Raw genomic sequence first — 72,089 nt, 5'->3', positions numbered from 1 at the left:
CAGCACCAATCGCTTAGCCTCATGTCCAGCGCTCTAGACCACTCGACCATATCCGCTATATAAAAATATAACTTCAATAGTCGTAGTGTTACCTTGTCACGGAAGGTGAATCTAGAGATAGACATGAGACACGTATTTTTTTAAGCGTGTGTAGATGTTATATTATTATTTTCATACACAATGCATTTTATTATTTGTCAGCAATCTTACTCAACAATTTTTATATATCATATAGGATCATGATTCATTTCATTATACAGTCACTTGAAATATTGTAGAGTTGTCACTGACTCAGACGTGCTTATAAATATAATTATTTTTTGTGACTGTATATTACATTAATTTGTAGGATCCTTTACTATATATAATTTAGCTGATCTGTAACAATAACATATCTCCATGCCTTATATATCATGTACTGTAGAACAACGCTATATTAAAACTGACGAGGAAAGGTAACACACGGCCATCGAAAGCTTTATTTTTGTGAAGCCAGGTGGTTGTGTGGTCTAGCGGGACGACTACAGTGCAGGCGATTTGGTGTCACGATATCTCAGTAGCATGGGTTCGAATCCCGGCGAGGGAAGAACCAAAAATTTACAGATCTTATTTTGTTTGGTTAATGTTTAGACGAGTTATATATATACAACTCGTCTAAACATCAACCCAACAATGTTAGATCTGTAAATTTGCTTTCGCAAATTTTTGGTTCTTCCGTCGCCGGGACGCTGGCCGTGTGTAACCTTTCCTCGTCAGTTTTAATCTAGTGGCGTACTACAGTACATGATATATAAGGCATGACGATGTTATTGTCACAGATCAGCTAAATTATCTATAGTAAAGGATCCTACAAATTAATGTAATATACAGTCACAAAAAATAAATATATTTATAAGTACGTCTGAGTCAGTGACAACTCTACAACAGATGTATCCATCGGATCGCCATCAATGATGGTGATACATGGCTGTGTACATAATGTATATACAACTCGTCTAAATATCAACCAAACAATGTTAGATCTGTAAATTTGCTTTCGCAAATTTGGTTCTTCCCTCGCCGGGATTCGAACCCATGCTACTGAGATATCGTGACACCAAATCGCCTGCACAGTAACTGGCGCGCTAGACCACACCACCACATGGGCTTCAAAAAATGAAGCTTTCGACGGCCGGTTGTTATCTTTCCACATCAATTTTAATATAGCGTCGTACTAGAGTACATGATATCTAAGGCATGGAGATGTTATTCTTACAGATCATCTAAATTATCTATAGTAAAGGATCCTACAAATTAAAGTAAGATACAGTCACAGAAAAGAATTATATTTATAAGTACGTCTGAGCTAGTGACAACTCTACAACAGATTTATCCATCGGATCACCAGCAGTGATGGTGACACATGGCTGTGTACATTATGTATATACAACTCACCGCGCTGAAGTACGTCCATTATTCATAGTTCATTATTCAAAATTCAATAATGAATAATGAAATAGTTCACTATTCATTATTCAATGTTTAAAAAATGATTAATGAATAATGAAATAGTTTATTTTTTACCACTCGTCCGTAAATTGAAATAACCAATTGAATTTCCATAACAACATGGTACATGTATTTCCTTTCATTTACACGCTGATTTAATTATTCATTTTGTGATCAAGCACATAATTCTCTATAAAGTGATGGTCCCAAGGATCGACAATCAAATGTTTTAAAGGATTGATATGAACTTGGTTATTTTTTTGCAATAAAAATTAGACATCATTATAGTGAGGACCAGCAGGACCTTCAGGGGAAAATATTTTCAAGAACTCTAGTCTGCAAGCATGCATTCCACAACTCACTGGTCAGTGATTTTTTGGTATTTTAAATCATACAAAATTGCCAGATATTATGATGATCTTATCAATTAAAGATATATTACCGTAGTAATCTATATTTGTTGTTCTAACCACAACCATATTTGGTAATGAGTGAATATAATTTCACTTATTCATAATTGCTATCAATATTATGGCTGTTGGCTATTGTTCATTATTTTGTCACCCTGCAAATCAGTAAAACAGATTTAGAGACATTGTTTATTGTATACTAATTAACATTTACCATTTATAATGATAAATTGTTACTCATAAAATTTAATAGTTTTTAACAAACATGACTAATGATTATTCCATTATTGTATTTCCTAACACTTCTTTTTAACATGATGGGAGTTGCGAAAATTTACCACGGTTCTATAGACAACTAAAGGAGAATAATTTCATTTGTCAAAGGACATGAGACTTTCCATGCCTCAAGACTTTAAAAGCTGAAATTGTAAGGCTTTAAAAACTAATGTATATGTATATGGTCTTGTCTTAAGTTTCCATGAAAACATTTAGTATAATTTAAATCTTAACTTTTTTATTTAGACATATATATTCTTAAGAAAAATATAATGATTTAACTTTGTTCAAATACCAAACAATTAAAAGAGTAAAGGTATGCAGTAACTCTTTAAATACATAATGTTTGTCTCCAATTAATAAAGCAGTTGTCTGAACGTGTGTCATATCTTTGTAGGGAAATCAGATGTAGAGAACCATTCATGAAGTGTACATGAAACTTATATTTATAGTTCTTCGGAGTTATAACTGTTGCCCTTAAGATTACATTACACTACTATTGCTTGCTAATTCTACTATCAACAGTAGAAGAGAGAAGATTCAGGACTAATAGTGATTTTTTCAATTTGCTGTGGATGATGACTTAATCAAATTTAGATGCATTGATGACATTTTTACAAAGATGACAGTTATTTCTTTGAACAAGAAAAAGCTGTAGATATTTTCAATGGTGCAAAACAAAAAAGTTATGAACTATAAAATGGATTAAAACTGCGTTGAGTTTTACAATTTTTATAAAAGTGACAATATTTACTAATGAAATATAATGAACCGAAAGATGCTTTTATTTAGATTGATTGTAAAGATTACATGTCTGGCTGGCATGCATCATCTGTCTTTGTTCATGGTTCATAAGTCAGTGTAACTTTTCAAATGGTGGATCCTCCTCTAAGATACTAGAAACAAAATGTCCCTAAATGTCTTTGGTTTATGGAATGATTGTTACGTGTAAAAGTCTGTCAGGCTTGGTTTATCAGTCAGAACTTGACCTCAGATTTGCTTTATATATTAATAACTTAGTTAAGAAGATGCGGTTATAGTTACCAATGAGATGACTTTCCACTAGAGAGCAAATGACATGGAACTTAATAACAACTAAATGTGACCATATTGCTTTTAACAATGAGAAAAAACAATATTGCATAGGGAGCTATAAAAGGCCACAAAATAGAAATGTAAAACAATTCCAGAGAGAAAACTAACAGTCTGATTTATGTTAAAAATGAATGAAAACAGCCACTGAAGTACAGGTTCTCGACTTGGGACAGGCACATTCAGAATTCAATAGTGGTGGGCTTAAACATGTTGGCCAGCGCCAAACCATAATTGAAGTTGAACTATGAAAATCAGTTGATTAGGACTGAACTTTAATTGTATTTACTGTTTTTACAGTACTGGCAGTTACTGACAGCTAGTTCAAAGTCAATAAACAACTTGTTAAAAAATCTGTTTCTAACGACTTTTAAAAGTATCAATAAGCTCACATCATATCGTTTTAAGTGTAAAGATGTTACTATCAGTCTAATTTTATGACTGTGCAACAAGAAATATTACAGACATCCACATATAGGATAAAAACAAGTTCATGCCAAATGAATAAAAGCACTGCTCTGTTTTATAGACGCACATTAGAGGGGCGGATCCAGCCATTTAAACAAGTGGGTCCCAAATGTCCAGATTCAAATGCATCGTTCTAAAAAAAGAGGTCTGTATTCGCTTCTGCATTTACAATGTCACATACTAATTCACATTTCTAAGCATCCTCCTTGTCCCATACTTCCATGCATTGATCCTCATCTATAAAAATGGCTGATAAATGACAATGGTGTGGTTTTCTTATTTGTTACAATATCAATTTTCACTAACAAAATCTGAACTTATCGATGACGATATGACTTGCAGAATTTTTATGCTCTAAAGTAAGAGATGACCAGACTCCTGCTCTTGTGTGTGTGCAAAAATGTAATGTTCCACAGCACGATTGTGTATGCCATTTGCTAAGGTGAACTGCATGCCTTTTTCTCCTTAATTATTTTGTTATTCATTCTTCCGTTGGGCTTTCCTTTTTGATTTTTATTCATTTGGTTATGTCAGGCCTGGTTTAGATGACTATACGGTAATAATTTTGCTCATTGTTCATTGATGTCGTATGGTGGACTACAATACTTTAACCAAGGTCATTTCATAGATATTTGTGGACAGAGCAATAACTAAGCCCTTTTCCAATATCCGTAAAAATTTCAAATTTTCCTGTTTTTTCTGTGTCATATGAATTAAAATATACACTACAAATAATTTGCATTTGCTATTTTCTATCAATTTCAAGTTTACTATCCACAGCGGTCATACTAATTTATTTTGACCTTGTTTATGAATTCCCTATTCTGCCTTCGTGGTCATCATTGTCATATTTTACTTTTTCTCTATTTTTTGGGGTAAAATCACTACACGCATATGCAAACAAATGAACAGCGCTGTTTTCCTCTCAATTGCATCTTTTTCGTACGATGATAAGACCCTCTGATAAAGCACCCTCTGTCTTCCCAAGATCATCGAATGAAACTATTAGCCGTGTAAAACAGCGAGACAATGTAAGCATTTAAAAAGAAAAAAAATCCGGATAGAATGAAAGATTTACAATATTGAATTCGACTGAAGTGTTTTATTAAATCTTAATATATGTAAACTGTGAAAAATATTCCTTTTATTAATTTCAAATGCAATCATCCTAACCCCCCCCCCCCCCCCCCCCAGCCGAATTATTTTTACTTAATTACATACCAAAAAAGCATCATGATATTTAATTTGTGGTATATAGCAGTTATGTCCAATTGCTACCGTGTCAGGATAATAGCAAAATTGAAAACAAAGTAAAGTCAATATGATTAAATCTACGAGCTTTAACTATTTACTAAGGCCCTTTCCATTCAGTCGGAAAGATGATTGATTCGTTGTTAGGAAAATAGTGCATGTATTTTCCAGAAGGATAATATATATACAACTCCTTGGTTTAACGTTCAACATTATTTTTGATACCACTAATGACTAATCGGTATATATAGCTGCTTGGCATATACAGCTTGCATCCTCTAGAAAATGCATGCATGAACTATTTTCTTTACAACAATTCAATCATCTTTCCGAAATGAAAAGTGGGGGGGGGGGGGTAAAAGCATTATCAGTTGTTATCAAGATATACACAATAAGATAAACACAATATTCGCTGTTGTATTGATACTGACAAATCAGTGATGTGTGTACCACCCCCACCGTGACCCCACTAAACCCCTTATTTTGTTGATATAATACACAAAGCGTGTATGACAATATACATGACGTGGCAGTGGCGTATCTAGACATTTTCACTGACTATCTTAGAGGGGTCAATGCAGTCTGCTCTGATTGTGAGAGTGGTGCCAATAGGCTGAGATTAAAACTTGCTTCTTAAAATAAATGGTTCAATCATTCATCTTTTGATGAGGTGGGGAATAGGTTCGAGATTCAAAATGCTTCTTTTTTACCAAAAAAAAATCTGTATTATTCATTAACCAAGGATTTATATGGAAATACTTATAGAATCCTTGTTTAAGATTCTTTTATATTTAAATAAAGGAGTTTTACACATTCAATGAAAATATTTTGTTCATCTCCCTTTTAAAACAAATCATTCCTAAATGCATCTAAGTAAAAGATAAAACTCTCCTCTATAAAATAAAACAGCACGATATACGTGCTCTTCAACCACGTTGTTGTTATGGAAGTAAGGGAGGAGTTTCTTATTCAACATGTAAAAACCATCCAATCGCGTGTTAAGAAAACATCTAAAAATCGTATCCGAGGCCCATGAATATAATATACATCTCAACAATTGCCACCAGACGTTATTGTTTGTTGTAAGAACGATAACTCTGGTGCATCGAGACTAGGCAATGTAACTTTATCATCACCAATTTTTTTAATTGTAATTTTATGTTTATGTATATTTACCGGATAGTTCTGCTAAAAGATAAAATTCACTTGAATGCATATTTCTGGTTTAAATGTTACAGTAAATAGGTGAAATTAGGAATTACATGTAATTCCCAATGCACTTAGTTAATACATGTAATTCCTAAAACTGTCCAGTTATTACCAGTAATCACTGATTTTAAAATGAATTTTTACACCTATTTACTAACTGTTGACCAATATTTATCAAGGTACCAGGATTATAATTTAGTACGCCAGACGCGCGTTTCGTCTACATAAGACTCGTCAGTGACGCTCATATCAAAATATTTATAAAGCCAAACAAGAACAAAGTTGAAGAGCATTGAAGATCCAAAATTCCAAAAAGTTGTGCCAAATACGACTAAAGCCCTTGGATGGTGTAAACTTCCCAAAACAACGTGTATGGTGTAATGGTTTATGGCATATAGTGCAATGGTGTAAGGTGTATGGTGCTATGGTGTATGGTGTAAGGGGAATGGTGCAATGGTGTATGAGGAATGGTGTGATTGTGTAACGTGTGATCGGGAATGGTGTGAATGATTGTGTACGACCTTTCATTGGTTGCAAACGAAGTTTTTTTTATTTCATTTTTTCGGATTGTAAGCAAAAACATAATAACAATCTTAATATTTAAAATTTAATTGCATTATGGGTAATTTCGGATCGTGTAGATAGAATGGGGAATGGTGTATGATGTAAAGGTGTAACGTGTATGGTGTAATGGTACAAGGTGTATGGTGTAATGGTACAAGGTGTATGGTGTAATGGGGTATGGTGTATGATGTAATGGTGTATGGTGTTAGTGGGAAGTTTACACCATCCAAGGACTGTTTTTCGAGAAATTTCGACAAAGACTTATTATTCTGTTCTTGCAATATTTTCAGCAGATAATGCGTATCAGCACAAACTATGCGATTCAAGATTATCAGTTTAAAAATTAAAACACACACATAATGTACCCTTAAACTTGATTATTTTAGGAAATGTTTTGTTTGCCGTACTTTGACCTATAATTGTCTACTTTTACAAATGTGACATAGATTAGATGGAGAGTTATCTCATTGACACTCATACCACGTCTTCTATATCTACAAAACAAAAACCTTGCACTACAACTTTCATGTAGTATTAAAAATTTAGATGTAGTAGGATTAAACTTTAAAAATTTATTGCAATGTTGTTTCTTTTGGCATTTTCAGTTATCTTAAAGTAAAATAACAAAACTACTGAACTTCATTGAAAATTAGAAACAGAAAGACCTTTTATCAAATGGTAAAATGAAAAGCTCAAACACATCAAATGAATTGAAGACAAACGTCAAATTCCTGACTTGGTACTATGACGCATTTCCTTTTATAGACGATGGTGGAGTAAATTAGCCTAGGTAGTAGGTGCGACAAGTAGAGCAATTACTTCGGCAGCTCTTACGGTCACCCACATTATAGTGTTTGGTTCATGTTTCTAAGTCTTTAGTTTGATGTGTGTTTGATTCTCCACCCGACTAGCTTGACATGTTGCATTTAGACAAACGGCCTAACGAAATGACAAAGTCTTTGATATTAAGAACCTTGCATTTGTGGTACATTGTTTGATGCTTAAAATATTTTTGCAAAATAATAACTTTTTTAATATTCGGATCTGTAAAAAAGCCTCATATCTTATTATCATAGCATAACATACTACTTATATATGTAGCAAGCAAATCCAAGTATCTGAAAATATTCAATTATAAGGATGATGATTTTGAATCGAGGCATATACCGCTTTTCTACCTTGCCCAGCTAATTGTTTCTCAGTTTCAAAAAAGTACTATTATAAATCAACAGTATAAAAATTCATCAGCAATGTCAATAACATTTTTCTTCTGCCCTCACATTTACTCTATTTGCGAGCGTACAATACCAATGAGTCTAATAAAATGGGGAATTTGTCAAAGAGACAACACTCCTTTTACAGAATCAAAACAATAATGTCCTTGGCATATGAAATTTACAACAATTCCTGTACTTCATACGGTAAAGTACCATTACAAAATCGTTCATATACAATGAAAAAAAGTATAGTAGAATGTTCGCCCCTTGAAATAAACAAACTGTGCTGGTTGACTAAACTGAGAAACACAACTGATGATCCCTTTCTGCACTTTGTCTCTCTTGAAAAAAAAGTTTAATGTGATCAAAGTTCCCATAGTTTCATTAATCATAAACAGCAATATTTTCCAGTTTAAATGCTAAAATTGTAAAAAAGAGCATGAAATTTCTTACTCCTCAAGTCAGCCCTACAATCCTTACTCCTTTACTTTAAACTCCCTCAGGCAAAGTTGGCCTTAGATGGTTTTGCTATTCTATTCATTTGTTCCATTTTGTTTGTAACTCTTCAACGTTTAGAGTCCTTATACATCATTGGCTTTCAAATATTAGGCTTTGAGCGTTCTAAATGAAGTTTAATTCAGAAATGCGCTTCGGACACATGAAATTTATCACACGTTGTTTTCTTTTTTTGTATAAGCTTTCTTGAATTATATCCAAAATATTATAACAAAAATATAAAGTTAGAAAATAGATGTACAAATGTCAAAATAAATCAGTGATTACATGTGATCACTGAAACAATCAGTAGATAATTGATCAGTAATTACAGGTATTTACTAAAGTGTTTAGTAATTACATGTTATATCTTATTTCATCTACAATGTATTTACTGTAACATATATCCATTAAATTGAAAATGGAAATTGGGAATGTGTCAAAGAGTCAACAACCCGACCATAGAAAAAAAACAACAGCATGTATCACACGTGCTATCTACATTTGCAATATACAGAAATGACACGACTGGGTATTGTAATGTTACTGAAGGAAGATTAATGTCAAATGCATATCCCCGGGCGAAGAATATACTGGTTTGTCAGAAAGGTTAGGTGTAATTTGTGCCAACTACCATCATATTGAAAAGGTTTGAATCGCGGCCATTTCTTCTTTTCTTAAAATATGAATTGCGCCAATAAATGGAATTTAATTGTGCCATATTTACCTCGAAATGATTACCCTACACATACATGTAACATTAGAATACTGACTTCAACTGTTAATTTAAATAACTTTATAATTACTAAAGATAAAATTATAAAATTTGAAATTATGTACTTTTAGAAAGTCTCCTTCTATACGCCATGTTTTTTGTGTCAATTCTATCATTTCATCAGGTCCTTGGTGCAATATTTTGTTCAAAGTGCACTAAAGAGGCCCTTTTCGGTATTTCAACTTGAAGCTATACATACCGGAAAGGACCTCCTCAGTGCACTAAGAACAAAAAATTGCAAACAAGTCTTAATCATTTGTGCAATTAAATCATTGTTTTATTGGCGCAAATGAATGCTGCAATTTTAAAAATAAAGTGATGCAAAAAAAAAGAAGAATTGGCGTAATTAAGTTATTGCGCAAATTAATTCTTTTTCAGCGAAACTGGATATCGACTTTTAAAACACCGTGTGTACACAAACAAAACAGTATTTATCTATTACGCAGTCTAGCCTGAGAATAAAAGTTTTGGCAATTTGTGAAGGATTTTAATTTTAGAATATAATGAACAAGTAAGAAGATCGTTCAAGTGAATCGGAAAATGAGCTATGCACAATGATAGGAAAAAGTTTGGTGCGTCGATAGGAAATTTCATTGAGGCATGTGATATTTGTAAAATTTCAAGTCTTTCAATAACAACCATTTGTAGAACTGATTATTTCGATCCTTCAAATATGTGTAATATAATTACTATTTATATTATTTAGTCTCTTTCATATATACAATTGCAGTATGTTTATAAATACTGTAGATTTGTATTCGATCATCGATTGCATACATAACGTCTAGTAACAAATATTTCAAGTATTCGTACAATATACAAATCAACAATTTTTAAAATACAATTAATTGGTAATTTAAGTTAAATGATTTGCGTTGGTTCCATAAATATCTTCAACGAATTTTTATATATCCCTGGCAATTTTTGGTTTATAGCAGACATTGAGGGGAACAAATGCCATGGATGTCTTCTTTTTGTTTTAATCATTTAGATGTTAAACGTGTATCTCATATAAAGTCTCACTTATAGATTATTACATATAATTTATTGTGTCAAGGAAATATTTGGATCCAGGAAATATTTGGTGGAGGAGAGAGAGAGAGACTTATATCGCGGTATTTGATCTCATGTATGTTATTCATGTCAAATTGTGATTGGAGGAAACGTTTCCCCTTTCGTTTCATATATATTCCATAATGATATTAGTTGGAGATTTAATCCAATCCAAACTAATAATTGTTTCTTTTTATCCCGTATTTTTTTTATATTAAATCATTTTAACTCAAAATAATAATTGAAATAACTGTTTGAAAAAAAACCCTAACATATATCAGACGCTCAAAACGATATACCATACGATTGATGAAACGCTAAACGATAGCACATACCATACGATAAACGAAACGCTAAACGATACCATGTACCATACGACAAATTTAACGCTTAACGATACCATGAACCATACGATATACAAAACCCTAAACGGTGACATTTACCATACGATTAACGAACGCTGACCGAACGTTGTACGAACGCTATACGAATGATGTACGAACGATGAACGAACTCTATACGAATGATTCCCGAACGCTGAACGTACGATTCCCGAACGAACAAATTGTTAACCCGTGGACTAAGTGACCCTGATATTTAGCTAGATCTCTTAGGCAACACAAATTAGGAAATGACACTGGAACAAGTCTTCAAATTCGTTAAGGCCAAGGAAACCGGTAAGCGTTCCGCATCACACCTTCTTGATTCACATGGCGCTAAAACCGCCTCTAGTTCATATCGTCGAAAAAGAAACGTAAATGTAGCCAAAGACACAAAAAAATATAATAACAAGGTTGATTTATGTGGTTACTGTTGAAAAAAAGTTCACGAAAAAAGTGCTACTCCTAAAAGGCAGAAGAATGTCCTGCATAGGGACATACTTGCAAAAACTTTGAGCGTGACAACCATTTTAAATCCGTATGTCGAAGCAATACCAGTAAGCCAAAAGGGAAACAAAATGAAGAATCTGAAAGTGCTGTATTTGATTCTCTTTGTGCGGCAACGGTGTCTTCTTTAGGGAAATGAACCATCCAACTTGATCATCATCTTTACTCGCAGATGTCTAACACATGGATTAAACGACTGTCACAACCACAGCCGTTCATCAACATAGTTCTTATAGTTATGGAAGATGATTAAAAGCAGCTTGGTTTTCAAAACTCTTTAGTGTCCCAACAGAGAAGTTCTGTCATTCTTGCAATGGCTGACACTGGTTGTCAAAGTTGTCTTGCTGGAATCAAAGTGCTTCGCAAATTGGAATTACAAAACGTGGCCTTATACCGGTAAATATGCAGATGCATGCCGCTAATAATAAATGCATTGTTAAACTTGGAGCCGTCATTCTCGGACTACTAGGAAAGGACCAAGATAAGAACGAACTAGAAACTAGACAAATTGTGTACAACAGAGACAGCTCAGAAAAATTCTTTCCCAGCAAAGAAGCTTGCATTACACTTGGTATAATATCAGAGAACTTTCCTACTATTGGTGAAATTACCGGAAGCGTCACTGATACCTCCGCACTGCCAAACGAGGAGAACAGGTTCACAACACAAATTGACTGCAACTGTCCAAAGAGGCAATCACCTCCTCCGATACCAGTGAAACTTCCGTTCCAACCCACAGGAGGAGAACGTTCCCAAACTCCAATACTTTCTACATGAGTACTACAAGTGAAGCACTTTTAATACTTGTGAACACCAACCACTACCACTTATGGAAGGTCCACCTTTGAAATAACATTAACGGTACTAATTTTTCTGCACCAGATGCGCATTTCGACAAATAATGTCTCTTCAGTGATGCTCGTGGCCAAAATATGTAAAATCCAAAGCTTATATAAAAGATGTAGAGCTATAATCCAAAAGTTCCAAAAAGTATAGCCAAATCCGTGAAAGGAAACTTATGATTGACCCTAAAGCAACGCCAGTTGCATGTCATACTCCTATTCCAGTTCCCTTACACTGGTAGGATGACGTGAAATTTAATTGGATCAAGACGTCAGGCTTGGTGTTCTAGAGCCTGTTTCAGTCGGCGAACCTGTAACATGGTGTCATGGTATGATTATATGGTCTAAAAAGAATGAAAAATCGAGACGCACAGTAGATTTTCAGGCTCTCAACGCCCGTGCAATAAGGGAAACACATCATACACAATCTCCTTTCCATCAGGCAAGATCAGTCCCTCAATGCAAGAAAAATAGATATAGGAAGATGTGGTGTGAGTGCCAATGAGACAACTCTCCATACAAATAACAATTTAAAAAGTAAACCATTATAGGTTAAAGTACGGCCTTCAACACGGAGCCTTGGCTCACACCGAACAACAAGCTATAAAGGGCCCCCAAAAAAAGACTGTATTTGACACTTGAAATGGTTACCATAGTGTACCCATCAGAGAAGAAGACCGACATCTTTCCACCTTTATCACTCCATTGGGAAGATACAGGTACAAGACTGCTCCTCAAGGATACATTGCATCAGGTGATGGTTACACAAGAAGGTTCGACGAGATCGTGGCCGATGTGCCACACAAGACTAAATATGTCGATGATACTCTTCTGTGGTCTAATGATATTGAGGAAAGTTTCGTTCAAGCTTGTCATGGGTTAAAGCTTTGTGGAAAACATGGAATAACTTCAAACCCAGAAGAATTACACTTCGCACAAGATACAGTTGAGTTTGCTGGATTCGAAACATCAAACGATAGTGTGCGCCCTTGCAAATTATATACCTGCAATCAATATTGGATTTCCATACACCAAAGAACATAATAGACGTTCGATCGTGGTTTGGCCTTGTCAATCATTTTCGTATGCATTTAGTAAGGTTAATCGCTTTACAACCATTTCGTCATTTGATCAAACCTGGAACACCATTTCGTTGGGATAATCAGCTGGAAACTGTCTATTAAGAAACAAAGACAGTAATTGTTAGCAAAATCGAGGAGAGAGTACGCATATTTGACAAATCCAAACCGACTTGCATAGCAACTGACTGGTCAAAATCCGGACTTGGATTCTGGTTATTCCAGAAGCATTGCGATTGCCAAAAGCTTGTACCAATCTGTTGTAACGAGGGTTGGAAAATTACACTGGTAGACAGTCGCTTCACTCATGGTGCTGAATCACGGTATGCTTTGGTATAGGGCGATGCTTTAGCTGTTGGTGACGCACCGGATAAAGCCAGGTATTTCGTTCTTGGTTTTGAAGAACCTATTATTGCATTAGATCACAAACCACTACTCAAAATGTATGGTGACAAGACACTTGATCAGATTTCAAACACCAGACTACGAAACCTGAAGGAAAAAGCATTGCGTTACAAGTTCAAAATGATCCATGTTCCAGGAGCAAAACATCGTGCTGCCGATGCTATTTCGCGGCACCCAACAGAAAATAAGTCAGAGGAACTCAAGTTAATTGATGGCATAGCATTTCAGACTATAAATTCAATTTCTTGTCCTCAATCATGAAAGACGATTGTTGTGATGTACGTTCAGATGAAGAACTTCTACTTGCCGCAGCCTCGCCAATAAACACCTTACAATCAATCACATGGAACATGGTACGTGTTGCTACCAACAGTGACGATGATATGGTTAATTTGGTAGAAATAATCGAGAATGGAATGCTTGAATTCCGTCATGAAATGCCCACCGAACTTCGCGAATTCTTCCAATTTCGAGACGACCTATACACAGTAGATGGTGTAGTCATGTATAAGGATTGTATGTGCAAAAACATATTTTAAATGCCTATAATAGTATGGTTGCTATGCTAAATCTACTTTGATATGTAGTTTCTTAGCAAAATATCAGTCTAAAAGTGATGCATGGAACAAACTAGCTTGCTTGTATTAATACTATGGTGTTGTAATACACTTAATGTAACTTGCTTGTGCAAATACTTTCAGAACATGCCTGCAATAGTATGGTTGCTAAGCAAAATATTCTGTGTTATGTAGTTGCTATGCATAATACATTCTTTTTTGTTGAATGAAACAGAAAACCTTATACAGATTATCAATATTATAAAAATGTACATAACAGACCATACAAAATCACAAAAATGACATTTTTTTACGAAAAACACAAATTGCAAGTTTGATTTTAGATTTTAAAAATCGGTTGCTAGGCAATAAGTCACGGGGAATTTTTTTCTTAATACTTTTTTGAAGGATATGACCAAGGGCTATTGATGGTATGAATAAGAACTGGTCCAGAGAGGGATACAAATTACCCTTATTATACATCGTCCTTTAATCTGGGTTTTATCTTTCCGATTATTTTATTGACATGAGAATACCACGAACCATTCTCACGAAACATTAAACCTAGGTGTTTATAATGTCTACTTTTATTCATATAAAGAAGGGGATGATGGGTATTTACTGTTTTCTTGGAAATTGTCATAGCTTCAGTCTTTTTTTTGTGCATTAAAGTTTACTAGCCAATGCTTGAACTGACCAATTGTTGATAGTCTCAATATCAGAATTTAGCTTGTTCACTGCAGCATTTTCATCTTAAACTGCTATGAAAAGGGAAGTATCGTCAGCATATTGTTTTACATTACAGTCTAAGTCGCGTAAAATGTCATTTAAGGATGTATTCTTCTGACGTTTCATGGGTTCGAATCCGGGCGAGGGAAGAACAAAAAATTTGCGAAAGCAAATTTACATATCTAACATTGTTAGGTTGGTGTTTAGACGAGTTGTATATACATAATGTACACAGCCATGTATCACCATCACTGTTGGTGATCCGATGGATAAATTTGTTGTAGAGTTGTCACTGGCTCAGATGTACTTATATATATATATAAATACAACTCGTCTAAACGTCAACCCAACAATGTAAGATCTGTAAATTTGCCTTCGAAATTTTGTTTTGTTCTTCCCTCGCCGGGAATCGAGCCCATGCTACTGAGATATCATGACACCAAATCGCCTGCACTGTAGCCATCCCGCCAGACCACACGACCACCTGGGCTTCATAATAATAAAGCTTTCGGTGGCCGTGTGTTACCTTTCCTCGTTAGTTTTAAACTAGGAGATGTTATTGTTACAGATCAGTTCAATTATCTATAGTAAAGGATCCTACAAAATAATGTAAGATACCATCACAGAAAATAATTATATTTTTAAGTACGTCTGAGCCAGTGACAACTCTAAAACAGATTTATCCATCGGATCATCAGCTGTGATGGTGATACGTGGCCGTGTACATGAAGTATATACAACTCGTCTAAACATCAACCCAACAATGTTAGATCTGTAAATTTGCTTTCGCAATTGTTTTTTGTTCTTCCCTCGCCGGGATTCGAACCCATGCTACTAAGATATCGTGAAACCTAATCGCCTGCACTGTAGCCGTGCCGCTAGACCACACGACCACCTGGGCTTCACAATAATAAAGCTTTCGGTGGCCGTGATATATATATATATTGTTTGTGCTGTATTTAGACCCTTCTACGACGAAATTTGTTTTACATGCACACGTTTAGAAATTGCGGTTTTTATCCAACGCAATCATAGGTTTGAGCGTAGTTTTCAATTTAAACTTGTTGATACATTTTCGTTTGGGCTAGTATCATTTTTTCCCTCCGGTTTATATGATTCGTTCATCTTATATTGACTCTTAAAATTCAAGAGTCCATCTTAAATTGAGGGTAAATTATATGGCCTTCCAAATACCGTTTCGATCCCTAACATCACTGAAGAGACGTTTATTGTCGAAATCCGGATCTGGTGTACTAAAATAATATCGACACCTTATGTTTGTGGCATAACATCTTGGCCACAATTTTATTGGTTTTTTTTAGTATTAAAGTTATATTAAGATCCATTTTGTTACATCTTGTGATCAATTTTATTTGGCAATCGCCAATGGCAGTCAGCAGGGTTAAAGAACATCAGTTGTTCGACCTGTTAGTCAAATGCGTTTTGTTTAAATATACTTTTTCACTTTTTTGGTATTTTGAAAAGGTTGTTTGTGCTGTATTTAGACCCTTCTACGACGAAATTTGTTTTACATGCACACGTATAAAAATTGCGGTTTTTATCCAACGCAATCATAGGTTTGAACGTAGTTTTCAATTAAGACTTGTTTATATTATTTCGTTTTGGCTTGAATCATATTTTCCATCCGGTTTATATGATCCGTTCATCCTATATTGACTCTTAAAATTCAAGAGTCTATCTTAAATTTAGGGTAAATTATATGGCCTTCCAAATACTGTTTCGGTCAGCAGGGTTGAAGAGCGTGTTGGTCATACATGTAGAAACCAATTAGGCCAGTATTTTTTCGTTTTCGATATTATTAACGAGCGATACTGGAGTATCCGCTTTCTGGTAGCTGACATTCCTAAACATAATTACGTATACATAAGAATATGTGGTATGAGTGCTAATGAGATAACTCTCCATTCAAGTCATAATGTATTAAAAAAATCTTATATTTTCGATAACGTAAACATACCATCACTTGATTATTTGACTTTAGAGGAAAAAAATCTTACCTTATTCCAATCTTCAATAATTTCCTAAAATAGCAAAAAAAAAACATGTTTACAAACTATTGAGTAATAATTCTCGCTGGCAAAACGAGACAAACAATGTCCAAATTAATATGTAAAAATATAAAACTATGGAATGCCCTGATATCACAAACAATGCAAAACAATTCAAATGTGAAATGTGAAAAGTAACGGCCAAATTTTTGTACAAGCAATACATGAAATCGAAAATATGATAAACATCAATAACGACAACAACTGATATATGGCATCCTGTCTTTGGACTGAACATACATCACATCAACGTGAAAAATTGGAATGTGCTATCCCTTTTGTAATAGGTTTTCTAAATATACAGCCAAATATTCAAATCGAATCTTTGAAGGAACTAAGTAAAAGTAATGTGTGGTAAATAAATCCTTCATTTAATTAATAAAACATCAGTTGAGATACATGAAATTTTAATTAGTTGTTATTGTCTATGAATTTATTGTCAGTAACTGCTGGTACTCTTGGAGAATTATTCAGTATATGTTTTGTTATGGAATATAAAAATAATGTTGCCGCGTCCGGTCTGTGTTTTCGTTAGATATTTTCTGCTTTGTATCAATCTAATGGTTAAAGCCTTTTTCAACTGATTTTTATAGTTTGTTCTTACAAATGTATGTTAGGTTGTACTTTTACACAACTGTTTGATTTCACCACATTCTGTATGTGTCTGTTTCAAGTCTGAGGTCTATAATTTAACAGTGGTCGTGGGTTTTGTGACTAGCATATTTGTTTTCGCCAATTGTTTTGTAATACATATGCATTTAGTTTCTCAATTGAATTATTTCATATTGTTTAATAATATGTAGTTATTTTTCATAGCCGACTATAGGTTGCATTTCTGTAAATATTGACAATGCAATTTCCCATAGGAACTCCTTTTACGGCTTAAACTGTACGAATTTTACTATGAAGTTTTGAAAAAAATCTTATCCTAGAATTGAAATTTCATATGCACTACAATTTTTTTTAAAGGTCAAAATATAGGGCTGTGCGGCATATTTTCAACGTTTATATGACCTGAACTTTTTAGAGTTTGAACTAACACTTTTCTTAACTACCCCTACCTCGATTGAAGGGTTACCACAGATTTCAATGTAAACAATATGCACATGTATATTTACTGGTAACATTCCCAAGTTATGTCTCTATGAGATGGAACACAGAGAGTACAACTGGAAACCAGAATGTTAACAAAAATTTATTTTCTATGCATATTCAAGATCTCCCCAAAAGAGGCGTGGTTTGAGAAACAGCTGTATTTACAAAGTGCAACCTATATCATATGGAATTGTGTTTTATTGTTGAAGGTCGTATATGTAGTTGTCTTTAATTGACAACTTCAGCTACATATGAGCTTTGTTGGATATTTATCTCATAGGCAATCATTCCACATCTCCGTATTCTTATATGAATCATTTTCACTGAAAATCATACTGTGAAGGGGAATATCAAACACCAAGTAACTAGAAGTTCGTAACCAAGATGCCTAAATCATATTAAGGTGTAATACCACCAAATCATGGTACGTCACATCCGGTTGTATACGAAAGTAGGTCTTAAAAAATATTCCCTTAAATTTGACAGTTGTAGAAAATCTACCCTGCATTTCAATGCACTTAAATTTTTCTGAGTCATAAATATGTATGTTGGGTGTCTGAAAGCATCATTCTATTTTTATTTGATCGTATTATAAAATATTTTGGAAAGTTAAGGTTGCATAGTTACCAAAGAAGGTTACCAGTAAATAACAGTGTAAAAATTGGGTTGTTTACTTCCGGTGATGGTTACTATGCAATGTAATGTACTGTAAAATGTTCACTGTAGCACTGGAAAGGATTAATATTCATGCAAAGGATTTCTTTGGTTAAAATAAAGGTAAATACTGTACAATTTTGTTTTTAAATGCCAATCTAACTAAGACTAATAGGGGTACATCAATGATGGTATTATAACTATTTAGGGAAACTAGACGTGCACTCGTGACCTTATTGTACTTTCATTTTTTTTTAAACTATTACTAAACTAGTTAATACAATATAAACATGGACTATTCGAAATGGATTGAGACACAGAAAGCACGTTTGAGGGAAAATTGCCTTGAAATGGGGGTTCACGGGTGTTTTCTAAGTCAATTTTTGATTGTAGCTTATTTAACGTTAAAACAACTTTCCACTATAAACAAATGTTACTTTATACAAATATAAGGACCTTGTTAGCCCTATCTACAAATTTAATTAGATATTATGAATTTTTATTACAATAGATTAATATGCTACATTTAGATGTGAAATAAAACTCACTAATTTAATATCTAGATATAAAAACTTTTAAAAATTATTATTAATAAAAATACTACTTTAACTGCATGAAGAAAGAAACAAATGAATTGTTACCATCCAATAATGGTGTATGACAAATACAAGACACATTGTAAGTAATTTATTGTACCAACTTAGTTTATGGAAAAGGGAGGGCGTATGTTTTTGTTTTGTGAGATACCGTTACGTGAATGTTATTCAATTGAATATAAAAGTATCTTTTGATAGAGTAAAACATAAACATGAATTTAAAAAAATGTTTAGAACTGACACGAATACGAATATAAATACATGTAGGTCACAGTATGATTTCCTATTTAACTGTACCAACTTAGTTTATGGAAAAGGGAGGGCGTATGTTTTTGTTTTGTGAGATACCGTTACGTGAATGTTATTCAATTGAATATAAAAGTATCTTTTGATAGAGTAAAACATAAACATGAAGTTAAAAAAAAGTTTAGAACTGACACGAATACGAATATAAATACATGTAGGTCACAGTATGATTTCCTATTTAACTGTATCGTCCTGAACATGTATGAAATATTTGCCACTGGACGTAACGCAAGCAACCAACAATCAATCAACCTATTCAGTGTGACTCAATAAGATTTTTAAAATCTTACAAGCGAATATGTTAAACCTGGCTTTATTTTATGAAGGTTTACATTAAAACTAATCTAACATATATGATAATGTTTAGAACTGTATTGTAGCGATAAATTAACAAAATTTCACGTTTTATTAGTTTCCGAAATTAAAATGCGGGAAAAGACGATTTCTTTTACACCTGTCATCGATTGAACTTTAAAAAATAAATTCCCAAATCGGCAACAAAAAACGATCAGACGAAAATAATTTTGAAGTAAATTAAAGATTGCATTTTGCATAACTTTAATGATATGTTCCATCCCATGAATCAATGTGGCACCTGTCATTAACATTTTTGAATGGTCTCTGTTATCACAGAAACCAGTCAAAATGTCGATTGGCAAGTCTAAATAGGACTTTTGAAGTTGGAATTTTCAAAATGGCCACCGTTACCATGGAAACTGCAAAAATGTCAAATATTTTCAAAATGCTCCAAACTTTATGAAACTTCATCTTATTGTTAACTGTCATGTATAGATGAGTCTGTTGTCTTTGGAATTTTCAAAATGGCTGCTGTTACCATACTCTACTTTTCGCTATATAGATGATGTCCTTTCACTAAATAATTCAAAATTTGGTGACTATGTGGAACGCATCTATCCAATCGAGCTAGAGATAACGGATACTACAGATACAGTTAAGTCGGCCTCATAACTTGACTTACATCTAGAAATTGACAATGAGGGTCGGTTGAAAACAAAACTTTACGACAAAAGAGATGATTTCAGCTTTCCAATTGTGAACTTTCCATTTCTAAGTAGCAACATTCCAGGGGTATATATCTCCCAATTGATACGATATTCCCGTGCTTGCATTTCATATCATGATTTTCTTGATAGAGGGTTGCTGCTCACAAGGAAGCTATTAAACCAAGAGTTCCAAATGGTGAAGTTGAAATCATCCCTTCGTAAATTTTACGGACGCCATCACGAGTTGGTTGACCGTTATGGAATAACCGTATCACAAATGATATCGGATATGTTCCTTACGTCTTAACTACAATCCCCTTCCCTTTCCTGAATGTGACCTACCGAATTAGACTATTTACCGGATTTGTTATCACATAAGCAACACGACGGGTGCCGCATGTGGAGCAGGATCTGCTTACCCTTCCGGAGCACCTGAGATCACCCCTAGTTTTTTTGGTGGAGTTCGTGTTGTTTATTCTTTAGTTTTCTATGTTGTGTCGTCGTTTTCTATGTTGTGTCGTGTGTGCTGTTGTTTGTTTGTCTTTTTCATTTTTAGCCATGGCGTTGTCAGTTTGTTTTAGATTTATGAGTTTGACTGTCCCTTTGGGATCTTTCGTACCTCTTTTTTAACAATGCTCTAAATGTACTGAAAATTTACAGACATATATATCACAATTCATAGATCTGCATTCACTGTTAAATTGTTTTGAAATGTCTGCAGCTTATAATGTAGTGGCAATTGGGGAAAGGGTGACATCCGCTATTGCTTGCAAAGGCAATTTACCATAATATTAACCCCCATGTGCAGATGTGCAATCGGGGGTTGGCAATTATCAAGATAGCTGCCGTTGTCATGGAAACAGAAATAATGTGAAAAATTGGAAAGTCTTCCAAAATGAATGAAACTTTTAGCATTCGAAGACTTACCATCCATCTTTAAAATTTCAAAATGGCTGCCGTTGCCATAGAAACAGTAGATAGATAAAAAAAAATCAAAATACTTGAAACTTTCTGAAAATTCGCAGAATGATGTATTGTGAAGTAAATATGTAAATTCAGTGTATAAAAAATCGAAATGGCTGCCACTTAGTGGCAATTGGCGGACCAGGGTGACATCCGCTATTGCTCGCAATGGCAATTCTAGTTATGACACCCTCAACGGATTTGGGGTGACATATTGTTATTCTTCGTTTCTTTTTTTCTTATTATTTTTAATATTATTTTTCTTCCATTTTTTGTTTCTTTATTATTATGGCACCCTCAACGGAGTTGGGGTGACATATTGTTATTGTTCGTTTCACTTTGTCTTATTATTATTATTATGTCACCCGATCGACAATGTCGGGTGACATATTGTTATTCCTCTGTTTCTTTTTCACTATTATTATGGCACCCTCAACGGAGTTGGGGTGACATATTGTTATTCTACGTTTCTTTTTGTTTTTTTTTTATTTTTATGGCACCCTCAACGGAGTTGGGGTGACATATTGTTATTGTTCGTTTCTTTTTTATGGCACCCTCAACGGAGTTGGGGTGACATATTGTTATTGTTCGTTTCTTTTTTTTCTTATTATTAAGTCACCAAAACGGAGTTTTTGGCGACTTATTGTTTTTGTATCGTTTCTTATTATGGCACCCTCAACGGAGTTGGGGTGACATATTGTTATTGTTCGTTTCTTTTTTTCTTATTATTATGTCACCCGATCGACAATGTCGGGTGACATATTGCTTTTCCTCTGTTTCTTTTTCCCTATTATTATGTCACCCGATCGACAATGTCGGGTGACATATTGCTTTTCCTCTGTTTCTTTTTCTCTATTATTATGTCACCCGATCGACAATGTCGGGTGACATATTGCTTTTCTTATGTTTCTTTGTTAAGTCACCAAAACGGAGTTTTGGGGACTTATTGTTTTTGTATCGTTTCTTATTATGGCACCCTCAACGGAGTTGGGGTGACATATTGTTATTGTTCGTTTCTTTTTGTCTTATTATTTTTATATTTATTCTTCCACACTTTTTTGTCCATACTATTTCTTAGAATTGGCTTAAACAATATTGATGGAACTATACCATAATGTTGACCACCACATTAAATAGTGCAGTGAGGTATGGCATCATCAAGATGGCTGTCGTTGCCATGGAAACGAAACAAATGTGAAAAATTTCTGTTTTTTGTTTTGGTGAACTGTTTGAATATGCTTACACTCAGAATCATCATATTTTAATACAATGTAGGTGCCCACTATACACAGGTGTTGGATGATTTTGGCACTCATTTGACCTACTATGTTGCCATGGAAACTACACCAAAAATTTCAAAAATATCAAAATGTTCCAAACTTCATGAAACTTCATAGTAACGATGAGCAACATTGGAAGATGTGGCATTTGGCGTTGGAATTTCCAAAATATCTGTAGTTACCATGGAAACAATGCAAAAAGGTCAAAACTTTGAATTTTCACAGAACATTCCAGAACATCAATGTTAAATTTACTCTACAGACATTAAATGGTATATATGATTATGGAGGGAAAAAATTGCAGCGGGGGTTTGACTTTGGAATATTCAAAATGGCCGCCGTTACCATGGGAACAGCAAAATTATGAAAAACTTCAAAATGCTTTAAATTTAATGAAACTTATAACAAATTTTGCCTAGCTTATGTAGACTTAACTTTTGAGTTTCGAATTTTCAAAATGGCCGCCGTTACCATGGAAACAGCAAAAATTTTCAAAATGGCTGCCGCTGGCCTGGCAATGGGGAAAGGGTGCCATCCGCTATTGCTTGCAATGGCAAATCTAGTTATTATGGCACCCTCAACGGAGCTGGGGTGACATCTTGTTATTCTACGTTTCTTTTTTTTCTTTTTATTATTAAGTCACCAAAACGGAGTTTTGGGGACTTATTGTTTTTGTATCGTTTCTTATTATTCTTATTCTTCTCTTTCTGACCCCTTAAACTGTCCTACCATTTTTTGGGAAGCAGTAGAGGATGGAAACTTTATATTTTTTCTGGGTATGGGTCTGCATCATGGGGGTTGCAGAACCCAATGTCCGTGATACCAGGGTGTCATCTTGGCATAATTAGGGGGGCTCAAAGATGGGTGGGGTCAATTTTTTTTTACATTTCTTAAATTTCCTACTGTATGTAGAGTAGATGGAATAATGATTACTTCTATGAATATTAAGAGACACATGTCTGCTTCAACATGGAACTTTTTTTATTTCAGTAGGGGGTCTCCTGGCATAATTTTAGGGGGGTGAATTTTCATGGAACATTCCAGAACATCAAAGTTAAATTTATTCTAGACACATTTAATGGTATATGATGGTATATAATTATGGAGAGAACAATTTGCAGCAGCACTTTGTCTGTGGAATATTCAAAATGGCCGCCGTTACCATGGAAACAGCAAAAATATGAAAAACTTCAAAATGCTTCAAATTTAATGAAACTTATAACTAATGTTGACTAACTTGTGTAGAATTGACTTTTGAGTTTGGAATTTTCAAAATGGCCGCCGTTACCATGGAAACAGCAAAAATATGAAAAACTTCAAAATGCTTCAAATTTAATGAAACTTATAACTAATGTTGACTAACTTGTGTAGAATTGACTTTTGAGTTTGGAATTTTCAAAATGGCCGCCGTTACCATGGAAACAGCAAAAATATTAAAAAAATCAAAATGCTTCAAATTTAATGAAACTTATAACAAATGTTGCCTAACTTGTGTAGACTTTAATTTTGAGTTTGAAATTTTCAAAATGGCCGCCGTTGCCATGGAAACAGCTAAAATGTCCAAAAAAAATTTAATTCTTCATATTGAATTAAACTTTACACACACATTATTTGGCATCAATGATACCGCAGAACAATGATGTGGGGTCCGTTTTGGTGACTTTTGTGTTAGCATCCTAACACAGGATTACTAGTTAAGTCACCAAAACGGAGTTTTTGGGGACTTATTGTTTTTGTATCGTTTCTTATTATGGCACCCTCAACGGAGTTGGGGTGACATATTGTTATTGTTCGTTTCTTTTTTTCTTATTATGGCACCCTCAACGGAGTTGGGGTGACATATTGTTATTGTTCGTTTCTTTTTTTTCTTTTTATTATGGCACCCTCAACGGAGTTGGGGTGACATATTGTTATTGTTCGTTTCTTTTTGTCTTATTATTTTTATATTTATTCTTCCACACTTTTTTGTCCATACTATTTCTTAGAATTGGCTTAAACAATATTGATGGAACTATACCATAATGTTGACCACCACATTAAATAGTGCAGTGAGGTATGGCATCATCAAGATGGCTGTCGTTGCCATGGAAACGAAACAAATGTGAAAAATTTCTGTTTTTTGTTTTGGTGAACTGTTTGAATATGCTTACACTCAGAATCATCATATTTTAATACAATGTAGGTGCCCACTATACACAGGTGTTGGATGATTTTGGCACTCATTTGACCTACTATGTTGCCATGGAAACTACACCAAAAATTTCAAAAATATCAAAATGTTCCAAACTTCATGAAACTTCATAGTAACGATGAGCAACATTGGAAGATGTGGCATTTGGCGTTGGAATTTCCAAAATATCTGTAGTTACCATGGAAACAATGCAAAAAGGTCAAAACTTTGAATTTTCACAGAACATTCCAGAACATCAATGTTAAATTTACTCTACAGACATTAAATGGTATATATGATTATGGAGGGAAAAAATTGCAGCGGGGGTTTGACTTTGGAATATTCAAAATGGCCGCCGTTACCATGGGAACAGCAAAATTATGAAAAACTTCAAAATGCTTTAAATTTAATGAAACTTATAACAAATTTTGCCTAGCTTATGTAGACTTAACTTTTGAGTTTCGAATTTTCAAAATGGCCGCCGTTACCATGGAAACAGCAAAAATTTTCAAAATGGCTGCCGCTGGCCTGGCAATGGGGAAAGGGTGCCATCCGCTATTGCTTGCAATGGCAAATCTAGTTATTATGGCACCCTCAACGGAGCTGGGGTGACATCTTGTTATTCTACGTTTCTTTTTTTTCTTTTTATTATTAAGTCACCAAAACGGAGTTTTGGGGACTTATTGTTTTTGTATCGTTTCTTATTATTCTTATTCTTCTCTTTCTGACCCCTTAAACTGTCCTACCATTTTTTGGGAAGCAGTAGAGGATGGAAACTTTATATTTTTTCTGGGTATGGGTCTGCATCATGGGGGTTGCAGAACCCAATGTCCGTGATACCAGGGTGTCATCTTGGCATAATTAGGGGGGCTCAAAGATGGGTGGGGTCAATTTTTTTTTACATTTCTTAAATTTCCTACTGTATGTAGAGTAGATGGAATAATGATTACTTCTATGAATATTAAGAGACACATGTCTGCTTCAACATGGAACTTTTTTTATTTCAGTAGGGGGTCTCCTGGCATAATTTTAGGGGGGTGAATTTTCATGGAACATTCCAGAACATCAAAGTTAAATTTATTCTAGACACATTTAATGGTATATGATGGTATATAATTATGGAGAGAACAATTTGCAGCAGCACTTTGTCTGTGGAATATTCAAAATGGCCGCCGTTACCATGGAAACAGCAAAAATATGAAAAACTTCAAAATGCTTCAAATTTAATGAAACTTATAACTAATGTTGACTAACTTGTGTAGAATTGACTTTTGAGTTTGGAATTTTCAAAATGGCCGCCGTTACCATGGAAACAGCAAAAATATGAAAAACTTCAAAATGCTTCAAATTTAATGAAACTTATAACTAATGTTGACTAACTTGTGTAGAATTGACTTTTGAGTTTGGAATTTTCAAAATGGCCGCCGTTACCATGGAAACAGCAAAAATATTAAAAAAATCAAAATGCTTCAAATTTAATGAAACTTATAACAAATGTTGCCTAACTTGTGTAGACTTTAATTTTGAGTTTGAAATTTTCAAAATGGCCGCCGTTGCCATGGAAACAGCTAAAATGTCCAAAAAAAATTTAATTCTTCATATTGAATTAAACTTTACACACACATTATTTGGCATCAATGATACCGCAGAACAATGATGTGGGGTCCGTTTTGGTGACTTTTGTGTTAGCATCCTAACACAGGATTACTAGTTAAGTCACCAAAACGGAGTTTTTGGGGACTTATTGTTTTTGTATCGTTTCTTATTATGGCACCCTCAACGGAGTTGGGGTGACATATTGTTATTGTTCGTTTCTTTTTTTCTTATTATGGCACCCTCAACGGAGTTGGGGTGACATATTGTTATTGTTCGTTTCTTTTTTTTCTTTTTATTATGGCACCCTCAACGGAGTTGGGGTGACATATTGTTATTGTTCGTTTCTTTTTGTCTTATTATTTTTATATTTATTCTTCCACACTTTTTTGTCCATACTATTTCTTAGAATTGGCTTAAACAATATTGATGGAACTATACCATAATGTTGACCACCACATTAAATAGTGCAGTGAGGTATGGCATCATCAAGATGGCTGTCGTTGCCATGGAAACGAAACAAATGTGAAAAATTTCTGTTTTTTGTTTTGGTGAACTGTTTGAATATGCTTACACTCAGAATCATCATATTTTAATACAATGTAGGTGCCCACTATACACAGGTGTTGGATGATTTTGGCACTCATTTGACCTACTATGTTGCCATGGAAACTACACCAAAAATTTCAAAAATATCAAAATGTTCCAAACTTCATGAAACTTCATAGTAACGATGAGCAACATTGGAAGATGTGGCATTTGGCGTTGGAATTTCCAAAATATCTGTAGTTACCATGGAAACAATGCAAAAAGGTCAAAACTTTGAATTTTCACAGAACATTCCAGAACATCAATGTTAAATTTACTCTACAGACATTAAATGGTATATATGATTATGGAGGGAAAAAATTGCAGCGGGGGTTTGACTTTGGAATATTCAAAATGGCCGCCGTTACCATGGGAACAGCAAAATTATGAAAAACTTCAAAATGCTTTAAATTTAATGAAACTTATAACAAATTTTGCCTAGCTTATGTAGACTTAACTTTTGAGTTTCGAATTTTCAAAATGGCCGCCGTTACCATGGAAACAGCAAAAATTTTCAAAATGGCTGCCGCTGGCCTGGCAATGGGGAAAGGGTGCCATCCGCTATTGCTTGCAATGGCAAATCTAGTTATTATGGCACCCTCAACGGAGCTGGGGTGACATCTTGTTATTCTACGTTTCTTTTTTTTCTTTTTATTATTAAGTCACCAAAACGGAGTTTTGGGGACTTATTGTTTTTGTATCGTTTCTTATTATTCTTATTCTTCTCTTTCTGACCCCTTAAACTGTCCTACCATTTTTTGGGAAGCAGTAGAGGATGGAAACTTTATATTTTTTCTGGGTATGGGTCTGCATCATGGGGGTTGCAGAACCCAATGTCCGTGATACCAGGGTGTCATCTTGGCATAATTAGGGGGGCTCAAAGATGGGTGGGGTCAATTTTTTTTTACATTTCTTAAATTTCCTACTGTATGTAGAGTAGATGGAATAATGATTACTTCTATGAATATTAAGAGACACATGTCTGCTTCAACATGGAACTTTTTTTATTTCAGTAGGGGGTCTCCTGGCATAATTTTAGGGGGGTGAATTTTCATGGAACATTCCAGAACATCAAAGTTAAATTTATTCTAGACACATTTAATGGTATATGATGGTATATAATTATGGAGAGAACAATTTGCAGCAGCACTTTGTCTGTGGAATATTCAAAATGGCCGCCGTTACCATGGAAACAGCAAAAATATGAAAAACTTCAAAATGCTTCAAATTTAATGAAACTTATAACTAATGTTGACTAACTTGTGTAGAATTGACTTTTGAGTTTGGAATTTTCAAAATGGCCGCCGTTACCATGGAAACAGCAAAAATATGAAAAACTTCAAAATGCTTCAAATTTAATGAAACTTATAACTAATGTTGACTAACTTGTGTAGAATTGACTTTTGAGTTTGGAATTTTCAAAATGGCCGCCGTTACCATGGAAACAGCAAAAATATTAAAAAAATCAAAATGCTTCAAATTTAATGAAACTTATAACAAATGTTGCCTAACTTGTGTAGACTTTAATTTTGAGTTTGAAATTTTCAAAATGGCCGCCGTTGCCATGGAAACAGCTAAAATGTCCAAAAAAAATTTAATTCTTCATATTGAATTAAACTTTACACACACATTATTTGGCATCAATGATACCGCAGAACAATGATGTGGGGTCCGTTTTGGTGACTTTTGTGTTAGCATCCTAACACAGGATTACTAGTTAAGTCACCAAAACGGAGTTTTTGGGGACTTATTGTTTTTGTATCGTTTCTTATTATGGCACCCTCAACGGAGTTGGGGTGACATATTGTTATTGTTCGTTTCTTTTTTTCTTATTATGGCACCCTCAACGGAGTTGGGGTGACATATTGTTATTGTTCGTTTCTTTTTTTTCTTTTTATTATGGCACCCTCAACGGAGTTGGGGTGACATATTGTTATTGTTCGTTTCTTTTTGTCTTATTATTTTTATATTTATTCTTCCACACTTTTTTGTCCATACTATTTCTTAGAATTGGCTTAAACAATATTGATGGAACTATACCATAATGTTGACCACCACATTAAATAGTGCAGTGAGGTATGGCATCATCAAGATGGCTGTCGTTGCCATGGAAACGAAACAAATGTGAAAAATTTCTGTTTTTTGTTTTGGTGAACTGTTTGAATATGCTTACACTCAGAATCATCATATTTTAATACAATGTAGGTGCCCACTATACACAGGTGTTGGATGATTTTGGCACTCATTTGACCTACTATGTTGCCATGGAAACTACACCAAAAATTTCAAAAATATCAAAATGTTCCAAACTTCATGAAACTTCATAGTAACGATGAGCAACATTGGAAGATGTGGCATTTGGCGTTGGAATTTCCAAAATATCTGTAGTTACCATGAAAACAATGCAAAAAGGTCAAAACTTTGAATTTTCACAGAACATTCCAGAACATCAATGTTAAATTTACTCTACAGACATTAAATGGTATATATGATTATGGAGGGAAAAAATTGCAGCGGGGGTTTGACTTTGGAATATTCAAAATGGCCGCCGTTACCATGGGAACAGCAAAATTATGAAAAACTTCAAAATGCTTTAAATTTAATGAAACTTATAACAAATTTTGCCTAGCTTATGTAGACTTAACTTTTGAGTTTCGAATTTTCAAAATGGCCGCCGTTACCATGGAAACAGCAAAAATTTTCAAAATGGCTGCCGCTGGCCTGGCAATGGGGAAAGGGTGCCATCCGCTATTGCTTGCAATGGCAAATCTAGTTATTATTATTATGGCACCCTCAACGGAGTTGGGGTGACATATTGTTATTGTTCGTTTCTTTTTTTTCTTATTTTTATTCTTCCACACATTTTGTCCACGCTATTTCTCCGAATTGGTCAGACCAATGTTGATGGAACTATACCATAATATGAACCTCCATGTGAAGTTGTGCAAGAGACATTGGAATGGTAAAAAATGGCCGCCGTTACCATGGAAACTGCAAAAATGTAAAAAAAAATCCAAATTCTAAATCTTTTATTATAAGAGCCAACCTAATGAAACTTTATGTAAATGTTGGCAGTGGTGCCCTGAGGTACCAACAGGACTTAGCTTCTGCAAAATCTGTACCATTGCCATGGAAACTGGAGAAAAGTTTAACATTGAACCTATGGGAAAAAAACATCAAACCAGCCTTTTCTAAAGGAATATAAGATCAAACTCAAAGAAACTTTATGTATATATAACATGGCATAAGTCGATATTGAAACTGTTGTTGGAATTTTCAAAATGGACACCGTTACCATGGAAACAGCAAAAATGTCCAAAAATCTCAAAATGCTCCAAACTAAATAAAACTCATTATAAATGACCAATGGCAAGTAAAGATTAGACTTTTGATTTCAGAATTTCCAAAATGGCCGCCGTTGCCATGGAAACAACTAAAATTTCAAAATCTTCAAAATGCTCCAAAATTGAGGAAACTTAACAACAATGTTAAAAACATCTGTAGATGCGGTCTTTAACTTTGGAATTTTCAAACTGGCTGCAGTTTAGTGGCAATGTGGGAAGGGTGCCATCCGCTATTGCTTGCAATGGCAAATCTAGTTATGGCACCCTCAACGGAGTTGGGGTGACATCTTGTTATTCTACGTTTCTTTTTTTTATGGCACCCTCAACGGAGTTGGGGTGACATATTGTTATTCTACGTTTCTTTTTTTTCTTTTTATTATTATTTTTATTCTTCCACACATTTTGTCCATGCTATTTCTCGGAATCGGCCAGACCCATGTCGATGGAACAATACCATAATATGAACTGCCATGTTAAGATGTGCAAGAGACATAAGACTGGTAAAAAATGGCTGCCGTTACCATGGAAACTGCAAAAATGTGAAAAAATTTCAAAATTTTAAATCTTTTGTTATAAGAGCCAGCCTTATGAAACTTTGTGTGAATGTTGCCAGTGGTGCCCTGAGGTACCAACAGTACTTAGCTTCTGCAAAATATCTACCGTTGCCATGGAAACTGGACAAAAGTTTAACATTGATCCTATGGGAAAATTCATTTAAGCTGCATTTTCTTGAAAAATATAACAACAACTCCACGAAAATCGTAATCAGGAGTACTGTGCATATGGTCACATGCAATGCTGTACTGCTAACATGTACTAGAATATGCTAGAATAAAAAATATGTATGCTTCTTTTCTATAAAAAATCGTGCTTTAAAGAGAAAATCGCCACCGAGAGAAGGAGAAACACTCAGAGTACATATGACTGACATTTCTGCACTTGCGTTAAAGTACATATCCGTAAATGACACACCTGCTAAAACATACACATTAGCTGAAATCAATCGATAAACATGTAATTAAATTGTACACGATAAGTTACATGTATTGTGTGATACGCGAGCTATTGAAGAATAAATTGAACAGTTTAATACGCCGCTCCGTCAATATATACACATGTTGTCTGTCCAAGGTCCCCTCTAAAAAGAATATTAATATGCTAAGTCCACGATAATATACTTCAGTATCACGTGACACCACCTTCCTACTCGCGCGTGTGTCTAATTTTAGATTTAAAAGGATTCCCAAACTATGAATAGAACTGAAACGTATTCTACGGAAAAGAAAAAAAAAGGGGGGGGGGGGGAGGGGGTGTTAAGAAATGCTGATTCTGTCATGTATAATAGATATGTCATTTGACTTTTATACACTCATAAGTATTAATGCTACTGTGACAATGTGCAGTACGGGGTGCCATCCTCAGCTATTGCTAGCAATAGCAAATCTAGTGTTATAATAACTCAGTCGCAATTCTTTTTTTTTTCGGATGTAAGAGTTGTTCTCAATACTACATGTAAAATTGTGCGTGAGATATTTGTCACTGAACAACACGAAACATATAGACAATGAAAAAACCCATGCAAAATATGTCATTTTCGGCTACAGAAAGTATTGATCAATCAACCAAATCATGATCAGAGTGACCAAATCATGATCACATTGATTAAATCATGATTAGAGATCGATTGATTGATCAATCAATCAAGTGTTGATATCAAACAAGTAATCAATCAAGTGCAGAATCCGAAATAAACGTCCCGTCGCTATTTTTACAAACTGTCAATCATTCGATTAATCAATCAATCAAACGATCAAATCATGATCAGAGTGATCAAATCATGATCAAATTGATCAAATCATGATTAGAGATCGATCAATCAATCAAGTGTTGATATCAATCAAGTGCAGAATCCGAAATAAACGTCCCGTCGCTATTTTTACAAACTGTCAATCATTCGATCAATCAATCAATCAATCAATCAAACGATCGATCAATTGATTGATTGATCAATCATGATCACAAACCATCAATCAACCAATACACGTATCTTCTCCGTTAAATTCATGAAAGAAAACACCTTTAATTCGCTTTGCGTATCATTATGGCACCCTCAACGGAGTTGGGGTGACATATTGTTATTCTACGTTTCTTTTTTTTCTTTTTATTATTATTTTTATTCTTCCACACATTTTGTCCATGCTATTTCTCGGAATCGGCCAGACCCATGTCGATGGAACAATACCATAATATGAACTGCCATGTTAAGATGTGCAAGAGACATAAGACTGGTAAAAAATGGCTGCCGTTACCATGGAAACTGCAAAAATGTGAAAAAATTTCAAAATTTTAAATCTTTTGTTATAAGAGCCAGCCTTATGAAACTTTGTGTGAATGTTGCCAGTGGTGCCCTGAGGTACCAACAGTACTTAGCTTCTGCAAAATATCTACCGTTGCCATGGAAACTGGACAAAAGTTTAACATTGATCCTATGGGAAAATTCATTTAAGCTGCATTTTCTTGAAAAATATAACAACAACTCCACGAAAATCGTAATCAGGAGTACTGTGCATATGGTCACATGCAATGCTGTACTGCTAACATGTACTAGAATATGCTAGAATAAAAAATATGTATGCTTCTTTTCTATAAAAAATCGTGCTTTAAAGAGAAAATCGCCACCGAGAGAAGGAGAAACACTCAGAGTACATATGACTGACATTTCTGCACTTGCGTTAAAGTACATATCCGTAAATGACACACCTGCTAAAACATACACATTAGCTGAAATCAATCGATAAACATGTAATTAAATTGTACACGATAAGTTACATGTATTGTGTGATACGCGAGCTATTGAAGAATAAATTGAACAGTTTAATACGCCGCTCCGTCAATATATACACATGTTGTCTGTCCAAGGTCCCCTCTAAAAAGAATATTAATATGCTAAGTCCACGATAATATACTTCAGTATCACGTGACACCACCTTCCTACTCGCGCGTGTGTCTAATTTTAGATTTAAAAGGATTCCCAAACTATGAATAGAACTGAAACGTATTCTACGGAAAAGAAAAAAAAAGGGGGGGGGGGGGAGGGGGTGTTAAGAAATGCTGATTCTGTCATGTATAATAGATATGTCATTTGACTTTTATACACTCATAAGTATTAATGCTACTGTGACAATGTGCAGTACGGGGTGCCATCCTCAGCTATTGCTAGCAATAGCAAATCTAGTGTTATAATAACTCAGTCGCAATTCTTTTTTTTTTCGGATGTAAGAGTTGTTCTCAATACTACATGTAAAATTGTGCGTGAGATATTTGTCACTGAACAACACGAAACATATAGACAATGAAAAAACCCATGCAAAATATGTCATTTTCGGCTACAGAAAGTATTGATCAATCAACCAAATCATGATCAGAGTGACCAAATCATGATCACATTGATTAAATCATGATTAGAGATCGATTGATTGATCAATCAATCAAGTGTTGATATCAAACAAGTAATCAATCAAGTGCAGAATCCGAAATAAACGTCCCGTCGCTATTTTTACAAACTGTCAATCATTCGATTAATCAATCAATCAAACGATCAAATCATGATCAGAGTGATCAAATCATGATCAAATTGATCAAATCATGATTAGAGATCGATCAATCAATCAAGTGTTGATATCAATCAAGTGCAGAATCCGAAATAAACGTCCCGTCGCTATTTTTACAAACTGTCAATCATTCGATCAATCAATCAATCAATCAATCAAACGATCGATCAATTGATTGATTGATCAATCATGATCACAAACCATCAATCAACCAATACACGTATCTTCTCCGTTAAATTCATGAAAGAAAACACCTTTAATTCGCTTTGCGTATCATTATGGCACCCTCAACGGAGTTGGGGTGACATATTGTTATTCTACGTTTCTTTTTTTTCTTTTTATTATTATTTTTATTCTTCCACACATTTTGTCCATGCTATTTCTCGGAATCGGCCAGACCCATGTCGATGGAACAATACCATAATATGAACTGCCATGTTAAGATGTGCAAGAGACATAAGACTGGTAAAAAATGGCTGCCGTTACCATGGAAACTGCAAAAATGTGAAAAAATTTCAAAATTTTAAATCTTTTGTTATAAGAGCCAGCCTTATGAAACTTTGTGTGAATGTTGCCAGTGGTGCCCTGAGGTACCAACAGTACTTAGCTTCTGCAAAATATCTACCGTTGCCATGGAAACTGGACAAAAGTTTAACATTGATCCTATGGGAAAATTCATTTAAGCTGCATTTTCTTGAAAAATATAACAACAACTCCACGAAAATCGTAATCAGGAGTACTGTGCATATGGTCACATGCAATGCTGTACTGCTAACATGTACTAGAATATGCTAGAATAAAAAATATGTATGCTTCTTTTCTATAAAAAATCGTGCTTTAAAGAGAAAATCGCCACCGAGAGAAGGAGAAACACTCAGAGTACATATGACTGACATTTCTGCACTTGCGTTAAAGTACATATCCGTAAATGACACACCTGCTAAAACATACACATTAGCTGAAATCAATCGATAAACATGTAATTAAATTGTACACGATAAGTTACATGTATTGTGTGATACGCGAGCTATTGAAGAATAAATTGAACAGTTTAATACGCCGCTCCGTCAATATATACACATGTTGTCTGTCCAAGGTCCCCTCTAAAAAGAATATTAATATGCTAAGTCCACGATAATATACTTCAGTATCACGTGACACCACCTTCCTACTCGCGCGTGTGTCTAATTTTAGATTTAAAAGGATTCCCAAACTATGAATAGAACTGAAACGTATTCTACGGAAAAGAAAAAAAAAGGGGGGGGGGGGGAGGGGGTGTTAAGAAATGCTGATTCTGTCATGTATAATAGATATGTCATTTGACTTTTATACACTCATAAGTATTAATGCTACTGTGACAATGTGCAGTACGGGGTGCCATCCTCAGCTATTGCTAGCAATAGCAAATCTAGTGTTATAATAACTCAGTCGCAATTCTTTTTTTTTTCGGATGTAAGAGTTGTTCTCAATACTACATGTAAAATTGTGCGTGAGATATTTGTCACTGAACAACACGAAACATATAGACAATGAAAAAACCCATGCAAAATATGTCATTTTCGGCTACAGAAAGTATTGATCAATCAACCAAATCATGATCAGAGTGACCAAATCATGATCACATTGATTAAATCATGATTAGAGATCGATTGATTGATCAATCAATCAAGTGTTGATATCAAACAAGTAATCAATCAAGTGCAGAATCCGAAATAAACGTCCCGTCGCTATTTTTACAAACTGTCAATCATTCGATTAATCAATCAATCAAACGATCAAATCATGATCAGAGTGATCAAATCATGATCAAATTGATCAAATCATGATTAGAGATCGATCAATCAATCAAGTGTTGATATCAATCAAGTGCAGAATCCGAAATAAACGTCCCGTCGCTATTTTTACAAACTGTCAATCATTCGATCAATCAATCAATCAATCAATCAAACGATCGATCAATTGATTGATTGATCAATCATGATCACAAACCATCAATCAACCAATACACGTATCTTCTCCGTTAAATTCATGAAAGAAAACACCTTTAATTCGCTTTGCGTATCATTATGGCACCCTCAACGGAGTTGGGGTGACATATTGTTATTCTACGTTTCTTTTTTTTCTTTTTATTATTATTTTTATTCTTCCACACATTTTGTCCATGCTATTTCTCGGAATCGGCCAGACCCATGTCGATGGAACAATACCATAATATGAACTGCCATGTTAAGATGTGCAAGAGACATAAGACTGGTAAAAAATGGCTGCCGTTACCATGGAAACTGCAAAAATGTGAAAAAATTTCAAAATTTTAAATCTTTTGTTATAAGAGCCAGCCTTATGAAACTTTGTGTGAATGTTGCCAGTGGTGCCCTGAGGTACCAACAGTACTTAGCTTCTGCAAAATATCTACCGTTGCCATGGAAACTGGACAAAAGTTTAACATTGATCCTATGGGAAAATTCATTTAAGCTGCATTTTCTTGAAAAATATAACAACAACTCCACGAAAATCGTAATCAGGAGTACTGTGCATATGGTCACATGCAATGCTGTACTGCTAACATGTACTAGAATATGCTAGAATAAAAAATATGTATGCTTCTTTTCTATAAAAAATCGTGCTTTAAAGAGAAAATCGCCACCGAGAGAAGGAGAAACACTCAGAGTACATATGACTGACATTTCTGCACTTGCGTTAAAGTACATATCCGTAAATGACACACCTGCTAAAACATACACATTAGCTGAAATCAATCGATAAACATGTAATTAAATTGTACACGATAAGTTACATGTATTGTGTGATACGCGAGCTATTGAAGAATAAATTGAACAGTTTAATACGCCGCTCCGTCAATATATACACATGTTGTCTGTCCAAGGTCCCCTCTAAAAAGAATATTAATATGCTAAGTCCACGATAATATACTTCAGTATCACGTGACACCACCTTCCTACTCGCGCGTGTGTCTAATTTTAGATTTAAAAGGATTCCCAAACTATGAATAGAACTGAAACGTATTCTACGGAAAAGAAAAAAAAAGGGGGGGGGGGGGGAGGGGGTGTTAAGAAATGCTGATTCTGTCATGTATAATAGATATGTCATTTGACTTTTATACACTCATAAGTATTAATGCTACTGTGACAATGTGCAGTACGGGGTGCCATCCTCAGCTATTGCTAGCAATAGCAAATCTAGTGTTATAATAACTCAGTCGCAATTCTTTTTTTTTTCGGATGTAAGAGTTGTTCTCAATACTACATGTAAAATTGTGCGTGAGATATTTGTCACTGAACAACACGAAACATATAGACAATGAAAAAACCCATGCAAAATATGTCATTTTCGGCTACAGAAAGTATTGATCAATCAACCAAATCATGATCAGAGTGACCAAATCATGATCACATTGATTAAATCATGATTAGAGATCGATTGATTGATCAATCAATCAAGTGTTGATATCAAACAAGTAATCAATCAAGTGCAGAATCCGAAATAAACGTCCCGTCGCTATTTTTACAAACTGTCAATCATTCGATTAATCAATCAATCAAACGATCAAATCATGATCAGAGTGATCAAATCATGATCAAATTGATCAAATCATGATTAGAGATCGATCAATCAATCAAGTGTTGATATCAATCAAGTGCAGAATCCGAAATAAACGTCCCGTCGCTATTTTTACAAACTGTCAATCATTCGATCAATCAATCAATCAATCAATCAAACGATCGATCAATTGATTGATTGATCAATCATGATCACAAACCATCAATCAACCAATACACGTATCTTCTCCGTTAAATTCATGAAAGAAAACACCTTTAATTCGCTTTGCGTATCATTATGGCACCCTCAACGGAGTTGGGGTGACATATTGTTATTCTACGTTTCTTTTTTTTCTTTTTATTATTATTTTTATTCTTCCACACATTTTGTCCATGCTATTTCTCGGAATCGGCCAGACCCATGTCGATGGAACAATACCATAATATGAACTGCCATGTTAAGATGTGCAAGAGACATAAGACTGGTAAAAAATGGCTGCCGTTACCATGGAAACTGCAAAAATGTGAAAAAATTTCAAAATTTTAAATCTTTTGTTATAAGAGCCAGCCTTATGAAACTTTGTGTGAATGTTGCCAGTGGTGCCCTGAGGTACCAACAGTACTTAGCTTCTGCAAAATATCTACCGTTGCCATGGAAACTGGACAAAAGTTTAACATTGATCCTATGGGAAAATTCATTTAAGCTGCATTTTCTTGAAAAATATAACAACAACTCCACGAAAATCGTAATCAGGAGTACTGTGCATATGGTCACATGCAATGCTGTACTGCTAACATGTACTAGAATATGCTAGAATAAAAAATATGTATGCTTCTTTTCTATAAAAAATCGTGCTTTAAAGAGAAAATCGCCACCGAGAGAAGGAGAAACACTCAGAGTACATATGACTGACATTTCTGCACTTGCGTTAAAGTACATATCCGTAAATGACACACCTGCTAAAACATACACATTAGCTGAAATCAATCGATAAACATGTAATTAAATTGTACACGATAAGTTACATGTATTGTGTGATACGCGAGCTATTGAAGAATAAATTGAACAGTTTAATACGCCGCTCCGTCAATATATACACATGTTGTCTGTCCAAGGTCCCCTCTAAAAAGAATATTAATATGCTAAGTCCACGATAATATACTTCAGTATCACGTGACACCACCTTCCTACTCGCGCGTGTGTCTAATTTTAGATTTAAAAGGATTCCCAAACTATGAATAGAACTGAAACGTATTCTACGGAAAAGAAAAAAAAAGGGGGGGGGGGGGGGGGAGGGGGTGTTAAGAAATGCTGATTCTGTCATGTATAATAGATATGTCATTTGACTTTTATACACTCATAAGTATTAATGCTACTGTGACAATGTGCAGTACGGGGTGCCATCCTCAGCTATTGCTAGCAATAGCAAATCTAGTGTTATAATAACTCAGTCGCAATTCTTTTTTTTTTCGGATGTAAGAGTTGTTCTCAATACTACATGTAAAATTGTGCGTGAGATATTTGTCACTGAACAACACGAAACATATAGACAATGAAAAAACCCATGCAAAATATGTCATTTTCGGCTACAGAAAGTATTGATCAATCAACCAAATCATGATCAGAGTGACCAAATCATGATCACATTGATTAAATCATGATTAGAGATCGATTGATTGATCAATCAATCAAGTGTTGATATCAAACAAGTAATCAATCAAGTGCAGAATCCGAAATAAACGTCCCGTCGCTATTTTTACAAACTGTCAATCATTCGATTAATCAATCAATCAAACGATCAAATCATGATCAGAGTGATCAAATCATGATCAAATTGATCAAATCATGATTAGAGATCGATCAATCAATCAAGTGTTGATATCAATCAAGTGCAGAATCCGAAATAAACGTCCCGTCGCTATTTTTACAAACTGTCAATCATTCGATCAATCAATCAATCAATCAATCAAACGATCGATCAATTGATTGATTGATCAATCATGATCACAAACCATCAATCAACCAATACACGTATCTTCTCCGTTAAATTCATGAAAGAAAACACCTTTAATTCGCTTTGCGTATCATTATGGCACCCTCAACGGAGTTGGGGTGACATATTGTTATTCTACGTTTCTTTTTTTTCTTTTTATTATTATTTTTATTCTTCCACACATTTTGTCCATGCTATTTCTCGGAATCGGCCAGACCCATGTCGATGGAACAATACCATAATATGAACTGCCATGTTAAGATGTGCAAGAGACATAAGACTGGTAAAAAATGGCTGCCGTTACCATGGAAACTGCAAAAATGTGAAAAAATTTCAAAATTTTAAATCTTTTGTTATAAGAGCCAGCCTTATGAAACTTTGTGTGAATGTTGCCAGTGGTGCCCTGAGGTACCAACAGTACTTAGCTTCTGCAAAATATCTACCGTTGCCATGGAAACTGGACAAAAGTTTAACATTGATCCTATGGGAAAATTCATTTAAGCTGCATTTTCTTGAAAAATATAACAACAACTCCACGAAAATCGTAATCAGGAGTACTGTGCATATGGTCACATGCAATGCTGTACTGCTAACATGTACTAGAATATGCTAGAATAAAAAATATGTATGCTTCTTTTCTATAAAAAATCGTGCTTTAAAGAGAAAATCGCCACCGAGAGAAGGAGAAACACTCAGAGTACATATGACTGACATTTCTGCACTTGCGTTAAAGTACATATCCGTAAATGACACACCTGCTAAAACATACACATTAGCTGAAATCAATCGATAAACATGTAATTAAATTGTACACGATAAGTTACATGTATTGTGTGATACGCGAGCTATTGAAGAATAAATTGAACAGTTTAATACGCCGCTCCGTCAATATATACACATGTTGTCTGTCCAAGGTCCCCTCTAAAAAGAATATTAATATGCTAAGTCCACGATAATATACTTCAGTATCACGTGACACCACCTTCCTACTCGCGCGTGTGTCTAATTTTAGATTTAAAAGGATTCCCAAACTATGAATAGAACTGAAACGTATTCTACGGAAAAGAAAAAAAAAGGGGGGGGGGGGGGGAGGGGGTGTTAAGAAATGCTGATTCTGTCATGTATAATAGATATGTCATTTGACTTTTATACACTCATAAGTATTAATGCTACTGTGACAATGTGCAGTACGGGGTGCCATCCTCAGCTATTGCTAGCAATAGCAAATCTAGTGTTATAATAACTCAGTCGCAATTCTTTTTTTTTTCGGATGTAAGAGTTGTTCTCAATACTACATGTAAAATTGTGCGTGAGATATTTGTCACTGAACAACACGAAACATATAGACAATGAAAAAACCCATGCAAAATATGTCATTTTCGGCTACAGAAAGTATTGATCAATCAACCAAATCATGATCAGAGTGACCAAATCATGATCACATTGATTAAATCATGATTAGAGATCGATTGATTGATCAATCAATCAAGTGTTGATATCAAACAAGTAATCAATCAAGTGCAGAATCCGAAATAAACGTCCCGTCGCTATTTTTACAAACTGTCAATCATTCGATTAATCAATCAATCAAACGATCAAATCATGATCAGAGTGATCAAATCATGATCAAATTGATCAAATCATGATTAGAGATCGATCAATCAATCAAGTGTTGATATCAATCAAGTGCAGAATCCGAAATAAACGTCCCGTCGCTATTTTTACAAACTGTCAATCATTCGATCAATCAATCAATCAATCAATCAAACGATCGATCAATTGATTGATTGATCAATCATGATCACAAACCATCAATCAACCAATACACGTATCTTCTCCGTTAAATTCATGAAAGAAAACACCTTTAATTCGCTTTGCGTATCATTATGGCACCCTCAACGGAGTTGGGGTGACATATTGTTATTCTACGTTTCTTTTTTTTCTTTTTATTATTATTTTTATTCTTCCACACATTTTGTCCATGCTATTTCTCGGAATCGGCCAGACCCATGTCGATGGAACAATACCATAATATGAACTGCCATGTTAAGATGTGCAAGAGACATAAGACTGGTAAAAAATGGCTGCCGTTACCATGGAAACTGCAAAAATGTGAAAAAATTTCAAAATTTTAAATCTTTTGTTATAAGAGCCAGCCTTATGAAACTTTGTGTGAATGTTGCCAGTGGTGCCCTGAGGTACCAACAGTACTTAGCTTCTGCAAAATATCTACCGTTGCCATGGAAACTGGACAAAAGTTTAACATTGATCCTATGGGAAAATTCATTTAAGCTGCATTTTCTTGAAAAATATAACAACAACTCCACGAAAATCGTAATCAGGAGTACTGTGCATATGGTCACATGCAATGCTGTACTGCTAACATGTACTAGAATATGCTAGAATAAAAAATATGTATGCTTCTTTTCTATAAAAAATCGTGCTTTAAAGAGAAAATCGCCACCGAGAGAAGGAGAAACACTCAGAGTACATATGACTGACATTTCTGCACTTGCGTTAAAGTACATATCCGTAAATGACACACCTGCTAAAACATACACATTAGCTGAAATCAATCGATAAACATGTAATTAAATTGTACACGATAAGTTACATGTATTGTGTGATACGCGAGCTATTGAAGAATAAATTGAACAGTTTAATACGCCGCTCCGTCAATATATACACATGTTGTCTGTCCAAGGTCCCCTCTAAAAAGAATATTAATATGCTAAGTCCACGATAATATACTTCAGTATCACGTGACACCACCTTCCTACTCGCGCGTGTGTCTAATTTTAGATTTAAAAGGATTCCCAAACTATGAATAGAACTGAAACGTATTCTACGGAAAAGAAAAAAAAAGGGGGGGGGGGGGGGAGGGGGGTGTTAAGAAATGCTGATTCTGTCATGTATAATAGATATGTCATTTGACTTTTATACACTCATAAGTATTAATGCTACTGTGACAATGTGCAGTACGGGGTGCCATCCTCAGCTATTGCTAGCAATAGCAAATCTAGTTCTTTTTCTTTTTATTCTTCCACACATTTTGTCCACGCTATTTCTCGTAATTGGTCAGACCCATGTTGATGGAACTATACCATAATATGAACCGCCATGTGAAGTTGTGCAAGAGACATTGGAATGGTAAAAAATGGCCGCCGTTACCATGGAAACAAAAAAAATGTAAAAAAAAATCCAAATTTTAAATCTTTCGTTATAAGAGGCAAAGTCTTGAAAGTTTATGTAAATGTTGGCAGTGGTGCCCCGAGGTACCAACAGTACTTGGAATTTTCAAAATGGCTGCCATTGCCATGGAAACTAGACAAAAGTTTAACATTGACCCTATGGGAAAATGCGTTTTAGCTGCATTTTCTTGAAAAATATAACAACAGTTCCACGGAAATCGTAATTAGGAGTGTGTGCAAATGGTCACATGCAATTGCTGTACTGCTAACATGTACTAGAATATTCTAGAATAAAAATATGTATTTTATTTAATGTGCTTTAAAGAGAAAATCGCCACCGAGAGAACGAGAAACACTCAGAGTACAAATTACTGACATTTCTGCACTTGCGTTAAAGTACATATCCGTGAATGACACACCTGCTAAAATATACACATTAGCTGAAATCAATCGATAAACATGTAATTAAATTGTACACGATAAGTTACATGTATTGTATGATACGCGAGCTATTGAAGAATAAATTGAACAGTTAATACGCCGCTCCGTCAATATATACACATGTTGTCTGTCCTACGTCCCCTCTAAAAAGAATATTAATATGCTAAGTCCACGATAATATACTTCAGTATCACGTGACACCACCTTCCTACTTGCGCGCGTGTCTAATTTTAGATTTAAAAAGGATTCCCAAACTATGTATAGAACTGAAACGTATTCTACGGAAGAGAAAAAAAAAGGGGGGGGGGGGGTTTAGAAATGCTGATTCTGACATGTATAATAGATATGCCATTTGACTTTTGTACACTCATAATTGTTGATGCTACTGTGACAATGTGCAGTACGGGGTGCCATCGTCCGCTATTGCTTGCAATAGCAAATCTAGTGTTATAATAACTCATTCGCAATTCTTTTTTTTTTCGGATGTAAGAAAAGCAAATAGAGTATTTTTCTCAATACTACATGCAAAATTGTGCGTCAGATATTTGTCACTGAACAGTATGAAACGTATAGACAATAAATAAACCTGTGCAAAATGTGTCATTTTAGGCAATACAACGTATTGATCAATCGATCAATCAATCAATCAAATCATGATCAGAGTGATCAAATCATGATCACATTGATCAAATCATGATTAGAGATCGATCAATCAATCAAGTGTTGATATCAATCAAGTGCAGAATCCGAAATAAACGTCCCATCGCTATTTTTACGAACTGTCAATCATTCGATCAATCAATCAATCAAACGATCGATCAATTGATTGATTGATCAATCATGATCACAAACCTTCAATCAACCAATACACGTATCTTCTGCGTTGAATTCATGAAAGAAAAAACCTTTAATTCGCTTCGCGTATCATTATGGCACCCTCAACGGAGTTGGGGTGACATCTTGTTATTCTACGTTTCTTTTTTTTCTTTTTCTTTTTATTCTTCCACACATTTTGTCCACGCTATTTCTCGTAATTGGTCAGACCCATGTTGATGGAACTATACCATAATATGAACCGCCATGTGAAGTTGTGCAAGAGACATTGGAATGGTAAAAAATGGCCGCCGTTACCATGGAAACAAAAAAAATGTAAAAAAAAATCCAAATTTTAAATCTTTCGTTATAAGAGGCAAAGTCTTGAAAGTTTATGTAAATGTTGGCAGTGGTGCCCCGAGGTACCAACAGTACTTGGAATTTTCAAAATGGCTGCCATTGCCATGGAAACTAGACAAAAGTTTAACATTGACCCTATGGGAAAATGCGTTTTAGCTGCATTTTCTTGAAAAATATAACAACAGTTCCACGGAAATCGTAATTAGGAGTGTGTGCAAATGGTCACATGCAATTGCTGTACTGCTAACATGTACTAGAATATTCTAGAATAAAAATATGTATTTTATTTAATGTGCTTTAAAGAGAAAATCGCCACCGAGAGAACGAGAAACACTCAGAGTACAAATTACTGACATTTCTGCACTTGCGTTAAAGTACATATCCGTGAATGACACACCTGCTAAAATATACACATTAGCTGAAATCAATCGATAAACATGTAATTAAATTGTACACGATAAGTTACATGTATTGTATGATACGCGAGCTATTGAAGAATAAATTGAACAGTTAATACGCCGCTCCGTCAATATATACACATGTTGTCTGTCCTACGTCCCCTCTAAAAAGAATATTAATATGCTAAGTCCACGATAATATACTTCAGTATCACGTGACACCACCTTCCTACTTGCGCGCGTGTCTAATTTTAGATTTAAAAAGGATTCCCAAACTATGTATAGAACTGAAACGTATTCTACGGAAGAGAAAAAAAAAGGGGGGGGGGGGGTTTAGAAATGCTGATTCTGACATGTATAATAGATATGCCATTTGACTTTTGTACACTCATAATTGTTGATGCTACTGTGACAATGTGCAGTACGGGGTGCCATCGTCCGCTATTGCTTGCAATAGCAAATCTAGTGTTATAATAACTCATTCGCAATTCTTTTTTTTTTCGGATGTAAGAAAAGCAAATAGAGTATTTTTCTCAATACTACATGCAAAATTGTGCGTCAGATATTTGTCACTGAACAGTATGAAACGTATAGACAATAAATAAACCTGTGCAAAATGTGTCATTTTAGGCAATACAACGTATTGATCAATCGATCAATCAATCAATCAAATCATGATCAGAGTGATCAAATCATGATCACATTGATCAAATCATGATTAGAGATCGATCAATCAATCAAGTGTTGATATCAATCAAGTGCAGAATCCGAAATAAACGTCCCATCGCTATTTTTACGAACTGTCAATCATTCGATCAATCAATCAATCAAACGATCGATCAATTGATTGATTGATCAATCATGATCACAAACCTTCAATCAACCAATACACGTATCTTCTGCGTTGAATTCATGAAAGAAAAAACCTTTAATTCGCTTCGCGTATCATTATGGCACCCTCAACGGAGTTGGGGTGACATCTTGTTATTCTACGTTTCTTTTTTTTCTTTTTCTTTTTATTCTTCCACACATTTTGTCCACGCTATTTCTCGTAATTGGTCAGACCCATGTTGATGGAACTATACCATAATATGAACCGCCATGTGAAGTTGTGCAAGAGACATTGGAATGGTAAAAAATGGCCGCCGTTACCATGGAAACAAAAAAAATGTAAAAAAAAATCCAAATTTTAAATCTTTCGTTATAAGAGGCAAAGTCTTGAAAGTTTATGTAAATGTTGGCAGTGGTGCCCCGAGGTACCAACAGTACTTGGAATTTTCAAAATGGCTGCCATTGCCATGGAAACTAGACAAAAGTTTAACATTGACCCTATGGGAAAATGCGTTTTAGCTGCATTTTCTTGAAAAATATAACAACAGTTCCACGGAAATCGTAATTAGGAGTGTGTGCAAATGGTCACATGCAATTGCTGTACTGCTAACATGTACTAGAATATTCTAGAATAAAAATATGTATTTTATTTAATGTGCTTTAAAGAGAAAATCGCCACCGAGAGAACGAGAAACACTCAGAGTACAAATTACTGACATTTCTGCACTTGCGTTAAAGTACATATCCGTGAATGACACACCTGCTAAAATATACACATTAGCTGAAATCAATCGATAAACATGTAATTAAATTGTACACGATAAGTTACATGTATTGTATGATACGCGAGCTATTGAAGAATAAATTGAACAGTTAATACGCCGCTCCGTCAATATATACACATGTTGTCTGTCCTACGTCCCCTCTAAAAAGAATATTAATATGCTAAGTCCACGATAATATACTTCAGTATCACGTGACACCACCTTCCTACTTGCGCGCGTGTCTAATTTTAGATTTAAAAAGGATTCCCAAACTATGTATAGAACTGAAACGTATTCTACGGAAGAGAAAAAAAAAGGGGGGGGGGGGTTTAGAAATGCTGATTCTGACATGTATAATAGATATGCCATTTGACTTTTGTACACTCATAATTGTTGATGCTACTGTGACAATGTGCAGTACGGGGTGCCATCGTCCGCTATTGCTTGCAATAGCAAATCTAGTTATTATTTTTATTCTTCCACACATTTTGTCCATACTATTTCTCAGAATTGGTCAGACCAATGTTGATGGAACTGTACCATAATATGAACCGCCATGTTAAGTTGTGCAAGAGACATTGGAATGGTAAAAAATGGCCGCCGTTACCATGGAAACTAAACAAATGTGAAAAAATCCAGGTTTTTGTTTTGGTGAACTGTTTGGATATGCTTTATCTCAGAATCATTATATTTTGATACAATGTAGGTGCCCACTATATACAGGTGTTGGATGATTTTGATGATCATTGGAACTACTATGTTGCCATGGAAACTACACCAAAAATTTCAAAAATCTCAAAACGTTCCAAACTTAATGAAACTTCACAGTAACGATGAGCAACATTGGAAGATGTGGAATTTGGCGTTGGAATTTCCAAAATCGCTGTTGTTACCATGGAAACAATGCAAAAAGGTCAAAACTTTGAATTTTCACGGAACATTCTAGAACATCAGTGTTTTATTTATTCTAGAGACATTAAATGGTATATGATTGTGGAGGGAAAAAATTGCAGCGGGGGTTTGACTTTGGATTATTCAAAATGGCCGCCGTTACCATGGAAACAGCAAAAATACAAAAAACTTCAAAATGCTTCAAATTTATTGAAACTTATAACAAATGTTGCTCAGCTAATGTAGACTTGACTTTTGAGTTTGGAATTTCCAAAATGGCCACCGTAACCATGGCTACCGCTCACCTGGCAATAGGGGAAGGGTGCCATCCGCTATTGCTTGCAATGGCAAATCTAGTTATTCTTATTATTATGTCACCCGATCGACAAAGTCGGGTGACGTATTGCTTTTCCTCTGTTTCTTTTTCCCTATTATTATTATTATTATTATTATGGCACCCTCAACGGAGTTGGGGTGACATATTGTTATTCTACGTTTCTTTTTGTTTTTTTTATTATGGCACCCTCAACGGAGTTGGGGTGACATATTGTTATTCTACGTTTCTTTTTTTTCTTATTATGGCACCCTCAACGGAGTTGGGGTGACGTATTGTTATTCTACGTTTCTTTTTTTTTTCTTATTATGTCACCCGATCGACAATGTCGGGTGACATATTGCTTTTCCTCTGTTTCTTTTTCCGTATTATTATTATTATTTTTCTTCCACCTAATTTTGTCCGCTCGCTTTCTCAGAGCCAAAGGAACCAATCTGAATGATGGTGCACTATAACAAGGAACCCTGACTTTCCTGTTGCTTTTCAATATTGGCACTTAAAAAATGGCTGCCATCACCATGGAAACGGAAAAATGGTGAAAAAATATAATTTTGGAGTTAGTTGAATTGTTTGAGAATGCTTAACCTTAAAATCTTTAGATTTTAATCCAATGTAGGTGCCCACTATATACTGCTTTGGGATGATTTTGGCAATCATTGGAACTGCTATGTTGCCATGGATACTACACCAAAAATTTCAAAAATATGAAAATGCTCCAAATTTTTTGAAATTCTAGCATAACGATGAGCAACTTTGGTAGATGTGGAATTTGGCGTTGGAATTTCCAAAATGTCTACCGTTTCCATGGAAGCAATGCAAAAAGGTCAAAATGCTCCAAAAACTTCAGGGTTTGGTAAATAACTTTGGAATGCTTGAACTTAAAATCATCAAATTTTTATACCATATAGTTGTCCACTATATACAGGTTTTGAATAATTATGACAATCATTGGAACTACTCTGTTACCATGGATACAGGATCAAATATTTCAAAAATTTCAAAATGCTCCAAAATTGATGAAACTTAATATGATTGTTGACTGCCAAGTCTGGATGAGACTTTTGACTTTGGAATTTTCAAAATGGCCATCGTTGCCATGGAAACTGCAAAAAAGTCAAAAATTCTCAAAATGCTTTGAACTTAATGAAACTTGATATTATTGTTAACTGACAAGTAATGATGAGGCTTTTGACTTTGAAATTTTCAAAATGGCTGCCGTTGCCATGGAAACGGCAGAAATGTGAAATTTTAAAATGCTGTGAATGTACTGAAAATTTACAGAAAGATGTATTGCCATGCATATATGTTCATTCCCTGTTAAACGATTCTGAAATGGCTGCAACTTAGTGGCAATTGGGGGAAGGGTGACATCCGCTATTGCTTGCAATGGCAATTCTAGTTATTTTTATTATTTTTCTTCCACACATTTTGTCCAGGAGTTTTATGGAAATCTATTGGACCAAAGTTGATGGAACTCCTTTCTATAAAGGACCCTTAGGTGAAGAGTTGCAGGCACCATGGAATGGTTCAAGATGGCTGCCGTTTCCATGGAAACTGCAAAAATGTGAAAAATTTTCAAAATTCAAAATTCTTCATTATAAGACCCAAGTGGATGAAACTTTGTGGAAGTGTTACCTGATATGCCTAGATGTGCATGCAATATCAAGAGGTTCCAAAATGGCCGCCATTGTCATGGAAACAGGGCGAAAGTTTAACATTGACCATATGGGAAAACACATAAAAGCTACATTTTCTTGAAGAATACAGCATCAATCCCAATGAAACTTTATAGATATGTAACATGGCATGTCCCAAAGTGGCACCTGCCTTTGGAATTTTGGAAATGGTAACTGTTACCATGGAAACAGCAAAAATTTCAAAAATTTCAAAATGCTCCAAACGAGATGAACTTTTACAACAACGTTAATAAACATGTGTAAAAGCGCTCTTTGACTTTGGATTTTTCAAAATGGCTGCCGCTCACCTGGCAATGGGGGAAGGGTGCCATCCGTTATTGCTAGCAATTACAAATCTAGTTATGGCACCCTCAACGGAGTTGGGGTGACGTATTGTTATTCTACGTTTCTTTTTTTTCTTATTATTTTTCTTGCAACAAATTTTGTCCGCGCGAGTTCTTGAAATCCAATGGACCAATGTTGATAGAACTCTACTATAATGAAGACCTCCATGTGAAGTTGTGCACCTTGCTATGGAATGGTAAAAAAATGGCCGCCGTTTCCATGGAAACTGCACAATAGTGAAAAAATCTAGATTTTGGTTTTGGTGAACTATTACGTTATGCTTAAATTTAGAATCATTATATTTTAATACAATGTAGGTGCCCACTATATACTGGTTTTAGTATGATTTTGGCAATCATTGGAACTACTATGTTGCCATGGAAACTACACCAAAAATTTCAAAAATATCAAAATGCTCCAAATTTTTTGAAACTTCATAATAACGATGAGCAACATTGGTAGATGTGGAATTTGGCGTTGGAATTTCCAAAATATCTGTTGTTACCATGGAAACAATGCAAAAAGGTCAAAACTTTGAATTTTCATAGAACATTCCAGAACATCAATGTTAAATTTATTCTAGAGACATTATGGAACTCTACTATAATGAGGACCACCATCTGAAGTTGTGCACCTTGCTATGAAATGGTAAAAAATGGCCGCCGTTTCCATGGAAACTGGGGCCAAGTTTTGCATTGACCCTATGGAAAAATGCATAAAATCAGCTTTTTCTCAGAGAGTAGTGCACCAAAGTAAATGAAACTGTATTGATATATAACTTGACATGTGACAATGAGATGTCTGCTTTTAGAATTTTGGAATTATCTACTGTAACCATGGTTGCAGCACAAATGTTCAAAATGTCCAAACAAAATTAAGTGCTGCAAATTGGATGAAACTTTACAGGAATAGTGACTGACATGTGCGGAGTTGCATTTTGAAGATGGAATTTCCAAAATGGCCGCCGTAACCATGGAAACAGCAAAATTGTCCAAAATTTCAAAATGCTCCAAACTTAATGAAATTTTGCAAAAATGATAACTTGCAGGTGTAGATGCACTCTTTGACTTTGGAATTTCCAAAATGGCTGCCGCTAGCCTGGCAATGGGGGGACGAGGGTGCCATCCGTTATTGCTAGCAATTACAAATCTAGTTATGGCACCCTCAACGGAGTTGGGGTGACATATTGTTATTGTTCGTTTCTTTTTGTCTTATTATTATTATATTTATTCTTCCACACTTTTTTGTCCATACTATTTCTCCGAATTAGCTTCAACAATATTGATGAAACTATACCATAATGTAGACCACAACATTTTATAGTGCAGTGGGGTATGGCACCATCAAGATGGCTACCGTTGCCATGGAAACGAAACAAATGTGAAAAAATCCCGTTTTTTGTTTTGGTGAACTATTTGGATAGGCTTTAACTCAGAACCATTATATTTTAATACAATGTAGGTGCCCACTATATACAGGTGTTTGGATGATTTTGGCACTCATTGGAACTACTATGTTGCCATGGAAACAACACCAAAAATTTCAAAAATCTCAAAATGTTCCAAACTTAATGAAACTTCACAGTAACGATGAGCAACATTGGAAGATGTGGAATTTGGCGTTGGAATTTCCAAAATATCTGTTATTACCATGGAAACAATGCAAAAAGGTCAAAACTTTGAATTTTCACAGAACATTCCAGAACATCAATGTTAAATTTGTTCTAGAGACATTAAATGATATATTGGTATGCCTACATGTTATGACCATATTAGGAAATTCCAAAATGGCCGCCATTGCCATGGAAACTGGACAAAAATTTAACATTGACCCTACGGGAAAATACACTTAAGCTGCATTTTTTTTTTAAAATATAACAACAATTCCACGTAATCAGGAGTATGTGCACGTAATGCTGTACTGCTAACATGTACTAGAATATGCTAGAATAAAAATATGTATTTTATTTAACGTGCTTCTTTTCTATACAAAAATCGCGCTTTACAGAGAAAATCGCCACCGAGATAACGAGAAACACTCAGAGTACAAATTACTGACATTTCTGCACTTGCGTTAAAGTACATATCCGTGAATGACACACCTGTTAAAATCTACACATTAGCTGAAATCAATCGATAAACATGTAATTTAATTGTACACGATACGTTACATGTATTGTGTGATACGCGAGCTATTGAAGAATAAATTGAACAGTTAGTACGCCGCTCCGTCAATATATACACGTGTTGTCTGTCCAAGGTCCCCTCTAGAAAGAATATTAATATGCTAAGTCCACGATAATATACTTCAGTATCACGTGACACCACCTTCCTACTTGCGCACGTGTCTAATTTTAGATTTAAAAAGGATTCCCAAACTATGTATAGAACTGAAAAGTATTCAACGGAAGAGAAAAAAAAAAAGGGGGGGGGGGGGTTGTTGTCGTGTGTGTGAAGAAATGCTGATTCCCACATGTATAATAGATATTTGACTTTTGTACACTCATAAGTATTGATGCTACTGTGACCATGTGCAGTACGGGGTGCCATCCTCAGCTATTGCTAGCAATAGCAAATCTAGTTATTTTTATTATTCTTCCACACATTTTGTCCATCGTGTTTCTAAGAATTGAGTGATCCAATATTGTTGGAACTATAACATAATGAGGACCCCCATTTGAAGTTGTGCACCTTGCTATGGAATGGTAAAAGATGGCCGCCGTTTCCATGGAAACAGCACAAATGCGAAAAAAATCAAAGTGGTCCAAACTGGAAGAAACTCCACAGGAATGTTAACTGGCATGTGCTGATTTCCAGTTTGACTTTGGAATTTTCAAAATGGCTGCCGTTACCATGGAAACAGCTAAAATATCAAAAATTCTAACTCTTTCGTTATAACATCCAACTGGATGAAACTTTATGAAAATGTTCTCCAGTATGCCAAGATGTCAAGACAATATATGGATAGTTCAAAATGGCCGCCGTTGTCATGGAAACTGGGGCCAAGTTTTGCATTGACCCTATGGAAAAATGCATAAAATATGCATTTTCTCAGAGAGTAGTGCACCAAAGTCAATGAAACTGTATTGATATATAACATGACATGTGGCAATGAGATGTACGCTTTTAGAATTTTGGAATTATCTACTGTAACCATGGTTGCAGCACAAATGTTCAAAATTTCCAAAAAAAATAAAGTGCTGCAAACTGGATGAAACTTCACAGAAATAGTGGCTGACATGTGCGGAGTTGCATTTTGAAGTTGGAATTTCCAAAATGGCCGCCGTAACCATGGAAACAGTAAAATTGTCCAAATTTTCAAAATGCTCCAAACTTAATGAAATTTTACAAAAATGATGACTTGCATGTGTAGATGTAATCTTTGACTTTCAAATTTTCAAAATGGCTGCCGCTCGCCTGGCAATGGGGGGACGAGGGTGCCATCCGTTATTGCTAGCAATTACAAATCTAGTTATGGCACCCTCAACGGAGTTGGGGTGACATATTGTTATTCATCGTTTCTTTTTTTTCTTATTATTTTTATTTTTCTTCCACACATTTTGTCCGCGCGAGTTCTCAGAATTGAACGGACCAATGTTTGTGGAACTCAACTATAATGAGGAACCCCATTTGAAGTTGTGCACCTTGCTATGGAATGGTAAAAGATGGCCGCCGTTTCCATGGAAACAGCACAAATGCGAAAAAAATCAAAGTGTTCCAAACTGGAAGAAACTCCACAGGAATGTTAACTGGCATGTGCTGATTTCCAGTTTGACTTTGGAATTTTCAAAATGGCTGCCGTTACCATGGAAACAGCTAAAATATCAAAAATTCGAACTCTTTCGTTATAAGATCCAACTGGATGAAACTTTATGAAAATGTTCTCCAGTATGCCAAGGTGTCAAGCCAATATTTGGATAGTCCAAAATGGCCGCCGTTGTCATGGAAACAGGGGCCAAGTTTTGCATTGACCCTATGGAAAAATGCATAAAATCAGCATTTTCTCAGAGAGTAGTGCAACAAAGTGAATGAAACTGTATTGATATATAACATGACATGTGGCAATGAGATGTACGCTTTTAGAATTTTGGAATTATCTACTGTAACCATGGTTGCAGCACAAATGTTCAAAATTTCCAAAAAAAATTAAGTACTGCAAACTGGATGAAACTTTACAAGAATAGTGACTGGCATGTGTGGAGTTGCATTTTGAAGTTGGAATTTCCAAAATGGCCGCCGTAACCATGGAAACAGCAAAATTGTCCAAAATTTCAAAATGCTCCAAACTCAATGAAATTTTGCAAATATGATAATTTGCAAGTGTAGATGCACTCTTTGACTTTGGAATTTCCAAAATGGCTGCCGCTCGCCTGGCAATGGGGGGACGAGGGTGCCATCCGTTATTGCTAGCAATTACAAATCTAGTTAAGTCACCAAAACGGAGTTTTTGGCGACTTATTGTTTTTGTATCGTTTCTTATTATTATTATTCTTATTCTTCTCTTTCTGACCCCTTAAACTGTCCTACCATTTTTTGGGAAGCAGTACAGGATGGAAAATTTATATTTATTCTGGGTATAAGTCTGCATCATGGGGGTTGCAGAACCCAATGTCCATGATACCAGGGTGTCATCTTGGCATAATTAGGGGGGCTCAAAGATGGGTGGGGTCAATTTTTTTTTGCATTTCATCAATTTTCTGCTGTAAATAGAGTAGATGGTATTATATTTTCTTTTATGAATATTTAGAGACACATGTCAGCTTCAACTTGGAACTAATTTTATTTCAGTAGGGGGTCTCCTTGGCATAATTTTAGGGGGGTGAATTTTTATGGAACATTCCAGAACATCAATGTCAAATTAGTTCTAGAGACATTAAATGGTACATGATTGTATATAATTATGGAGGGAACACATTACAGTGGGGGTTGGACTTTGGAATATTCAAAATGGCCCCCGTTACCATGGAAACAGCAAAAATATGAAAAACTTCAAAATGCTTCAAAATTATTGAAACTTATAGCAAATGTTGCCTAATGTATGTAGACTAAACTTTTGAGTTTGGAATTTTCAAAATGGCCGCCGTTGCCATGGAAACAGCAAAAATGTCCAAAAATTTCAAAATGCTTCAAAATTGATGAAACTTAAAACAAATGTTGCCTACCATATGTGGACATAACTTTTGACCTCAAAATTTCCAAAATGGCCGCCGTAACCATGGAAACGGCAAAAATGTTAAAATATCAAAATCCATTCGATTTAATGAAACTTTACACATAGGTAATTTGGCATCATTGATACCGCAGAACAAACGATTTGGGGTCCGTTTTGGTGACTTTTGTGTTAGCATCCTAACACAGGATTACTTGTTTTTCTTATTTTTCTTCCACACATTTTGTCCGCGCGAATTCTTGGAATCCTATGAACCAATGTTGATGGAACTCTACTATAATGAGGACCCCCATCTGAAGTTGTGCACCTTGCTATGGAATGGTAAAAAATGGCCGCCGTTTCCATGGAAACAGCACAAATGCGAAAAAAATCAAAGTGGTCCAAACTGGAAGAAACTCCACAGGAATGTTAACTGGCATGTGCTGATTTCCAGTTTGACTTTGGAATTTTCAAAATGGCTGCCGTTACCATGGAAACAGCTAAAATATCAAAAATTCTAACTCTTTCGTTATAAGATCCAACTGGATGAAACTTTATGAAAATGTTCTCCAGTATGCCAAGATGTCAAGACAATATTTGGATAGTTCAAAATGGCCGCCGTTGTCATGGAAACTGGGGCCTTTTTTTGCATTGACCCTATGGAAAAATGCATAAAATCAGCATTTTCTCAGAGAGTAGTCCACCAAAGTCAATGAAACTGTATTAATATATAACATGACATGTGGCAATGAGATGTCTGCTTTTAGAATTTTGGAATTATCTACTGTAACCATGGTTGCAGCGCAAATGTTCAATATTTCCAAAAAAAATTAAGTGCTGCAAACTAGATGAAACTTTACAGGAATAGTGACTGACATGTGCGGAGTTGCATTTTGAAGTTGGAATTTCCAAAATGGATGCCGTAACCATGGAAACAGCAAAATTGTCCAAAATTTCAAAATGCTCCAAACTTAATGAAATTTTGCAAAAATGATAACTTGCAGGTGTAGATGCACTCTTTGACTTTGGAATTTCCAAAATGGCTGCCGCTCGCCTGACAATGGGGGGACGAGGGTGCCATCTGTTATTGCTAGCAATTACAAATCTAGTTTTTCTTATTTTTCTTCCACACATTTTGTCCGCGCGAGTTCTTGAAATCCTATGGACCAATGTTGATGAAACTCTACTATAATGAGGACAACCACCTGAAGTTGTGCACCTTGCTATGGAATGGTAAAAAATGGCCGCCGTTTCCATGGAAACAGCACAAATGCGGAAAAAATCAAAGTGGTCCAAACTGGAACAAACTCCACAGGAATGTTAACTGGCATGTTCTGATTTCCAGTTTGACTTTGGATTTTTCAAAATGGCTGCCGTTACCATGGAAACAGCTAAAATATCAAAAATTCTAACTCTTTCGTTATAAGATCCAACTGGATGAAACTTTATGAAAATGTTCTCTAGTATGCCAAGATGTCAAGACAATATTTGCATAGTTCAAAATGGCCGCCGTTGTCATGGAAACTGGGGCCAAGTTTTGCATTGACCCTATGGAAAAATGCATAAAATCAGCATTTTCTCAGAGAGTAGTGCACCAAAGTAAATGAAACTGTATTGATATATAACATGACATGTGGCAATGAGATGTCTGCTTTTAGAATTTTAGAATTATCTACTGTAACCATGGTTGCAGCACAAATGTTCAAAATTTCCAAAAAAAATTAAGTGCTGCAAACTGGATGAAACTTTACAGGAATAGTGACTGACATGTGCGGAGTTGCATTTTGAAGTTGGAATTTCCAAAATGGCCGCCGTAACCATGGAAACAGCAAAATTGTCCCAAATTTCAAAATGCTCCTAACTTAATGAAATTTTGCAAAAATGATAACTTGCAGGTGTAGATTCACTCTTTGAGTTTGGAATTTCCCAAATGGCTGCCGCTCGCCTGGCCATGGGGGGGGGGGGGGGGGGGGGCGAGGGTGCCATCCGTTATTGCTAGCAATTACAAATCTAGTTATTATTATTATGGCACCCTCAACGGAGTTGGGGTGACATATTGTTATTCTACGTTTCTTTTTTTTCTTATTTTTCTTCTTGCAACAAATTTTGTCCAGGGGATTTCTTGAAATCCAATGGACCAATGTCGATGGAACTCTACTATAATAAGGACCCCCACGTGCAGAGTTGCAGTAAGCATGGAATGGTTCAAGATGGCTACCGTTTCCATGGAAACAGAACAAATGTGAAAAAATCTAGTTTTTGGTTTTTGTGAACTGTTTGGATATGCTTTAACTCAGAATCATTATATTTTAATAGAATGTAGGTGCCCACTATATACAGGTTTTGGATGATTTTGGCCCTCATTGGAACTACTATGTTGCCATGGAAACTGCACCAAAAATTTCAAAAATATCAAAATGCTCAAAACTTAATGAAACTTCACAGTAACGATGAGCAACATTGGAAGATGTGGAATTTGGCGTTGGAATTTCCAAAATATCTGTTGTTTCCATGGAAACAATGCAAAAAGGTCAAAACTTTCAATTTTCACAGAACATTCCAGAACATCAATGTTAAATTTATTCTAGAGACATTAAATGGTATATGATGGTATATATGATTATGGAGGGAAAAAATTGCAGCGGGGGTTTCACTTTGGAATATTCAAAATGGCCGCCGTTACCATGGAAACTGGGGCCAAGTTTTGCATTGACCCTATGGAAAAATGCATAAAATCAGCATTTTCTCAGAGAGTAGTGCACCAAAGTAAATGAAACTGTATTGATATATAACATGACATGTGGCAATGAGATGTACGCTTTTAGAATTTTGGAATTATCTACTGTAACCATGGTTGCAGCACAAATGTTCAAAATTTCCAAAAAAAAAAAAGTGCTGCAAACTGGATGAAACTTAATAGGAATAGTGACTGGCATGTGCAGAGTTGCATTTTGAAGTTGGAATTTCCAAAATGGCCGCTGTAACCATGGAAACAGCAAAATTGTCCAAAATTTCAAAATGCTCCAAACTTAATGAAATTTTGCAAAAATGATAACTTGCAGGTGTAGATGCACTCTTTGACTTTGGAATTTCCAAAATGGCTGCCGCTCGCCTGGCAATGGGGGGACGAGGGTGCCATCCGTTATTGCTAGCAATTACAAATCTAGTTTTTCTTATTTTTCTTCCACACATTTTGTCCGCGCGAATTCTTGGAATCCTATGAACCAATGTTGATGGAACTCTACTATAATGAGGACCCCCATCTGAAGTTGTGCACCTTGCTATGGAATGGTAAAAAATGGCCGCCGTTTCCATGGAAACAGCACAAATGCGAAAAAAATCAAAGTGGTCCAAACTGGAAGAAACTCCACAGGAATGTTAACTGGCATGTGCTGATTTCCAGTTTGACTTTGGAATTTTCAAAATGGCTGCCGTTACCATGGAAACAGCTAAAATATCAAAAATTCTAACTCTTTCGTTATAAGATCCAACTGGATGAAACTTTATGAAAATGTTCTCCAGTATGCCAAGATGTCAAGACAATATTTGGATAGTTCAAAATGGCCGCCGTTGTCATGGAAACTGGGGCCTTTTTTTGCATTGACCCTATGGAAAAATGCATAAAATCAGCATTTTCTCAGAGAGTAGTCCACCAAAGTCAATGAAACTGTATTAATATATAACATGACATGTGGCAATGAGATGTCTGCTTTTAGAATTTTGGAATTATCTACTGTAACCATGGTTGCAGCGCAAATGTTCAATATTTCCAAAAAAAATTAAGTGCTGCAAACTAGATGAAACTTTACAGGAATAGTGACTGACATGTGCGGAGTTGCATTTTGAAGTTGGAATTTCCAAAATGGATGCCGTAACCATGGAAACAGCAAAATTGTCCAAAATTTCAAAATGCTCCAAACTTAATGAAATTTTGCAAAAATGATAACTTGCAGGTGTAGATGCACTCTTTGACTTTGGAATTTCCAAAATGGCTGCCGCTCGCCTGACAATGGGGGGACGAGGGTGCCATCTGTTATTGCTAGCAATTACAAATCTAGTTTTTCTTATTTTTCTTCCACACATTTTGTCCGCGCGAGTTCTTGAAATCCTATGGACCAATGTTGATGAAACTCTACTATAATGAGGACAACCACCTGAAGTTGTGCACCTTGCTATGGAATGGTAAAAAATGGCCGCCGTTTCCATGGAAACAGCACAAATGCGGAAAAAATCAAAGTGGTCCAAACTGGAACAAACTCCACAGGAATGTTAACTGGCATGTTCTGATTTCCAGTTTGACTTTGGATTTTTCAAAATGGCTGCCGTTACCATGGAAACAGCTAAAATATCAAAAATTCTAACTCTTTCGTTATAAGATCCAACTGGATGAAACTTTATGAAAATGTTCTCTAGTATGCCAAGATGTCAAGACAATATTTGCATAGTTCAAAATGGCCGCCGTTGTCATGGAAACTGGGGCCAAGTTTTGCATTGACCCTATGGAAAAATGCATAAAATCAGCATTTTCTCAGAGAGTAGTGCACCAAAGTAAATGAAACTGTATTGATATATAACATGACATGTGGCAATGAGATGTCTGCTTTTAGAATTTTAGAATTATCTACTGTAACCATGGTTGCAGCACAAATGTTCAAAATTTCCAAAAAAAATTAAGTGCTGCAAACTGGATGAAACTTTACAGGAATAGTGACTGACATGTGCGGAGTTGCATTTTGAAGTTGGAATTTCCAAAATGGCCGCCGTAACCATGGAAACAGCAAAATTGTCCCAAATTTCAAAATGCTCCTAACTTAATGAAATTTTGCAAAAATGATAACTTGCAGGTGTAGATTCACTCTTTGAGTTTGGAATTTCCCAAATGGCTGCCGCTCGCCTGGCCATGGGGGGGGGGGGGGGGGGGGGGGCGAGGGTGCCATCCGTTATTGCTAGCAATTACAAATCTAGTTATTATTATTATGGCACCCTCAACGGAGTTGGGGTGACATATTGTTATTCTACGTTTCTTTTTTTTCTTATTTTTCTTCTTGCAACAAATTTTGTCCAGGGGATTTCTTGAAATCCAATGGACCAATGTCGATGGAACTCTGCTATAATAAGGACCCCCACGTGCAGAGTTGCAGTAAGCATGGAATGGTTCAAGATGGCTACCGTTTCCATGGAAACAGAACAAATGTGAAAAAATCTAGTTTTTGGTTTTTGTGAACTGTTTGGATATGCTTTAACTCAGAATCATTATATTTTAATAGAATGTAGGTGCCCACTATATACAGGTTTTGGATGATTTTGGCCCTCATTGGAACTACTATGTTGCCATGGAAACTGCACCAAAAATTTCAAAAATATCAAAATGCTCAAAACTTAATGAAACTTCACAGTAACGATGAGCAACATTGGAAGATGTGGAATTTGGCGTTGGAATTTCCAAAATATCTGTTGTTTCCATGGAAACAATGCAAAAAGGTCAAAACTTTCAATTTTCACAGAACATTCCAGAACATCAATGTTAAATTTATTCTAGAGACATTAAATGGTATATGATGGTATATATGATTATGGAGGGAAAAAATTGCAGCGGGGGTTTCACTTTGGAATATTCAAAATGGCCGCCGTTACCATGGAAACTGGGGCCAAGTTTTGCATTGACCCTATGGAAAAATGCATAAAATCAGCATTTTCTCAGAGAGTAGTGCACCAAAGTAAATGAAACTGTATTGATATATAACATGACATGTGGCAATGAGATGTACGCTTTTAGAATTTTGGAATTATCTACTGTAACCATGGTTGCAGCACAAATGTTCAAAATTTCCAAAAAAAAAAAAGTGCTGCAAACTGGATGAAACTTAATAGGAATAGTGACTGGCATGTGCAGAGTTGCATTTTGAAGTTGGAATTTCCAAAATGGCCGCTGTAACCATGGAAACAGCAAAATTGTCCAAAATTTCAAAATGCTCCAAACTTAATGAAATTTTGCAAAAATGATAACTTGCAGGTGTAGATGCACTCTTTGACTTTGGAATTTCCAAAATGGCTGCCGCTTGCCTGGCAATGGGGGGGGGGGGGGGGGCGAGGGTGCCATCCGTTATTGCTAGCAATTACAAATCTAGTTTTTATTATTTTTCTTCCACACATTTTTGTCCAGTCTGGAACTCTAATGTGAATGGACCCAAGAAGATGGAACTATACCATAATGTTAACCACCAAATGAAGATTTGCTTTTTGGGGTTGGCACTTTCAAGATGGCTGCCGTTACCATGGAAACGGAACAAATGTGAAAAAATCCAGTTTTTCGTTTTGGTGAACTGTTTGAATATGCTTTAACTCAGAATCATTATATTTTAATACAAAGTAGGTGCCCACTATATACAGGTGTTGGGTGATTTTGGTTCTCATTGGAACTACTATGTTGCCATGGAAACAACACCAAAATTTTCAAAAATATCAAAATGCTCCAAACTTATTGAAACTTCACAGTAACAATGAGCAACATTGGCAGATGAAGCTTTTGGAGTTGGAATTTCCAAAATGGCTTTTGTTACCATGGAAACAATGCAAAAATTTTCACAAAAATGAAAATGCTGCAAACTGGATGAAACTTTACAGAAATGGTCACTCGCATAAGCAGAGTTGATTTTTAAAGTTGGAATTTTCAAAATGGCCGCCGTAACCATGGAAACAGCAAAAATTTCAAAAATGTCAAAATGCTCCAAACTTAACGAAACTTTACAAAAATGATCATTTGCATGTGTAGATGCATTCTTTGACTTTACAATTTTCTAAACGGCTGCCGCTCGCCTGGCAATGGGGGAAGGGTGCCATCCGCTATTGCTTGCAATGGCAAATCTAGTTATTATTATTTTTCTTCCACCTAATTTTGTCCGGCAGTTTTCTCAGAGCCAAAGGAACCAATCTGAATGATAGTGCACTATAACAAGGAACCCTGACTTTCCTGTGTCTTTCCGATATTGGAACTAAAAAAATGGCTGCCATCACCATGGAAACGAAAAAATGGTGAAAAAATATAATTTTAGAGTTAAGGGAATTATTTGAGAATGCTTAAGCTTAAAATCTTTAGATTTTAATACAGTGTAGGTGCCCACTATATACTGCCTTGGGATGATTTTGGCAATCATTGGAACTGCTATGTTGCCATGGATACCACACCAAAAATTTCCAAAATATGGAAATGCTCCAAATTTAATAAAACTTCACAGAAACAATGAGCAACATTGTAAGATGTGGAATTTGGCGTTGGAATTTTGAAAATGTCTGCCGTTACCATGGAAACAATGCAAAACAGGTCAAAATGGTCCAAAAAACACCTAAAAGTGGCATTTACTTTCTTAAAAGGGTAGGTCAAATCCATTGAAACTCTGATGGTATGTTCCCTCCCATGTACCAATGTGGTATCTGCCATTAGAAATTTGGAATGGTCTGTGTAACCATAGAAACCAGCCAAAATGTCAAAAATTTCAAAAATTTCAAAATGCTCAAAACGTAATAAAACTCACTATGATTGTTGACTGTCAACTCTGCATGAAACTTTTGAAGTTGGAATTTCCAAAATGGCTACCATTGCCATGGAAACTGGAAAAATGTCAAATATTTTCAAAATGCTCCAAACTTAATGAAACTTAATAATGTTGTCACCTGGCATGTATAGATGAGACTTTTGACTTTGAAACTTTCAAAATGGCTGTCGTTGCCATGGAAACAAGGCAAAAATGTCATATTTTGAAAAATGATCTAAATGTACTGAAAATTCACCGAAAAATGTATAGCCATGCAAATATGTGCATTCACTGTTAAAAGTTTTGGAAATGGCTGCCGCTTAGTGGCAATGGGGGGAAGGGTGACATCCGCTATTGCTTGCAATGGCAAATCTAGTTATTATTATTATGGCACCCTAAACGGAGTTTGGGTGACATATTGTTATTCTACGTTTCTTTTTTTATGTCACCCTGACGGAAGTCGGGTGACATATTGTTATTGTACGATTCTTTTTTTTATTATTATTATTCCACACTTTTTTGTCCAGACTATTTCTTGAAAACGTATGGACCAATTGTAATGGAACTATACCAGAATGTTAATAACCATTGTCCGAAGTGCAGTCGAGATTGGCACTTCCAGGATGTCTGCTGTTACCATGGAAACAGAAAAAGAGTGAAAAAAAATGAAGTTTTAGTTTTTGGTGAATAATTTAAGTATGACAAACATTTAATCATCATATTTTTATACAATGTAGCTGTCCTCTATATACACGCTGTGGATGTTTTTGAGATCCATTGGAACTACGATGTTGCCATAGAAACTGATCAAAAATATCAAAAATTTGAAAATTCTTTAAAAATATATAAAACTATTACAGAAATGTTGCCTGGCAAATCTAGATGTGGCATTCAACTTTGGAATTTCCCAAATGGCTGCCGTTACCATGGAAACAAGGCAAAAACATCAAAATGAGAAAATGTGATGGAACATTCCAGAACATAAGTGTTGTACAGCTATTAAATTTTATATGATTGTAAAATATTATGGGGAGTACAATATGAAGCAGAAGTACGACTTTGGAATTTTCAAAATGGCCGCCGTTGCCATAGAAACAGTAAACACATCAAAATTTTAAAAATGCTTTAAACTTTCTAAAAATTTGCAAACTGATGCATTGTAAAGTAAATAAATTAATTTAATGTTAAAATTTCGAAATGGCTGCCGCTTAGTGGCAATTGGTGGACCAGGGTGACATCCGCTATTGCTTGCAATGGCAATTCTAGTTATTATTTTTATTCTTCCACACTTTTTTGTCCATTCTATTTCTCGGAATTGGCTTGATCAATATTGATGGAACTATACCATAATGTAGACCACCACATTCTATAGTGCAGTGGGGTATGGCACCATCAAGATGGCTGCCGTTGCCATGGAAACGAAACAAATGTGAAAAAATCCTGTTTTTTGTTTTGGTGAACTGTTTTGATATGCTTAAACTCAGAACCATTATATTTTGATACAATGTAGGTGCCGGCCATATACAGGTGTTGGATGATTTTGGCACTCATTGGAACTACTATGTTGCCATGGAAACTATACCAAAAATTTCAAAAATATCAAAATGCTCCAAACTTCATGAAACTTCACAGTAATGATGAGCAACATTGGAAGATGTGAAATTTGGCGTTGGAATTTCCAAAATATCTGTTGTTACCATGGAAACAATGCAAAAAGGTCAAAAATTTCAAAAAAAATAAAAATGCTGTAAACTGGATGAAACTTTACAGGAGTGGTCACTGGCATAAGCAAAGTTGACATTTGAAGTTGGAATTTTCAAAATGGCCGCTGTAACCATGGAAACAGCAAAAATGTCAAAAACTTCAAAATGCTCCAAACTTAATGAAACTTAACAAATATGACAATTTGAATGTGTAGATGCACACTTTGACTTTGGAATTTTCTAGATTGCTGCCGCTCGCCTGGCAATGTGGAAAGGGTGCCATCCGCTATTGCTTGCAATGGCAAATCTAGTTATGGCACCCTCAACGGAGTTGGGGTGACATATTGTTATTGTTCGTTTCTTTTTTTCTTATTATTATTATTATTATGTCACCCTGACGGAAGTCGGGTGACATATTGTTATTGTACGATTCTTTTTTTTATTATTATTATTCCACACTTTTTTGTCCAGACTATTTCTTGAAAACGTATGGACCAATTGTAATGGAACTATACCAGAATGTTAATAACCATTGTCCGAAGTGCAGTCGAGATTGGCACTTCCAGGATGTCTGCTGTTACCATGGAAACAGAAAAAGAGTGAAAAAAATGAAGTTTTAGTTTTTGGTGAATAATTTAAGTATGACAAACATTTAATCATCATATTTTTATACAATGTAGCTGTCCTCTATATACACGCTGTGGATGTTTTTGAGATCCATTGGAACTACGATGTTGCCATAGAAACTGATCAAAAATATCAAAAATTTGAAAATTCTTTAAAAATATATAAAACTATTACAGAAATGTTGCCTGGCAAATCTAGATGTGGCATTCAACTTTGGAATTTCCCAAATGGCTGCCGTTACCATGGAAACAAGGCAAAAACATCAAAATGAGAAAATGTGATGGAACATTCCAGAACATAAGTGTTGTACAGCTATTAAATTTTATATGATTGTAAAATATTATGGGGAGTACAATATGAAGCAGAAGTACGACTTTGGAATTTTCAAAATGGCCGCCGTTGCCATAGAAACAGTAAACACATCAAAATTTTAAAAATGCTTTAAACTTTCTAAAAATTTGCAAACTGATGCATTGTAAAGTAAATAAATTAATTTAATGTTAAAATTTCGAAATGGCTGCCGCTTAGTTGCAATTGGTGGACCAGGGTGACATCCGCTATTGCTTGCAATGGCAATTCTAGTTATTATTATTTTTATTCTTCCACACTTTTTTGTCCATTCTATTTCTCGGAATTGGCTTGAACAATATTGATGGAACTATACCATAATGTAGACCACCACATTATATAGTGCAGTGAGGTATGGCACCATCAAGATGGCTGCCGTTGCCATGGAAACGAAACAAATGTGAAAAAATCCTGTTTTTTGTTTTGGTGAACTGTTTTGAAATGCTTAAACTCAGAACCATTATATTTTGATACAATGTAGGTGCCGGCCATATACAGGTGTTGGATGATTTTGGCACTCAATGGAACTACTATGTTGCCATGGAAACTATACCAAAAAATTCAAAAATATCAAAATGCTCCAAACTTCATGAAACTTCACAGTAACGATGAGCAACATTGGAAGATGTGGCATTTTGCGTTGGAATATCCAAAATATCTGTTGTTACCATGGAAACAATGCAAAAAGGTCAAAAATTTCAAAAAAAATAAAAATGCTGTAAACTGGACGAAACTTTACAGGAATGGTCACTGGCATAAGCAAAGTTGACATTTGAAGTTGGAATTTTCAAAATGGCCGCCGTTACCATGGAAACAGCAAAAATGTCAAAAACTTCAAAATGCTCCAAACTTAATGAAACTTAACAAATATGATAATTTGAATGTGTAGATGCACACTTTGACTTTGGAATTTTCTAGATTGCTGCCGCTCGCCTGGCAATGTGGGAAGGGTGCCATCCGCTATTGCTTGCAATGGCAAATCTAGTTATGTCACCCTGACGGAGGTCGGGTGACATATTGTTATTGTACGATTCTTTTTTTTTTCTTTATTATTCCACACTTTTTTGTCCAGACTATTTCTCGGAATTGGATGGACCAATGATGATGGAAGTGTACCATAATGTTAACCCCCATGTGCAGATGTGCAATCGGGGGTTGGCATTTCCAAGATGGCTGTCGTTGTCATGGAGACAGAAATAATGTGAAAAATCGGAAAGTGTTCCAAAATGAATAAAACTTTGTGGAAATGTTACTTGGCATGCGAAGACTTGAAATCCATCTTTGGAATTTCCAAAATGGCGGCCGTTGCCATAGAAACAGTACAAACATCAAAATTTTCAAAATGCTTTAAATTTTCGGAAAATTCGGAAAATGATGTATTGTAAAGTGAATTAACTTAATTCAATGTTAAAAGTTTCGAAATGGCTGCCACTTAGTGGCAATTGGCGGACCAGGGTGACATCCGCTATTGCTTGCAATGGCAATTCTAGTTATTATTATTATTCTTCCACACTTTTTTGTCCATTCTATTTCTCAGAATTGGCTTGAACAATATTGATGGAACTATACCATAATGTAGACCACCACATTCTATAGTGCAGTGGGGTATGGCACCATCAAGATGGCTGCCGTTGCCATGGAAACGAAACAAATGTGAAAAAATCCAGTGTTTTGTTTTGGTGAACTGTTTGGATAAGCTTGAACTCAGAATCATTATATTTTAATACAATGTAGGTGCCCACTATATACAGGTGTTGGATGATTTTTGGCACTCATTGGAACTACTATGTTGCCATGGAAACTACTCCAAAAATTCCAAAAATCTCAAAATGTTCCAAACTTGATGAAACTTCACAGTAACGATGAGCAACATTGGAAGATGTGGAATTTGGCGTTGGAATTTCCAAAATATCTGTTGTTACCATGGAAACAATGCAAAAAGGTCAAAAATTTCAAAAAAAATTAAAATGCTGTAAACTGGATGAAACTTTACAGGAATGGTCACTGGCATAAGCAGAGTTGACATTTGAAGTTGGAATTTTCAAAATGGCCGCCGTAACCATGGAAACAGCAAAAATGTCAAAAATTTCAAAATGCTCCAAACGATATGAAATTTTACAACAACGTTAATAAACATGTGTAAAAGCGCTCTTTGACTTTGAATTTTTCAAAATGGCTGCCACTCGCCTGGCAATGTGGGAAGGGTGCCATCCGCTATTGCTTGCAATGGCAAATCTAGTTATGGCACCCTCAACGGAGTTGGGGTGACATACTGTTATTCTACGTTTCTTTTTTTTCTTATTATTTTTCTTGCACAAATTTTGTCCGCGCGAGTTCTTTGAATCCAATGAACCAATGTTGATGGAACTCTTCTATAATGAGGATCCCCATGTGAAGTTGTGCACCTTGCTATGGAATGGTAAAAAATGGCCGCCGTTTCCATGGAAACAGCACAAATGCGAAAAAAATCAAAGTGTTCCAAACTGGCAGAAACTCCACAGGAATGATAACTGGCATGCGCTGATTTCAAGTTTGACTTTGGAATTTTCAAAATGGCTGCCGTTACCATGGAAACAGCTAAAATATCAAAAATTCTAACTCTTTCGTCATAACATCCAACTGGATGAAACTTTATGAAAATGTTCTCCAGTATGTCAAGATGTCCAGACAATATATGGATAGTTCAAAATGGCCGCCGTTGTCATGGAAACTGGGGCCAAGTTTTGCATTGACCCTATGGAAAAATGCATAAAATCAGCATTTTCTCAGAGAGTAGTGCACCAAAGTAAATGAAACTGTATTGATATATAACATGACATGTGGCAATGAGATGTACGCTTTTAGAATTTTGGAATTATCTACTGTAACCATGGTTGCAGCACAAATGTTCAAAATTTCCAAAAAAAATTAAGTGCTGCAAACTGGATGAAACTTTATAGGAATAGTGACTGGCATGTGCAGAGTTGCATTTTGAAGTTGGAATTTCCAAAATGGCCGCCGTAACCATGGAAACAGCAAAATTGTCCAAAATATCAAAATGCTCCAAACTTAATGAAATGTTACAAAAATGATGACTTGCATGTGTAGATGCACTCTTTGACTTTGAAATTTTCAAAATGGCTGCCGCTCACCTGGCAATGGGGGGACGAGGGTGCCATCCGTTATTGCTAGCAATTACAAATCTAGTTATGGCACCCTCAACGGAGTTGGGGTGACGTATTGTTATTGTACGTTTCTTTTTTTCCTTATTTTTATTATTCTTCTTCAACACTTTTTGTCCACACAGTTTCTCGGAATTGTATGGACCAATGTTGATGGAACTATACCATTATGTGGACCAGCATATGAAGTTGTGCACCTGACTTTGGAATGGTCAAGATGGCTGCCGTTTCCATGGAAACTGCAAAAATCCGAAAATACTCAAAGTGTTCCAAACTGGAAGAAACTCCATAGGAATGGTAACTGGCATGAGATGATTTGCAGTTTGACTTTGGAATTTCCAAAATGGCTGCCGTTACCATGGAAACAGCTCAAATATCAAAAAGTCTAACTCTTTCATTATAACATCCAGCTGGATGAAACTTTATGAAAATGTGACCCAGTACGCCAAGATGTCAAAACAATATTTGGATAGTTCAAAATGGCCGCCGTTGTCATGGAAACTGGGGCCAAGTTTTGCATTGACCCTATGGAAAAATGTATAAAATCAGCATTTTCTCAGAGAATAGTGCAGCAAAGTAAATGAAACTGTATTGATATATAACATGACATGTGGCAATGAGATGTCTGCTTTTAGAATTTTGGAATTATCTACTGTAACCATGGTTGCAGCACAAATGTTCAAAATTTCCCAAAAAATAAAGTGCTGCAAACTGAAAGAAACTTTACAGAAATAGTGGCTGACATGTGCGGAGTTGCATTTTGAAGTTGGAAATTCCAAAATGGCCGCCGTAACCATGGAAACAGCAAAATTGTCCAAAATTTCAAAATGCTCCGAACTTAATGAAATTTTACAAAAATGATGACTTGCATGTGTAGATGCACTCTTTGACTTTGGAATTTTCAAAATGGCTGCCGCTCGCCTGGCAATCGGGGGACAAGGGTGCCATCCGTTATTGCTAGCAATTACAAATCTAGTTCTTTTTATTTTTATTCTTCCACACATTTTGTCCACGCTATTTCTCGTAATTGGTCAGACCCATGTTGATGGAACTATACCATAATATGAACCGCCATGTGAAGTTGTGCAAGAGGCATTGGAATGGTAAAAAATGGCCGCCGTTACCATGGAAACAAAAAAAATGTAAAAAAAAATCCAAATTTTAAATCTTTCGTTATAAGAGGCAAAGTCTTGAAAGTTTATGTAAATGTTGGCAGTGGTGCCCCGAGGTACCAACAGTACTTGGAATTTTCAAAATGGCTGCCATTGCCATGGAAACTAGACAAAAGTTTAACATTGACCCTATGGGAAAATGCGTTTTAGCTGCATTTTCTTGAAAAATATAACAACAATTCCACGGAAATTGTAATTAGGAGTGTGTGCAAATGGTCACATGCAATTGCTGTACTGCTAACATGTACTAGAATATTCTAGAATAAAAATATGTATTTTATTTAATGTGCTTTAAAAGAGAAAATCGCCACCGACAGAACGAGAAACACTCAGAGTACAAATTGCTGACATTTCTGCACTTGCGTTAAAGTACATATCCGTGAATGACACACCTGCAAAAATATACACATTAGCTGAAATCAATCGATAAACATGTAATTAAATTGTACACGATAAGTTACATGTATTGTATGATACGCGAGCTATTGAAGAATAAATTGAACAGTTAATACGCCGCTCCGTCAATATATACACATGTTGTCTGTCCTACGTCCCCTCTAAAAAGAATATTAATATGCTAAGTCCACGATAATATACTTCAGTATCACGTGACACCACCTTCCTACTTGCGCGCGTGTCTAATTTTAGATTTAAAAGGATTCCCAAACTATGTATAGAACTGAAACGTATTCTACGGAAGAGAAAAAAAAAGGGGGGGGTTTAGACATGCTGATTCCGACATGTATAATAGATACGCCATTTGACTTTTGTACACTCATAATTGTTGATGCTACTGTGACAATGTGCAGTACGGGGTGCCATCGTCCGCTATTGCTTGCAATAGCAAATCTAGTTATGGCACCCGCAACGGAGTTGGGGTGACATATTGTTATTCTACGTTTCTTTTTTATGGCACCCTCAACGGAGTTGGGGTGACATATTGTTATTGTTCGTTTCTTTTTGTCTTATTATTTTTATATTTATTCTTCCAAACTTTTTTGTCCATACTATTTCTTAGAATTGGCTTAAACAATATTGATGGAACTATACCATAATGTTGACCACCACATTAAATAGTGCAGTGAGGTATGGCATCATCAAGATGGCTGTCGTTGCCATGGAAACGAAACAAATGTGAAAAATTTCTGTTTTTTGTTTTGGTGAACTGTTTGAATATGCTTACACTCAGAATCATCATATTTTAATACAATGTAGGTGCCCACTATACACAGGTGTTGGATGATTTTGGCACTCATTTGACCTACTATGTTGCCATGGAAACTACACCAAAAATTTCAAAAATATCAAAATGTTCCAAACTTCATGAAACTTCATAGTAACGATGAGCAACATTGGAAGATGTGGCATTTGGCGTTGGAATTTCCAAAATATCTGTAGTTACCATGGAAACAATGCAAAAAGGTCAAAACTTTGAATTTTCACAGAACATTCCAGAACATCAATGTTAAATTTACTCTACAGACATTAAATGGTATATATGATTATGGAGGGAAAAAATTGCAGCGGGGGTTTGACTTTGGAATATTCAAAATGGCCGCCGTTACCATGGGAACAGCAAAATTATGAAAAACTTCAAAATGCTTTAAATTTAATGAAACTTATAACAAATTTTGCCTAGCTTATGTAGACTTAACTTTTGAGTTTCGAATTTTCAAAATGGCCGCCGTTACCATGGAAACAGCAAAAATTTTCAAAATGGCTGCCGCTGGCCTGGCAATGGGGAAAGGGTGCCATCCGCTATTGCTTGCAATGGCAAATCTAGTTATGGCACCCTCAACGGAGTTGGGGTGACGTATTGTTATTCTACGTTTCTTTTTTTTCTTATTATTATTATGTCACCCTGACGGAGGTCGGGTGACATATTGTTATTGTACGATTCTTTTTTTCTTATTATTTTTATTCCACACTTTTTGTCCGGCTTAGTTCTCGGAATTGAATGGACCAATGTTGATGAAACTATAACATAATGTTAATCACCATGTGCAGTTTTGCACCTTACCTTGGAATTAAAAAAATGGCTGCCATTGCCATGGAAACAGCAAAAATGTGAAAAATAGAAATGTGTTCCAATGTATATGAAACTTCTATGATATTAAGAGAGTCGTGCACACTTCAACATGGTACATTTTTTTTTCAACTGGGGGGTCTCAAGACATAATTTGAGGGGGGTGAATTTTTCATGGAACATTCCAGAACATAAGTGTTAAAATAGTTCAACAGACATTAAATGCTATATAATAGTATTTTCTTAGGGGGAGAACAATATGCAGCAGTAGTTTGACTTTGGAATTTTTAAAATGGCGGCCGTTACCATGGAAACAGCAAAAATATGAAAAACTCCAAAATGCTTCAAATTTAATGAAACTTAAAACAAATGTTGCCTAGCTATTGTAGACTTGACTTTTGAGTTTTTAATTTCCAAAATGGCCGCCGTTGCCATGGAAACGGCACAATTGTTGAAAACAGAAAAACGTACATAAAGCTATGAAAACTGACAGAAAGATCTTTTGTTATGGATATATCTGCATTTACTGATGGAACATTTCGAAATGGCTGCCGTTTAGTGGCAATTGGGGAACCAGGGTGACATCCGCTATTGCTTGCAATGGCAATTCTAGTTATTATTATTTTTCTTGCAACACTTTTTGTCCAGGTGATTTCTCGAAATCCAATGGACCAATGTTGATGGAACTCTACTATAGTGAGGACCCC

This window comes from Mytilus edulis, chromosome 12 (assembly GCF_963676685.1).
Source record: "Mytilus edulis chromosome 12, xbMytEdul2.2, whole genome shotgun sequence".
In the NCBI taxonomy this organism is placed as follows: Eukaryota; Metazoa; Mollusca; class Bivalvia; order Mytilida; family Mytilidae; genus Mytilus; species Mytilus edulis.
This window is presented reverse-complemented; position numbering follows the sequence as displayed.